Source organism: Pseudochaenichthys georgianus, chromosome 15 (assembly GCF_902827115.2).
Source record: "Pseudochaenichthys georgianus chromosome 15, fPseGeo1.2, whole genome shotgun sequence".
NCBI lineage: Eukaryota > Metazoa > Chordata > Actinopteri > Perciformes > Channichthyidae > Pseudochaenichthys > Pseudochaenichthys georgianus.
In genome coordinates this window covers 18,894,665-18,966,753 of record NC_047517.1, presented here as the reverse complement: position 1 = coordinate 18,966,753, position 72,089 = coordinate 18,894,665, and the positions used below count along the sequence as shown (strand labels likewise).

The following is a 72,089-nucleotide window of genomic DNA, read 5'->3' as shown; positions in this document are numbered from 1 at the left end:
GGCTGGGGCAGGGCTTTCCCCTAGGACTCAGCTGTCTCTTGAAGTCACACCCACAATCAGGCTGCTCCCCGCAAATCAAACTCAGAGCGTCTGCCTGGGACATTGATTCTGTGTGAGTGTCCACATTTGTGAGAGATACAGCCTCTGAATTGTTTTCAGGTTTTTCTACTGCCTTTGCTTTCTGGCCAGTCTCTGTGTTCTTCTCTTCTATTTTTTTCTTTTTCCTTTGTTTCTTTTTTTCTTTCTTCTTTGCCTTTTTGTTCAGCTCGGTCTGTTTGTCACATGGAGAGTTGTCTGTTTTTGACTCCTGATCCTCCTGACTTAGATGCGTTGCTCCTGTCTGCGTCTCTGGCTGCCTCTCTGATAATGTGTGTTTATCTTTTAAACAAACATCACTGCACTCTGGTGTGTCGTTAGTACTGGATTCATTCCACTTTTCTTTCTTAATGTCTACAATATCTGTTATTGCCTCGTTGCATTTATCCCCTATTTCTATACTACAATCTACAGTGCTCTTTTTCTCAACGGCTGCATTGGAATCAACATGTTTGTCTCTAAAATCGCCTCTCTGCTCAGCGACATCTTTTTGGGTTTCTTTCAATAAATCTGTGGTTTCCAATTGTGTATGCGTGGGTGTTCCCTTTTGCTCATCTATCTCTGTTTCTGTCTTCAAATCTGAACACTTCTCCAGTCTCTGTGTTGTTTTTATTTCACTCTCCGTCTCTGCTGCCCCAGCACTTTTCGCATTGCCCAGTATGTAATCCCTGAAACTAAACACAACTGTATCCGTCCGACTGTTTGCTGCCTCACTGTTTCCGTGTGTACTCTTGTTTCCATGGCCCCCGTTGCTATGTCCTGGCTGTACTACAAGTGGAGGCAGTGACGATGACTCATTGGGTTTTTTAACCATCACTTCTCCCGTTTTCTTCCCTTCATTATGAACAGTCGCAGGTTTGGTGCCGGGGGGCCCTGAGGGACTGAGTGTACTCAGTGAGGCCATTTGTTCTTCACATTCCTGGAAGGCCTCTTGGAGTTCCCGGTCAAGGAGGACGGAGAGGAGAGGGGTCAGGGGTCGGACATCCGGGCGAGGTGTGGCAGAGGGCCGAGGTGAAGGCTGGACATCTGTGAGAACTGGGTCGCTGTCATGAGGCCTGAGACGAGGGTGGGGTGACACAGTTAAGAGTCTGGCAGGCAGACAGCTGGTCATTCCACGATGCCACAAAGCGCTGCTATTGCCACAGCAGAAGGCCATGCTCCGACACTGCACTCCACCATGTGCACACACAACACACAACTGCACTCAGGATGCCTGTTCTGAGATGATCGTAATAATATCAGCCGTTTCTATGTTTATGGTTGTTAATGAACATGCAGGTCTGTTCATACGCTTTCAACTTAAAAAAACAAACAAAAACAAGCCTTTAAATATAATTTCCCTTTTTCAATGTGACGGCCTGATTTTTCAAAATGTCACAAAAGCTTAAGACTAAAAAGTAGTTTTGTATGAGTAATGGTGTTGTGTAAAGCAAGAACCAAGTACTAGCAGAATGATGTTACAATAAATGATTCAGTATTGTAATAGCATCCATAGTACTACCTAATAGTATTATGAAAAGATTGTATTATAGTCAGGATTTTGTGTACTCTGGTTATATACTAACAATCAATACTGTCTGCCACATCATGCTGATCACTATTAGTAATATGTTTATTCTAAAAAACGTTTTTTAATGTAAAATATAGTGATTACTAAACTGCAAGTGAATATGCTGTATGGTACATTACAGCCTTATTAGCATTCCCTTGAGAGATGGTAATAAATCAAGTCACAAGATAAACAACCTCATGCTCATGCTTATGCACCAAAACAATTCCTGCCTCATGATATTTATATATAACCATTTATCAAAGCAGTGTTATTGCCCTGCAAAGCATTCCCTGAAGTACACAGCTAGCATCACAATGTTAGACTTCTTACAATATAATGCCTGTAACACTAAGGCTAGCTTTGTGCCATTCAGTTGTAATTGCTGAGTCACTGCTAAGTCATTTGCCAGCATTGCAGCAAAAGGTTAAGGGGCCATCTTATCTTTAGGCCTAACTGAGAGGAAAGGTCCATCATAATTTTTTTATTATAAGATCAGCTACACTCCTATTCATATCTGGTATCAGGTATCTTGAATCTTTGTTCAGATATAAATAAATGAAGTAAGAACTAATGTAACTAAGTGTCACTGTGTGTGGTTATTAATGCACTATAAAAAAGCCCTGTCATTTCCTTATACAACCTGACAACTTGTTATTACTCACCTCACTGACCCTCATCTAATTCAGTTGGCACTCCCTACTAGTGGGCGTAGATGGAAAGTTTTGCTATTCAACAAGCTGTTGCCTGCAATGTGTACCTGAGCTTAAATAAACCAGATGGTTCTTGCCGTTTATAAGACCACCTATGTCCTTTACCCTGCAGTGTTTAGCTTAAAAGGCAGGAACTCCAACGTTCTTCATTTGAATTTTTGCAGTTCGAGTACTTTTATCTATCCGGTAAATGTTTGTAAATAACCTTTTTTAGATGAATACATTATGGTACACGAAAATGTGTGTAGTTCCTAATAGATTCTGGTCAGTAATGAATTGTTAATCAGTCCTTTGTATACATTTTGATTTGTTGGTAATGATTACTTCATAAATGAGTCTTAATGACGATAACCTTCTTTATTCCTGGTTATCTAAGAATTAACTACAGCAGCAAAAACCAGTAATGATTCATTTATTGCTTATTTAATAATTACACTTTCTGTGCACCCTTCAGTAAAGTGATACATCATACTTAGGAGTTAAGAAGTCACCCTTCATAACTTCATGATCATCTGACAGTTACCTAATTTGTGTGTTCCTGTTATTTTAAATTCATAGTTATTACGTTCACATACTTCTGCTATGAGTCACTTTTTCAGAGCACCTTAATGCCTCAGACACATTAGTACAATTACCCTTAAGAAAACCAGGCAACTGTAGACACAGAGCATAAAGTTAGTCTGCAAGTAATTCACCCAAGCATTAAAAACAACCACACCTCAGTCTCTTAGAAAGAAGATGTCCAGCACACTCCAGCCTAAATGAGAAACGTTCAAGGACCCGATCATCCTTTGGGCACACCCTGTTTGACTTTGGATCATCCCTGCTGAGCACACTCCCACCGATCCCCCATCATGCTGATTCTACATTGTACCTTTTATCTAGAACCATCCGTGGTGGACTGACTTTGTGGTGCTGCTGCAGGCCCGCCAGCAGGGGGTTCACCTGCTCACATTTCCCCTCTGCTGAGCTCGTCTGAGCTCTGCGTAAACAAACCCACACCACATGTGCACACACAGGTAGACACACACTCACAACAAATCAATATCAGCTTTCCTTTCACCTTGATAGTTGGTACAAATGTGCTCCATAAATCACAGCCATAAATCAAGCAAAATGTATATCGAATAAATGATTTTACAAGAATGCAATAATAATATGATACACTATTGATCATAAACCTGCATCCTTAAGTGAAAACATATATTTACATATATTGTTTTACCTTCAGATAAAACCTTGGAAGTATATACATTAAGTATGATGGACCACCAAGTTTCAGCAAAGTACATTTAAGACCTTTGAATGCCATAAGATGCTAAGATTGCCAAAGAATCATCCCAATGTTGCTAAAATTGTGGTGTAATAACATTGTGATTGTCAAATGTTCCCTCCTGAGCCACGCCCACAAGGGAGCGGAACAATACATTATGATATAAACAGTGATAGTTACCTCCATAAGTGTGTATGCGTGTTTATGTGCATGTGTTTATGTCCTTAACTTACCCCAGAGAGGACTCCCAGATGTTGAGCTCACTGCTGAAGTCTAGACTGGGCAGCAGGTCGTGAGGAAACTCCAGCTCGTCCTGATCTTCAGCTGAACTCCTGCTCTCCTCCACCCCGCTGGTCACTGGGACGTCTGGTAGGGATAGCAGACTCTGCTGGCTGCTGGAGGATACAGTCAGAAGGCCTTTGTCGTCTCTCTTGGTCAAACTCTTAGCTTCCGGCTGTGGAAGAGGGAAATGTAATGGTAGTAAGTCTTTGCTGCACATGATTAGAGCGTGAAGTTAAACAAGTGTGGGCATGTTGCGCCCTATTTATAGGTGACTTGGTTGTGAACAAAGTGGGAACACCTACAGATTCAACGCTCAAAGCCAAACCTCACAGAGAAATAACTCCACCCATGTTTAACTATTACGTGAAGTGTTGTTTGTGTGGCAATGTGTAGGTCATACTGACTGGAGCTCCTTTCATTGTCTCTCAACTTGCATTTCTTATACTATTACTGCGATTAAAGGATTATTTATAGTGTTATAGCCTAGAATGAATGCCCAGGCTCAGTGTCCCCAGGCTAATCTCTGCAGCTTTGCTTACACTGCAGTTCTCAGCAGCAACTAACTATTATTGTGAAAGAAAAAAGGGAACTAGTTTAATTAAATGTTACATTACAGCCAGGTGTTCTCTACCTTGGAAACACCTCACAAGGAAGTCTGCTAAGATAAAACATTTTCCCAGCCAGAAGGAGTAATCATTAAAGACAAACCAGTCCTGCTGGAATGTGACTCAGACATGTGGTTAAACTCATCTCAGAGTTAATTACTTTGTATAAAGCACCTTCACATGAACATTCATCATACAGGGCCTCACTTAGAAAATAATTGACAAAGAATAATAGATTTATTAAAGCCCAAGATTAAATTATGTAAACACAAACAGCAACAACACAACACTTCACTGTGTTCACTCCCACATAGTGCAGGTGCAAACAAATGTGAACGTAAGAACAGACACATAAACATGTGCAAGCAGCCCTTTACCAGTCCGTATGTCGGGACGATTTGAACTGTTTCTTACAAAGAGGGTGCTGATTTCAGCAAACTACAATGTGATTATATAAGTGTGAGTACAGAAAGATTAAAAGTGTTCGAATGCCAACCATCAAAGATTAGTTGAGATTCAGAATTGAATTTGTTCATTCATTATTTATGAACAAGTAGACAGCATGGCTTCACACAAAAGGAGATGAGTATCATGACCAATAAACAGAAATCATGATTTTAGGGCTCTAGTTGTAGCTGCTTGCACTGTTATGTTCACTTGTTCAGGTTATTTTAAAGGCAATGTAGCACATGTGCTTTACATTCATTGATTTTAAAATGCAACAACAATCAAAAATGTAGTCCTGCTTTAAGATGGACTACAAAATGTCACCTCACATGTCAGTGGTGCCTTTTGCAGATATTAGAGACAGGCCAACAAGTAAAGCTGTGTGTGTTAAGAGGCTCTTGAGTCACTGGCCTCACCTGTGTCAGCACAACAAAGAGCCTCACACGGAGGATGTTGCTCACGCCATCACAAGAACAAAAAAGCTAACATCTCCACTGCACTACGCCTTTAAACTCACTTTAGAGGAATGTTGGCCAATTGTAGCCACTCTCTTCACATCTGTGTTTCCAAGCCAGATTGAGTTATTTTTAAATGTTTATTTTAGACTATTCCTGCTAGGCTGCAGAAATAAACATGAGAGAACGTAAGACATGAGAGAGTAAACCTAAAAGAGGGTGCTGCAGGTGTCATACTACTGTCATTTTCTGTATCATCATAGGATTTTTAACAAACAATTCATCCACACCTTAATAGTTCTACATGCCGAAATGAACATAGCTTTATGATAAAAGTCTGTATGTTGACGCGTCTTTGGCTTCCTGTTTCCTGCCTGAAACCTGATAATGTCACAGTGCAAACAAACTCAGAGCAGCTCAACAGAGTAACAACAAACAGCCCCAGGAGTTTACAACCAACACTTAATCCCCGCTGTATGGCCATTGCATGAAGAGGTGGAAAAGCATGGCCCTTGTTACAGTTAGTGTGAACCCCACGCAGAAAGCACTGTCTGTTATCCATTAACCAGCAGGAACAAAACAGAAAGCACACTTAGGTTGCCTAGAAACTACTACTTGTCCAACACTCATTATATCCCACTTACTGTTAACTCAATCTGTCAGTGCCCATGTGCTAACACAACTGTAATGCCTAACACATGACTGTTGTAAACAGGGAGGAGGCTGAAGCAGAGCCCTCACTAAGACATTACACAGCTCTAACACAACCCTTCTTCACATCCCCTGTGTTGCACTTACCCAGCAGTGTGTGCTCCTCTGTGCTGCTGAAGGTGACTCCTCTGCTACCCGTCTACCTTTCTCTCTGCAGGGCTGTGTGTTTTGAAGAAGGGGGCAAACATGCTGCAACACATGCTGCTGCTGACGCTCACACTCTCCTCTCTGGTACTGACTCAGCTCCTCCTCTCCTCACAGTCCTGTCCTCTCTGCTGCTGCTGACACTCCCCTGTTAAATGTACATGCGCCTCCTCAGGATTGTGTTTGTGGATAGACACTACTACGCAATGACACACACGGTGCTTGCTGCTGAGACTTGACTGAGCTGGCCACAGGGAAGTGCTGAGCATTCTCCTCCCCCTCTACTGTACACAGCTCTCTTGTCTTTTCCCTCCTCCTTCCCTCTCTTCTTCCTGCCCTATCCACCTCTGCTTCCAGCCTCCTCCCCTTTCTCTCCCTGCTGCTGTGTCTTCTGGCTGCCTACTGACCTATGCTACTGACAGAGTGACAGTGCCTCTGCAGGTGAATGCTGGGAATTAGGCCAAGGGTCGGGCCTGCAGTGACCCCTGAGAGGGGATCAGGTTACATTCCAAGAAGCTTTGGTTACATAGCACATTGGGCACATGTACACAGAGGCACTCAACATCCTGCTGCATTAGAAAAGCTCCTCCTTCATCCAACTCTGACCTGTTAGTGTTGCTAAGGTGTGACATCATCAGAGGATGACAGCACCTTCTCCTCGATGCTTAACACACTCTCCCTCGGGTAGGAACATAACATCTGTCAGTACACTGAATGTTTTCAGCTGTCAGTATAAAGTACATCTCCCAGGCTAATATTCACTGGATATTAAAGGGGATCACACGTGTTAGCTTTGGTGTAGATTTGGAATCTTTCTTATTTTTCTCTTCCTGATAAATCATCATAAACATATGTAAAATACACAACCATCACGACACCAAACAAGGGTGGTAAAGAGGGTTGCATTCTGGAGGATGCTTTTTCTAAAGCAATGCTACGATGGCAAAAGTAATACAAATAAACCAGATCAAACCGACAAATAAGTGTGAAAGATATATAAGTATGTAATGCCATTTAAGTCAATTTAAAATAAATATATAAATAAAGAAATACTCCTATGAAATAAAAAAAATACTCCTACAAAATAAATAGATATGCCTATGGAATAAATTGTGACAATAACTATATATTAAAAACATGAATGAGTCTTTAAATATATATTTTTTTAAATGTTTTCAATTTCAATTTATTTCAGTGATTTGAATGGAATGTCCTATCTTTTATATGCACATGAGGGTGGGGTGTGTGGTTATCTTACAGATATCATACCAAAATAAAAAAAATTCAAATACGTATTCATTTATTAAAAGATATTGAATAAAATGGCAGTGTAAATAAAATGATTGAAATTGCTCAAATTCACAAAATGGCACTTTAAGAGTAAGGACTCAAATATGATTTCCCTGCTATTCATTATTAATAATCAACAGGCAGAGTTACACTTTGTTGGATATCTTGTAAAAATAAGGTTAATGACACTCTTTCTGTTTTTCTTTAGCTTAATATCAACAGCAATCAAGCACGACATTTGCATTTTTGGCACACTGTAAAGCACTTCAACAAAACCAGAAAGAGTCATTTTAATGTTTACTGTGAAAGGATGCATTAAAATGTCTCACCTATCAGTTAATATTCCCTCTGGATTTCACACACAAACACCCACACATTTTGTACCTGTCGGGAGTCATTTTGATTTTCCTGAGGTGAAAACAGAACAACATTTTCCGCAGCGCCCTCTTCTGGCTGGGACAGGAAATGAAAGTGTTCAACCAGAGTCGTTTAAAGGGAACAGCCACTATAGTGCAAAGCAGCAGTGGTGTGCACCAAGGCACTGAAAACAAATCACATGTGTTTTAAGGCAAAAGCAACAATGTTAAGCCTCACTCTCCAATCACATCTAATGAGGTCCACTACATGAGACTATAACTCATGAGGCAAATGTGTTAATCCTATTAAAATTAATCCTGAATTCCACTGCTGGATACAGTCACATGTGGAAATTCCTGATTTTTTTGTCATTTTTTAAAACTTGTTTACATTTACAACAAACATAGATTTTTAAAACATTGTGATGAATTTTATATAAGCTGCAAGAAATCAAGCTTGGAAGCATCAGGGTGCAGCAATCAGATTACAGCACATTTTTAGAGCCATATAAGCATCTAACATTTATCTTAACCTATGCTTTAAGCCACACAATAAAGAACATGCATGTTATCTAAATGCTTATTAGAAAAGCTTGAATTAAGCATGAGAATGTACACAAAGCACTATTTACATCCCAAGTGTTTTACTGAAGCCAACAGTTAGTAATCGTGTGAGCCAGTGTTAGTTTTGTTAGAGATTGAGCATCATAAAGCAATCTTAGCCATCTCATGCCAGCGAGCTTACCCTTACCAACGCCTCAGTTGTGCTGCTCTCGTTCCCCATGGCTCAGCCAGCTGCGGGGCCACAACTGCCCAAACCAACAGCCTCTCACAACAGCTGGCTGAAAGACAATGGCACAGAGGGACCATCAGCGTAGGACTAGAGAGACACACAGTGTGATCAGCAGTCACAGAGTCTGCAGCATTACAGCTCTCTGGCATGAGGTCGTGGTACCAGGGAGGGAGAATGGTTAAGTGTGTGTTGTTTAGGAGATTATGGACTTGAAGCAAGACCTCCCTCTCAGACCAAAGGGCAGGCTTTCCCTCCGCTGAGGCAGAAACAGATCCCCTAACAAGCATCTTGTAATCATACAAATGTATTCTAGAGCATACTTTAAGAGTATATTGGACAAATGATGAACAGCAGCTCCTTCTCTGGTTTGAATGACCTTAAACAAATAGCATTGTCTCTAAGAATACAACATCTCTTTACATGCATTGTGTAACACAGAGTGACTGTCTCATAATGACACAGTGACTTAGGCTCAGTTAGATAATCCTCATAACAGATTGGGGTGTCTGTTGGCTTCCAGCAGTGTTCAGTCTGTTAAGGAACATGAGTCAAAGCTGATGAAATCATCCAGAAACATACATATATTTGAAAAAAACTGCAAAGATATTTCAATTATTTGAAGAAAAGCACATCAAGCCTTAGCCATGGTTTGATTGTATATCAAATACAGAAGAAATGGGACGGGTGGCGCAGTGGTCTGTGCATCCGATCATCAGATCAAGGGGGAGTGCTGGGGAACTCCAGTTCGAAACCCGCTCCCGCCGCCACTGCGTCAGGCCGTTGTGTCCTTGGGCAAGACACTTCACCCGGATTTGCTCCTGTGGGTATTGTCCACAGTACATGTATAATATCAATGTGTACTTGTAAAAGCGCCTCGATGACTCGGTGTGGCGCAGTGCACTGTGCAATGATCATCAGATCAAGGGTTGAAACCCGCCGCTGCTGCGTCTGTAAAGCCGGTGGGTCCTTGGGCAAGACACTTCACCTGAACTTGCTCCTGTGGGTATTGTCCACAGTTTCTGACCATTGCATGTATGATGTGCAATGTGTGTATATGTAAAGCGCTTTGAGTCATTGATAATGCGCTATAATAAATGTAAGGAATTATTATTATTATTAAATCGCTTTCATAACCCTATCAAATAGTCCCTTGACATCCACCTTTATTTCCCCTCTTCTTTGATGTATGTATTGCAGCTGCGCAGTAAACACTCGTGCTGACTGTAGTGGTGTTTGTGCATTCCGCATATATGACTGCAGGGAATATACGGTAGCTCTGTAGTCAGAAACCACTGACCTGAATATGCACGACTTTATAAATAGAGTTCTGGCCTATCCACTTTATTCCAGTCTTGTGCACAATTAGTCATACACACTTTATTTTCAAACTATTATCACAAAGGCTGTATATTCTACTCAAGTATACAAATAATACATTTTTGTTGTACATATCCTATGATTATCCAACCAGGGAATTTAATATCTGGATTTCCCCTTACTGAACGTCTTAATTCTGATTATTTCTTGGTGTGGCGACACTTCCCATCGCTGCCTGCTTGCTATTTGTGTGAATGGGGTGTAATTTCAGCCGTGGACGTGTGTGCACTTTAGCAGGCGGCAGTGGAAGCACAGACAGCACTGGGACAAATCATATGATTAGACATTTGCAAGGTCTCTTCTCACCTCATCTTGGTCTGTCAGTCACTCAACATGCGCCATTGTTTAAGCTCTAGGGTTTAGATGAGCAGTATGTCTTCCTTTAGACACCTACAGTATCAGATTACTGCTTCCTGCCCCACACCTGACCCCTCCACTGGCAGAGTAAAACTACCAGGAACACATCAAGGCTAAATACAATTCTGTTTAAAAATAAATTACAATCCGATATTGAATTTCATAGATAATACACATATTATAATTCAGTTATAGGTAAGAGACAGAGAAGCCACCGGGTCAAGGCAAATCTACTTAACACATTTAAATCTCATATAGCATTAAACATGACAATACAAAAGTTAACCAAAATCACAAAAATGCCATCGCGGCTTTAAAAATGGCCAAGTTTAACCCTTTTTCCTCATTTTTTTATATTTTTCACTGCAAACCACACAAATAATCCAAAATCTGCGTCATTGATGCAACTCACAAACTACTCACCACTGCAGGCTTTTCCTCACACAGTGTCAAGCCTTTTACCAACCCAAATCCAATCTTTGTTTACTGTCAGACTCAAGGCCAATGTTTGTGTCTGTGCTCTCCGGTCTCTCTGAAGCTATTTTTAATATCACACGCAGAGTGGGAGGAGAGGACGGAGGGGGGACACAGGACAGGGACAGGAGAGGGGACAGGCCCTAGGGGAGGAGACAGAACTGGAGCTGGGGAAGCCATGTCTGCTTAGGGTGGTAGAGGTATCTGTGTGTGTGTGTGTGTGGGGGGGGGGGGGGGGGGGGGGGGGGCAGTCAGTCAGCTGGAGGGAACACACTGTAAACAAACAGGCACGCTACACTGAAAAAACTGAAACGTTTACTTTAATTATTATTATGTCAACAGATGTAATATAACTGGGTTACTTGAAAGCAATATTATTAAGTTTAAATAAAACATATTAGGTTCAACTTAATAGTATTGCTTTCAACTGACCTAATACAGTTATATGAAACCTGTTGACGTAATACATTTAAATAAAGTCAACATGTCAGTGTATGGACAGGAGAATGAGGAGTCCTAGCTCCCTGATGATAATATTCAAAATAACCCCAAACCTTTTCACATGTATTCATCCTTTAAACCTCAGTGTGATGCTCTGTCAACGCCTCGCTTCCGTACATTTTGCAGTGATTGACGTACAGACCATAGTCAAACATCACAAACCCACTCTGACTTAACCACCACCGGCCAGAGCAACATGCAAGCAAGAGACACATTTATATTTGGACTACAGAGGGTTTGAAGTGTATTTTGGATCCTGTTTTATCTCCCATCATCACAGGCCATCTTCAGCAGAGTGCCAAGACTTATTGTCATCCCTATAAATAACACTGCCTCTTTCTTAAATCACAGCATACTTTCCAAATACACTTCCCTTGGAAGTTCCTCCTATCTCAACTGTCATCCAGGCCCTGGTGTAAATGACCCGTACACATACATGTACATTATCATGTCAACATGCCTTCCATCTTCCTCTCAGCATCTACACTCAGCTCCTCCTTTCCTCAGCATCTCCACAGCTCCTTCTCCTCTCTGACGTCGCCCCTCCTCCAACACTAGAGAGCTCCTTCTCTCTATCTGCCTTTGCCTGAGTAAAGACTCTAGACTGGTAAGCCTGTTCCCTTTCCTCGTCCACTCTCAGGCATGGATGCTGCACTGCAGGCAGCCTCTGCTCAGCATCCTCCCTCTTCTGTTTACCTGTCTGCGTGAGATTCCAATGCAGCTCCCCATCTTGTATTCCATGTCCTCCTCTGGTGAAGTGACTCTGGCACTACACGGCTTGCAGAGCACCTTTCTGCAGAACTGCATCGTTATTTCAGCCTGAGCATCGCCGGGGCTGGCAGGTCTCTGCTGGAGCAGTGGAGTGAGCGTGTGCACGCCTCTGTGGCTGTACGAGTGTGTGCCTCAGTGACTAACACACGCTCTGCACTGCATTGCCTTTGGTGAGCCTGTGACATATCTTTTCAAGTCATTGTTATATAAAAAAAAGCAACAACAAAAACGTCATGACATAAGGAGTCTAATTAGAGGAGTGTGAAGAAGGGAGCTGCTCTTCTCTGCCTCATATGCAGCTTAGCCTCACATCACTGCACGGGTGTGACTGAAGCACTGCTTTGGAGGGAAAACATGCTCAGAGGGAGAGAGGAAGAGATGGGAGGCAGCAGAAAGAGAGCCTGTCTCTTTAAGTGCCAGGAGATGCAAGGATGATGTTCGTACATCATCCTGATGAGAACACACAATGATATCAGTGTGATGTTAACTCAGAATAGAGCCAGGGGAGACTGAACACATATTTTATGCAGGGTTTTCTATGTTTTGATCCACGTGTTGGGTTCCGCTACATATGACAGCAGAAACATGAATCCTGACAAAGATATTTTCCCAACGTTCCACATGGGGTGTACAAAAGGGGTTTTTCTTTTAAATAAAACAATAAGAGAATAAAGACTTTATTAAAAAGGGGATCAATGAATTGCACTTTTTTTATCGTTATTGTTCAGGAATGGAAATGGTTCAGAGAAATTAAAAATGTCTGCACATAAGAGTACACGATAACAACCATGAGAATGTTTAGAGAAAGACCAAGTCTAGCAGAGTGGTGCTCAGATAACAACCTATTGCTTAACGCAAAGCCAATGAGGTCCTTTTTTATTTAAAAAAAATAATAAGTTCCTGGGAATCACTATCACAAACAACCTTGCATGGTCATCGCACATTTGAAAACATCATCAACTGGCAAAGGATGTGCATAGGACATCATAGGTGCCCATCTACCAAACAACATGCCCAAGAAGAGTCCAAAAGATAATCAATAAAAAACACCCAAGCCACAACTGTTCCCCTGCTGCCATCGGTCAAGAACAGGAAGTACCTGCTACTGTACCACCTGACTACAGCGCAGCTTCTTCCTCCAGCTGAAGCATTCATCCTCCACAAAAAAGTTTTGCTTGTTTTGTTTTTGTATGTAGCATAAAAGGACTGCAACTGCATTTTATTACATACCTGTGTTGTACAATGACAATAAATGTACATTGTACGAGAACACCTGAACCTGGAAGGATGATGTTGGTTGGTTGAAAAGCATTAAGTCGGTAGTTAATTATGTAGTTTTGCTATAACAGCCTTTTCTTATCAAGCTCCACATTTGTGGAATCAGCTCCAGTTTGTGTTCGGGCGGCAGACACCCTATCCGTTTTTAAGAGTGCGCTTAAGACCTTCCTTTTTGATAAAGCTTATAGTTAGGGCTGATTAGATTCAGCTGATATAGGCTTAGTTTGTCGGGGGACATCTTACTTCTTCCCTCTCTCTGTCTATACCTGTGTACTCTCATGTTCCGATTAACCCAGCTTCCCCAAATGTCTTTCTTTTTGGTGTCTATATACGCTGGGATCCGGAGTCATGGATGATCCTGCGGTCCTGTGTCCGGATCGCGAGCCCTGGATCTTGAGTCGTGGCTGTGGTCCTGGATCATAGGTCCTGGATGGATATCCTTGTGGATTCATCTTCCTATTATACACACATGCATTTCCAAACATTTGGTCTACCTATGTTGCAAATGTATTATCTTTTCAATTTACACACGGCATCTATTGCACGTCTGTCCGTCCTGGGAGAGGGATCCCTCCTCTGTTGCTCTCCCTGAGGTTTCTCCCATTTTTCCCTTTAAACTGTGGGTTTTCTCCGGAAGTTTTTCCTTGTACGATGTGAGGGTCTAAGGACAGAGGGTGTCGTATTGTCATACTGATATTCTGTACACACTGTGAAGACCACTGAGACAAATGTAACATTTGTGATATTGGGCTATATAAATAAACATTGATTGATTGATTAACACAGATATCGGGACAACCAACCGTTGTGCTTCATGCTACTGTAAGCCACTTGTTCCCTGCCTTTTCAAACCTTGTGAGACCTTCAAATAAAGCAATCTCTACTTGTGACTTATTGTCATGAGTTGGCACATCTGTGGGTCATGGTCTTTAAATGCTCATACATGCCTCTTTGTTCTAGTGCAGAGTTTTTTCAAAGTGGGGGCCCCGACCCCCCGGGGGGTGCCGGGGGGGTCACTCAAAGTTTGAGGGAAACAGGATTTATTTATTTTTTAAGTGCATATCTATCAATCTGTGTCCTTTGATGCCAATATTTTCATATTTTTTCACACGACCGCCCTTCAAGCCAATCAGAATCGAGCTGCCGCTATGAGAGTGAAAACTGAGTATCTGCTCAGCTTTTGGAGCAAGTGAGAGCAAGTGAAAGTTTCGCTCTGCAGCTGGATGAGAGCACGGATGTAGCAAATGTCGCAGAATTGCTTGCATACATCAGATTTATTTCAGAAGACAACTTTGTTGAGGAAATATTATTTTTACAAAGTACTGGAAGGTAGGACCCACATGAAGAGACATTTTCCAAGTTTTAGATGAGTACATCAACTCAACGGACTTGACTGGTCTCGTTGTGTGGGTGTGTTCAGATGGGGCAGTGGGGCTATGACAGGCAAAAAAAGCGGAGTGACAGCTTTGATCAGGCAGAAGGCCCCAAAACACACTGCAGCTCCATCGCGAGGCACTGTAGGCTACACATCATTTTTTTTTTTAATTGCAACAGGGGGGGTCCCCACCAGAGGGTAATGCTATATGGGGGGTCCTTGGCATGGCAAAGTTTGGGGGAACCCCTGTTCTTAGTGCACAACAATTTCAATATTTAATGTGCAAGGTTTAACCCAGGTTTTCCCAACCCTCATTTAAGCCATTCAAATGACAGCATATAGGTCATATTCCGACTTAATTAATTAAAACAGTACCAGCTTTCTCCCTTGCTTTTCCTTTTATTATTCAAACTTTAAAAACATAAAAAACTCAGATTAAATCAATGTGTGCAACAGAAATAAGTCACTACAGTATGTATTTACAAGAGTGATCTTGACCGTTGCAAATTTCTAACAATTCCACTAACAGAAAGGCGGCAGGGTCCATCACTCAGGCTGCCATGTTTGAAGGATCGATCATTGTGACCCTGATGCTCGTAAGCCCTCTATAAGTTCCTGGGTAAAACAACATAACAGTTGACAAAATGAAAATCATGATTATGACATAACAAAAAGAGTTACGTTTATTTTAGCCATGTATATTCTCAGTTTTCAGGCTAAAACTTGCTAACCTTCCATTGTTTTGGGCTGATGGAGACAATGCACTGTTTACGGATGCTTGATCCTCCAGCTTCCACCTCTCCCTCCTCCACTGGAGCTGAGAAACAAAGACACAGAACGCTGGTTAAGTAATTTATCTAGAGACATTTGTATTGGTCAGAATAATACATCAAAATATGAAATCTTCTTACCTATACAGGTAATTTGTAATTATCGTAATACATCCTAGCCAGCCACATCCTGAAACACAAACAGAATTGTCACACTTGGTAACGGTCACTAGAGGGCAGAGAAGTTCCGTTAATCCAAACATCAGCTAAGGAAGCTCACCCTGATGAGAAAGGACATGTGGAAAATGTTCTCAACTGTCCGGGAAAAACGACTTGGGGTCGATGACAAACTCGTAATAGATATAGGGGATGTTGCTGTGACAGAAGCAGAGACACGTGAGCGAATAATAATCACACGATGAAGAAACTCATATAGGTCGGCTTTAACTCACGATCATCTTGGTAATACGTCTTCAGGTATCCCAGGATCCTCTCCACCTCTTTCTCTGTCGCTTCTTGATGGGAGCCTCCCATTTTCTTCAGCTGACAAGACAACATTAACATGACAATCAAAAACGCTGTGTTTTTGAAAGATTATTGACTGAAAATGTTACTTTTAGATAAAGATGTATCGTTATCCAAATAAATCCATGGGCTGTAAGTTACCTGAGTAGGCATTATCCTTTTGACTTCTTTGCCGGGGGCCTTCCTTTGCCGCTCCATCCTTTGCGTTGGGGGGAGGAGGCGGCTCTGCATGGAACGAGCCCATCCTGATGAAATGACCCACAATGATGAAAGATTTAGGGAGAGAAAGTAGAACTATTAACAATAAAAACCCAGCAAAGACGCAATACTTGAGTTATAAACAATTATAGTATAATAAACATCTTTAAAGTGGCAATAGACAACTTTTGGATTAAGTAATGGTTACATCACCATTGTCTATATTAGTTTCTGTATGAGCTCTGCTTTAAAATGTTGTAATCCTCCCTTTCACAATGAAAAGCATTAGACATAAACACTGCATCTCTGCTTACTTAAGAGCAATTTTCCTAAAGGCTACTAAACAAAAGGTAGTGGAACAACAGGAGTGAGGTAACTAAGTCTTGAGTTTTCGAAAACTGAAAGAGATCGGGTTATCTTCTGAAAACGGTTGATGTTCATTCAACACAGACTTCAAATCAGCAGCTTTTAATTTACGAACATTTTGTGATCCCTTCTGTTATTTCTTATAAGTTGGTTATTGACACATAGCCTGCTGAGGCACTCACATGTAGTGGAAGGAGGGGGCTGCCCTGAAACAGCTCTCTGCTCTCTGGGCCACTTTGTGCCAAGCATCCGGAGGTCTGCGATTAAAGGATTATTTATAGTGTTATAGCCTAGAATGAATGCCCAGGCTCAGTGTCCCCAGGCTAATCTCTGCAGCTTTGCTTACACTGCAGTTCTCAGCAGCAACTAACTATTATTGTGAAAGAAAAAAGGGAACTAGTTTAATTAAATGTTACATTACAGCCAGGTGTTCTCTACCTTGGAAACACCTCACAAGGAAGTCTGCTAAGATAAAACATTTTCCCAGCCAGAAGGAGTAATCATTAAAGACAAACCAGTCCTGCTGGAATGTGACTCAGACATGTGGTTAAACTCATCTCAGAGTTAATTACTTTGTATAAAGCACCTTCACATGAACATTCATCATACAGGGCCTCACTTAGAAAATAATTGACAAAGAATAATAGATTTATTAAAGCCCAAGATTAAATTATGTAAACACAAACAGCAACAACACAACACTTCACTGTGTTCACTCCCACATAGTGCAGGTGCAAACAAATGTGAACGTAAGAACAGACACATAAACATGTGCAAGCAGCCCTTTACCAGTCCGTATGTCGGGACGATTTGAACTGTTTCTTACAAAGAGGGTGCTGATTTCAGCAAACTACAATGTGATTATATAAGTGTGAGTACAGAAAGATTAAAAGTGTTCGAATGCCAACCATCAAAGATTAGTTGAGATTCAGAATTGAATTTGTTCATTCATTATTTATGAACAAGTAGACAGCATGGCTTCACACAAAAGGAGATGAGTATCATGACCAATAAACAGAAATCATGATTTTAGGGCTCTAGTTGTAGCTGCTTGCACTGTTATGTTCACTTGTTCAGGTTATTTTAAAGGCAATGTAGCACATGTGCTTTACATTCATTGATTTTAAAATGCAACAACAATCAAAAATGTAGTCCTGCTTTAAGATGGACTACAAAATGTCACCTCACATGTCAGTGGTGCCTTTTGCAGATATTAGAGACAGGCCAACAAGTAAAGCTGTGTGTGTTAAGAGGCTCTTGAGTCACTGGCCTCACCTGTGTCAGCACAACAAAGAGCCTCACACGGAGGATGTTGCTCACGCCATCACAAGAACAAAAAAGCTAACATCTCCACTGCACTACGCCTTTAAACTCACTTTAGAGGAATGTTGGCCAATTGTAGCCACTCTCTTCACATCTGTGTTTCCAAGCCAGATTGAGTTATTTTTAAATGTTTATTTTAGACTATTCCTGCTAGGCTGCAGAAATAAACAGAGAGAACGTAAGACATGAGAGAGTAAACCTAAAAGAGGGTGCTGCAGGTGTCATACTACTGTCATTTTCTGTATCATCATAGGATTTTTAACAAACAATTCATCCACACCTTAATAGTTCTACATGCCGAAATGAACATAGCTTTATGATAAAAGTCTGTATGTTGACGCGTCTTTGGCTTCCTGTTTCCTGCCTGAAACCTGATAATGTCACAGTGCAAACAAACTCAGAGCAGCTCAACAGAGTAACAACAAACAGCCCCAGGAGTTTACAACCAACACTTAATCCCCGCTGTATGGCCATTGCATGAAGAGGTGGAAAAGCATGGCCCTTGTTACAGTTAGTGTGAACCCCACGCAGAAAGCACTGTCTGTTATCCATTAACCAGCAACAAAACAGAAAGCACACTTAGGTTGCCTAGAAACTACTACTTGTCCAACACTCATTATATCCCACTTACTGTTAACTCAATCTGTCAGTGCCCATGTGCTAACACAACTGTAATGCCTAACACATGACTGTTGTAAACAGGGAGGAGGCTGAAGCAGAGCCCTCACTAAGACATTACACAGCTCTAACACAACCCTTCTTCACATCCCCTGTGTTGCACTTACCCAGCAGTGTGTGCTCCTCTGTGCTGCTGAAGGTGACTCCTCTGCTACCCGTCTACCTTTCTCTCTGCAGGGCTGTGTGTTTTGAAGAAGGGGGCAAACATGCTGCAACACATGCTGCTGCTGACGCTCACACTCTCCTCTCTGGTACTGACTCAGCTCCTCCTCTCCTCACAGTCCTGTCCTCTCTGCTGCTGCTGACACTCCCCTGTTAAATGTACATGCGCCTCCTCAGGATTGTGTTTGTGGATAGACACTACTACGCAATGACACACACGGTGCTTGCTGCTGAGACTTGACTGAGCTGGCCACAGGGAAGTGCTGAGCATTCTCCTCCCCTCTACTGTACACAGCTCTCTTGTCTTTTCCCTCCTCCTTCCCTCTCTTCTTCCTGCCCTATCCACCTCTGCTTCCAGCCTCCTCCCCTTTCTCTCCCTGCTGCTGTGTCTTCTGGCTGCCTACTGACCTATGCTACTGACAGAGTGACAGTGCCTCTGCAGGGTGAATGCTGGGAATTAGGCCAATGGTCGGGCCTGCAGTGACCCCTGGAGAGGGGATCAGGGTTACATTCCAAGAAGCTTTGGTTACATAGCACATTGGGCACATGTACACAGAGGCAGCTCAACAGTCCTGCTGCAGTTAGAAAAAGCTCCTCCTTCATCCAAACTCTGACCTGTTAGTGTTGCTAAGGTGTGACATCATCAGAGGATGACAGCACCTTCTCCTCGATGCTTAACACACTCTCTCCCTCGGGTAGGAACATAACATCTGTCAGTACACTGAATGTTTTCAGGCTGTCAGTATAAAGTACATCTCCCAGGCTAATATTCACTGGATATTAAAGGGGGATCACACGTGTTAGCTTTGGTGTAGATTGGAATCTTTCTTATTTTTCTCTTCCTGATAAATCATCATAAACATATGTAAAATACACAACCATCACGACACCAAACAAGGGTGGGTAAAGAGGGGTTGCATTCTGGAGGATGCTTTTTCTAAAGCAATGCTACGATGGCAAAGTAATACAAATAAACCAGATCAACCGACAAATAAGTGTGAAAGATATATAAGTATGTAATGCCATTTAAGTCAATTTAAAATAAATATATAAATAAAGAAATACTCCTATGAAATAAAAAAAATACTCCTACAAAATAAATAGATATGCCTATGGAATAAATTGTGACAATAACTATATATTAAAAAACATGAATGAGTCTTTAAATATATATTTTTTAAATGTTTTCAATTTCATTTATTTCAGGTTGATTTGAATGGAAGTCCTATCTTTATATGCACATGAGGGTGGGGTGTGTGGTTATCTTACAGATATCATACCAAAATAAAAAAAATTCAAATACGTATTCATTTATTAAAGATATTGAATAAAACTGGCAGTGTAATAAAATGATTGAAATTGCTCCAAATTCACAAAATGGCACTTTAAGAGTAAGGGACTCAAATATGATTTCCCTGCTATTCATTATTAATAATCAACAGGCAGAGTTACACTTTGTTGGATATCTTGTAAAAATAAGGTTAATGACACTCTTTCTGTTTTTCTTTAGCTTAATATCAACAGCAATCAAGCACGAACATTTGCATTTTGGCACACTGTAAAGCACTTCAACAAAAACCAGAAAGAGTCATTTTAATGTTTACTGTGAAAGGATGCATTAAAATGTCTCACCTATCAGTTAATATTCCCTCTGGATTTCACACACAACACCCACACATTTTGTACCTGTCGGGAGTCATTTGATTTTCCTGAGGTGAAAACAGAACAACATTTCTCCGCAGCGCCCTCTTCTGGCTGGGACAGGAAATGAAAGTGTTCAACCAGAGTCGTTTAAAAGGGAACAGCCACTATAGTGCAAGCAAGCAAGTGGGTGTGCACCAAGGCACTGAAAACAAAATCACATGTGTTTTAAGGCAAAAGCAACAATGTTAAGCCTCACTCTCCAACACATCTAATGAGGTCCACTACATGAGACTATAACTCATGAGGCAAATGTGTTAATCCTATTAAAATTAATCCTGAATTCCACTGCTGGATACAGTCACATGTGGAAATTCCTGATTTTTTTGTCATTTTTTAAAACTTGTTTACATTTACAACAAAACATAGATTTTTAAAAACATTGTGATGGATTTTATATAAGCTGCAAAGAATCAAGCTTGGAAAGCATCAGGGTGGCAGCAAATCAGATTACAGCACATTTTTAGAGCCATATAAGCATCTAACATTTATCTTAACCTATGCTTAAGCCACACAATAAAGAACATGCATGTTATCTAAATGCTTATTAGAAAAGCTTGAATTAAGCATGAGAATGTACACAAAGCACTATTTACAATCCCAAGTGTTTTCCTGAAGCCAACAGTTAGTAATCGTGTGAGCAGTGTTAGTTTTGTTAGAGATTGAGCATCATAAAGCAATCTTAGCCATCTCATGCCAGCGAGCTTACCCTTACCAACGCCTCAGTTGTGCCTAGCTCTCGTTCCCCATGGCTCAGCCAGCTGCGGGGCCACAACTGCCCAAAACCAACAGCCTCTCACAACAGCTGGCTGAAAGACAATGGCACAGAGGGACCATCAGCGTAGGACTAGAGAGACACACCAGTGTGATCAGCAGTCACAGAGTCTGCAGCCTTAACAGCTCTCTGGCATGAAGGGTCGTGGTTACCAGGGAGGGAGAATGGTTAAGTGTGTGTTGTTTTAGGAGATTATGGACTTGAAGCAAGACCTCCCTCTCAGACCAAAGGGCAGGCTTTCCCTCCGCTGAGGCAGAAACAGATCCCCTAACAAGCATCTTGTAATCATACAAATGTATTCTAGAGCATACTTTAAGAGTATATTGGACAAATGATGAACAGCAGCTCCTTCTCTGGTTTGAATGACCTTAAACAAATAGCATTGTCTCTAAGAATACAACATCTCTTTACATGCATTGTGTAACACAGAGTGACTGTCTCATAATGACAACAGTGACTTAGGCTCAGTTAGATAATCCTCATAACAGATTGGGGTGTCTGTTGGCTTCCAGGCAGTGTTCAGTCTGTTAAGGAACATGAGTCAAAGCTGATGAAATCATCCAGAAACATACATATATTTGAAAAAAACTGGCAAAGATATTTCAATTATTTGAAGAAAAGCACATCAAGCCTTAGCCATGGTTTGATTGTATATCAAATACAGAAGAAATGGGACGGGTGGCGCAGTGGTCTGTGCATCCGATCATCAGATCAAGGGGGAGTGCTGGGGAACTCCAGTTCGAAACCCGCTCCCGCCGCCACTGCGTCAGGCCGTTGTGTCCTTGGGCAAGACACTTCACCCGGATTTGCTCCTGTGGGTATTGTCCACAGTACATGTATAATATCAATGTGTACTTGTAAAAGCGCCTCGATGACTCGGTGTGGCGCAGTGCACTGTGCAATGATCATCAGATCAAGGGTTGAAACCCGCCGCTGCTGCGTCTGTAAAGCCGGTGGGTCCTTGGGCAAGACACTTCACCTGAACTTGCTCCTGTGGGTATTGTCCCACAGTTTCTGACCATTGCATGTATGATGTGCAATGTGTGTATATGTAAAGCGCTTTGAGTCATTGATAATGCGCTATAATAAATGTAAGGAATTATTATTATTATTAAATCGCTTTCATAACCCTATCAAATAGTCCCTTGACATCCACCTTTATTTCCCCTCTTCTTTGATGTATGTATTGCAGCTGCGCAGTAAACACTCGTGCTGACTGTAGTGGTGTTTGTGCATTCCGCATATATGACTGCAGGGAATATACGGTAGCTCTGTAGTCAGAAACCACTGACCTGAATATGCACGACTTTATAAATAGAGTTCTGGCCTATCCACTTTATTCCAGTCTTGTGCACAATTAGTCATACACACTTTATTTTCAAACTATTATCACAAAGGCTGTATATTCTACTCAAGTATACAAATAATACATTTTTGTTGTACATATCCTATGATTATCCAACCAGGGAATTTAATATCTGGATTTCCCCTTACTGAACGTCTTAATTCTGATTATTTCTTGGTGTGGCGACACTTCCCATCGCTGCCTGCTTGCTATTTGTGTGAATGGGGTGTAATTTCAGCCGTGGACGTGTGTGCACTTTAGCAGGCGGCAGTGGAAGCACAGACAGCACTGGGACAAATCATATGATTAGACATTTGCAAGGTCTCTTCTCACCTCATCTTGGTCTGTCAGTCACTCAACATGCGCCATTGTTTAAGCTCTAGGGTTTAGATGAGCAGTATGTCTTCCTTTAGACACCTACAGTATCAGATTACTGCTTCCTGCCCCACACCTGACCCCTCCACTGGCAGAGTAAAACTACCAGGAACACATCAAGGCTAAATACAATTCTGTTTAAAAATAAATTACAATCCGATATTGAATTTCATAGATAATACACATATTATAATTCAGTTATAGGTAAGAGACAGAGAAGCCACCGGGTCAAGGCAAATCTACTTAACACATTTAAATCTCATATAGCATTAAACATGACAATACAAAAGTTAACCAAAATCACAAAAATGCCATCGCGGCTTTAAAAAATGGCCAAGTTTAAACCCTTTTTCCTCATTTTTTTATATTTTTCACTGCAAACCACACAAATAATCCAAAATCTGCGTCATTGATGCAACTCACAAACTACTCACCACTGCAGGCTTTTCCTCACACAGTGTCAAGCCTTTTACCAACCCAAATCCAATCTTTGTTTACTGTCAGACTCAAGGCCAATGTTTGTGTCTGTGCTCTCCGGTCTCTCTGAAGCTATTTTTAATATCACACGCAGAGTGGGAGGAGAGGACGGAGGGGGGACACAGGACAGGGACAGGAGAGGGGACAGGCCCTAGGGGAGGAGACAGAACTGGAGCTGGGGAAGCCATGTCTGCTTAGGGTGGTAGAGGTATCTGTGTGTGTGTGTGTGTGGGGGGGGGGGGGGGGGGGGGCAGTCAGTCAGCTGGAGGGAACACACTGTAAACAAACAGGCACGCTACACTGAAAAAACTGAAACGTTTACTTTAATTATTATTATGTCAACAGATGTAATATAACTGGGTTACTTGAAAGCAATATTATTAAGTTTAAATAAAACATATTAGGTTCAACTTAATAGTATTGCTTTCAACTGACCTAATACAGTTATATGAAACCTGTTGACGTAATACATTTAAATAAAGTCAACATGTCAGTGTATGGACAGGAGAATGAGGAGTCCTAGCTCCCTGATGATAATATTCAAAATAACCCCAAACCTTTTCACATGTATTCATCCTTTAAACCTCAGTGTGATGCTCTGTCAACGCCTCGCTTCCGTACATTTTGCAGTGATTGACGTACAGACCATAGTCAAACATCACAAACCCACTCTGACTTAACCACCACCGGCCAGAGCAACATGCAAGCAAGAGACACATTTATATTTGGACTACAGAGGGTTTGAAGTGTATTTTGGATCCTGTTTTATCTCCCATCATCACAGGCCATCTTCAGCAGAGTGCCAAGACTTATTGTCATCCCTATAAATAACACTGCCTCTTTCTTAAATCACAGCATACTTTCCAAATACACTTCCCTTGGAAGTTCCTCCTATCTCAACTGTCATCCAGGCCCTGGTGTAAATGACCCGTACACATACATGTACATTATCATGTCAACATGCCTTCCATCTTCCTCTCAGCATCTACACTCAGCTCCTCCTTTCCTCAGCATCTCCACAGCTCCTTCTCCTCTCTGACGTCGCCCCTCCTCCAACACTAGAGAGCTCCTTCTCTCTATCTGCCTTTGCCTGAGTAAAGACTCTAGACTGGTAAAGCCTGTTCCCTTTCCTCGTCCACTCTCAGGCATGGATGCTGCACTGCAGGCAGCCTCTGCTCAGCATCCTCCCTCTTCTGTTTACCTGTCTGCGTGAGATTCCAATGCAGCTCCCCATCTTGTATTCCATGTCCTCCTCTGGTGAAGTGACTCTGGCACTACACGGCTTGCAGAGCACCTTTCTGCAGAACTGCATCGTTATTTCAGCCTGAGCATCGCCGGGGCTGGCAGGTCTCTGCTGGAGCAGTGGAGTGAGCGTGTGCACGCCTCTGTGGCTGTACGAGTGTGTGCCTCAGTGACTAACACACGCTCTGCACTGCATTGCCTTTGGTGAGCCTGTGACATATCTTTTCAAGTCATTGTTATATAAAAAAAAAGCAACAACAAAACGTCATGACATAAGGAGTCTAATTAGAGGAGTGTGAAGAAGGGAGCTGCTCTTCTCTGCCTCATATGCAGCTTAGCCTCACATCACTGCACGGGTGTGACTGAAGCACTGCTTTGGAGGGAAAACATGCTCAGAGGGAGAGAGGAAGAGATGGGAGGCAGCAGAAAGAGAGCCTGTCTCTTTAAGTGCCAGGAGATGCAAGGATGATGTTCGTACATCATCCTGATGAGAACACACAATGATATCAGTGTGATGTTAACTCAGAATAGAGCCAGGGGAGACTGAACACATATTTTATGCAGGGTTTTCTATGTTTTGATCCACGTGTTGGGTTCCGCTACATATGACAGCAGAAACATGAATCCTGACAAAGATATTTTCCCAACGTTCCACATGGGGTGTACAAAAGGGGTTTTTCTTTTAAATAAAACAATAAGAGAATAAAGACTTTATTAAAAAGGGGATCAATGAATTGCACTTTTTTTATCGTTATTGTTCAGGAATGGAAAATGGTTCAGAGAAATTAAAAATGTCTGCACATAAGAGTACACGATAACAACCATGAGAATGTTTAGAGAAAGACCAAGTCTAGCAGAGTGGTGCTCAGATAACAACCTATTGCTTAACGCAAAGCCAATGAGGTCCTTTTTTTATTTAAAAAAAATAATAAGTTCCTGGGAATCACTATCACAAACAACCTTGCATGGTCATCGCACATTTGAAAACATCATCAACTGGCAAAGGATGTGCATAGGACATCATAGGTGCCCATCTACCAAACAACATGCCCAAGAAGAGTCCAAAAGATAATCAATAAAAACACCCAAGCCACAACTGTTCCCCTGCTGCCATCGGTCAAGAACAGGAAGTACCTGCTACTGTACCACCTGACTACAGCGCAGCTTCTTCCTCCAGCTGAAGCATTCATCCTCCACAAAAAGTTTTGCTTGTTTTGTTTTTGTATGTAGCATAAAAGGACTGCAACTGCATTTTATTACATACCTGTGTTGTACAATGACAATAAATGTACATTGTACGAGAACACCTGAACCTGGAAGGATGATGTTGGTTGGTTGAAAAGCATTAAGTCGGTAGTTAATTATGTAGTTTTGCTATAACAGCCTTTTCTTATCAAGCTCCACATTTGTGGAATCAGCTTCCAGTTTGTGTTCGGGCGGCAGACACCCTATCCGATTTTAAGAGTGCGCTTAAGACCTTCCTTTTTGATAAAGCTTATAGTTAGGGCTGATTAGATTCAGCTGATATAGGCTTAGTTTGTCGGGGGACATCTTACTTCTTCCCTCTCTCTGTCTATACCTGTGTACTCTCATGTTCCGATTAACCCAGCTTCCCCAAATGTCTTTCTTTTTGGTGTCTATATACGCTGGGATCCGGAGTCATGGATGATCCTGCGGTCCTGTGTCCTGGATCGCGAGCCCTGGATCTTGAGTCGTGGCTGTGGTCCTGGATCATAGGTCCTGGATGGATATCCTTGTGGATTCATCTTCCTATTATACACACATGCATTTCCAAACATTTGGTCTACCTATGTTGCAAATGTATTATCTTTTCAATTTACACACGGCATCTATTGCACGTCTGTCCGTCCTGGGAGAGGGATCCCTCCTCTGTTGCTCTCCCTGAGGTTTCTCCCATTTTTCCCTTTAAACTGTGGGTTTTCTCCGGAAGTTTTTCCTTGTACGATGTGAGGGTCTAAGGACAGAGGGTGTCGTATTGTCATACTGATATTCTGTACACACTGTGAAGACCACTGAGACAAATGTAACATTTGTGATATTGGGCTATATAAATAAACATTGATTGATTGATTAACACAGATATCGGGACAACCAACCGTTGTGCTTCATGCTACTGTAAGCCACTTGTTCCCTGCCTTTTCAAACCTTGTGAGACCTTCAAATAAAGCAATCTCTACTTGTGACTTATTGTCATGAGTTGCACATCTGTGGGTCATGGTCTTTAAATGCTCATACATGCCTCTTTGTTCTAGTGCAGAGTTTTTCAACGTGGGGGCCCGACCCCCCGGGGGGCCGCCAGGGGGTCACGCAAAGTTTGAGGGAAACAGGATTTTTTTTTTTTTTTGGGATGTTATTAATAACTGCATATCTATCAATCTGTGTCCTTTGATGCCAATATTTTAATATTTTTGAATCACACGACCGCCCTTCAAGCAAATCAGAATCGAGCTGCCGCTATGAGAGTGAAACTGAGTATCTGCTCAGCTTTTGGAGCAAGTGAGAGCAAGTGAAAGTTTCGCTCTGCAGCTGGATGAGAGCACGGATGTAGCAAATGTCGCAGAATTGCTTGCATACATCAGATTTATTTCAGAAGACAACTTTGTTGAGGAAATATTATTTTACAAAGTACTGGAAGGTAGGACCACATGAAGAGACATTTTCCAAGTTTTAGATGAGTACATCAACTCAAACGGACTTGACTGGTCTCGTTGTGTGGGTGTGTTCAGATGGGGCAGTGGGGCTATGACAGGCAAAAAAAGCGGAGTGACAGCTTTGATCAGGCAGAAGGCCCCAAAACACACTGCATGCTCCATCGCGAGGCACTTGTAGGCTACACATCATTTTTTTTTTTTAATTGCAACAGGGGGGTCCCCACCAGAGGGTAATGCTATATGGGGGTCCTTGGCATGGCAAAGTTTGGGAACCCCTGTTCTAGTGCACAACAATTTCAAATATTTAAATGTGCAAGGTTTAACCCAGGTTTTCCCAACCCTCATTTAAAGCCATTCAAATGACAGCAATATAGGTCATATTCCGATTAATTAATTAAAACAGTACCAGCTTTCTCCTTGTTTTCCTTTTATTATTCAAACTTTAAAAACAGTAAAAAACTCAGATTAAATCAATGTGTGCAACAGAAATAAGTCACTACAGTATGTATTTACAAGAGTGATCTTGACCGTTGCAAATTTCTAACAATTCCACTAAAAGAAAGGCGGCAGGGTCCATCACTCAGGCTGCATGTTTGAAGGATCGATCATTGTGACCCTGATGTCGTAGCCCTCTATAAGTTCCTGGGTAAAACAACATAACAGTTGACAAAATGAAAATCATGATTATGACATAACAAAAAGAGTTAACGTTTATTTTAGCCATGTATATTCTCAGTTTTCAGGCTAAAACTTGCTAACCTTCCATTGTTTTGGGCTGATGGAGACAATGCACTGTTTACGGATGCTTGATCCTCCAGCTTCCACCTCTCCCTCCTCCACTGGAGCTGAGAAACAAAGACACAGAACGCTGGTTAAGTAATTTATCTAGAGACATTTGTATTGGTCAGAATAATACATCAAAATATGAAATCTTCTTACCTATACAAGGTAATTTGTAATTATCGTAATACATCCTAGCCAGCCCATCCTGAAACACAAACAGAATTGTCACACTTGGTAACGGTCACTAGAGGGCAGAGAAGTTCCGTTAATCCAAACATCAGCTAAGGAAGCTCACCCTGATGAGAAAGGACATGTGGAAAATGTTCTCAACTGTCCGGGAAAACGACTTGGGGTCGATGACAAACTCGTAATAGGATATAGGGGATGTTGCTGTGACAGAAGCAGAGACACGTGAGCGAATAATAATCACACGATGAAGAAACATCATATAGGTCGGCTTTAAACTCACGATCATCTTGGTAATACGTCTTCAGGTATCCCAGGATCCTCTCCACCTCTTTCTCTGTCGCTTCTTGATGGGAGCCTCCCATTTTCTTCAGCTGACAAGACAACATTAACATGACAATCAAAAACGCTGTGTTTTGAAAGATTATTGACTGAAAATGTTACTTTTAGATAAAGATGTATCGTTATCCAAAATAAATCCATGGGGCTGTAAGTTACCTGAGTAGGCATTATCCTTTTGACTTCTTTGCCGGGGGCCTTCCTTTGCCGCTCCATCCTTTGCTTTGGAGGAGGCGGCTCTGCATGGAACGAGCCCATCCTGATGAAATGACCCACAATGATGAAAGATTTAGGGAGAGAAAGTAGAACTATTAACAATAAAAACCCAGCAAAGACGCAATACTTGAGTTATAAACAATTATAGTAATAATAAACATCTTTAAAGTGGCAATAGACAACTTTTGGATTAAGTAATGGTTACATCACCATTGTCTATATTAGTTCTGTATGAGCTCTGCTTTAAAAATGTTGTAATCTCCCTTTCACAATAAAAGCATTAGACATAAACACTGCATCTCTGCTTACTTAAGAGCAATTTTCCTAAAGGCTACTAAACAAAAGGTAGTGGAACAACAGGAGTGAGGTAACTAAGTCTTGAGTTTTCGAAAACTGAAAGAGATCGGGTTATCTTCTGAAAACGGTTGATGTTCATTCAACACAGACTTCAAATCAGCAGCTTTTAATTTTACGAACATTTTGTGATCCCTTCTGTTATTTCTTATAATTGTTATTGACACATAGCCTGCTGAGGCACTCACATGTAGTGGAAGGAGGGGGCTGCCCTGAAACAGCTCTCTGCTCTCTGGGCCACTTTGTGCCAAGCATCCGGAGGCAGGTAGCCAATAGCGTCTCCGATCGGCTGCTCGTCCTCCCCGTCGTTCAGTCGGTTCAGACCCATGTAGGACAGCTGTCAGAGAAGAGGAGAAAAGATCTCCACATGACTACTGCAACGTTTTCGGTCTTGGTACTCACATTACTAACATATTGACCTTCTATGGCTGCCCTGAACTAAAGATGTATTCAGGCGATTAGTCGACTAATCGTAGCACGTATATAATGTTATGATTATAAATATTATTTATTTTTCTCCCAAAATGGTTTCAGTTAATTGACTTAATGACCAGGCAAAGAGTAAAGAGTGAGGGACTAACTCATCAACGCACACACAGCGCACAGATGGCGTTTTCTTTTCATTTTTTACTTCAACTAATACACTAATGAAAACATTTTTATGTTAGCCGAGTAACGTTTAGTCGACTATTTGGGGGCAGCCCTATGACTAGTGCTGCGTACCTGGACTCACATTCAGGTTCAGGTCCGGACTCAAGTCCAGAGGTTCAGGTTCAGGTCCGGACTTATAAGTCCGGACCTGAACCCATGTCTTGTGTCAAGTTGTGTGAGTAACTAAAGTGAACTTATTGTGAGCTAATTATCAATTTAAAATTAACAATAATCAACTCAAATTCAAACTCGTCAGGTTTATTGCGCTCCCTTCCAACTTGTGTCTACATTTCTCTACAAAGTACAAATGTAGAAAAAACACTTTTTGCCACTTAGTCTACAAATGACTTATGACAGCAACTACAGTGAACTACTACAAAGTTCAAACATTTATTTCATTCACCAAACTAAAGTAACCAACCAGTCCCTGAGCTGACTGAGCCTACATCCCTAAAACGTTGCTGAAAGGTAGAGTGTAGAGTAGACTATACGCATTACACTGTTACACACCTACTATACAGTATAGGCTACACTGTAGTGACTGACTGTACAGGCAGAGTGTACTGTCTGTACATTTTCTACAACTCTACATGTGTACATTATACAGTACATACTACATACATAGTGATGTACATACATACTGTTAGAAATTAAAATCAATGTTGATATGGCGTAATTTTGAATTAAATACACTATTTAATTTAAATCAGTTTTATTCTGAATAAAACGGAAGTTCACACTATTAACTTAACTAATACTTTTATTCTGAAAATTCTTCACTTCCGGTTAGCATTAGCATGTGGCGAAAGGCTACGTTTTCAAACCGTGAATCGAAGGTGAAATGACATGTGATGTTGTACACTGAGCACACTGGGATTAGCACTCATGTGTTGACGCTGAATAACGTTTATCAGGGAATGTTTAAATAACCACGGACACCAGAATATACGTAAGTGCTAGTTTTTTTGCGAGTCCAAGTACCGGTTCCCGACGTTCCGGTTTTAACCGGACTTGAACCGAAACTTTTTACAAGTCCAGTACCGGTTCGGCTTGCCGGTACGCAGCACTACCTATGACTTTCTACATTTTTTACAGTTGTTTTTTTTCATGTTAATTTCTATGTCCTCCTTTTTTTCTTGAATCTTTCTTTTGCTAAGTCTCTGTTTGTTGTACAGGAAAAACCATTTCAATAAATGATGTTGTGTTTTAAAATAAACGTCCTGTCTTGTTTCAGACAAAGACACGTTCAGATTTACTTTAAAGTGAGATTTTTATATAACACAAGTGTCCTAGTTAGAGCAGAGAGTCGCATAACATTGACACATCAAGATTTGAAACATACCACCCGTGAATGTTGTTATAACAATGTAGCTGCAATGTTATCTTTCTGTTTATGTCACATGGTCTTATATATGTATTTGACTGTGGTTTATTGAAAGATCTGAAAACAAACCTACTTCTCAGTTTTATAGATATTATAAGAGAAATGATGTACGTTTTTTATAACCAAAGAAAGAAACTATCAACAATGTATGAAGGTAACAACTTTTCCTCAGCTGCCATTTTGATCACTGAACCTACTGAACTGAACTTTGGCGGTAATAACATGTATAAATAATAAACTCACAAGGTGTTCAGTGAAAGCAGTGGGATCAAAAGCAGCGCCCTCCGCGGCAAGTTGGCTGGCTTTCTCCTTGCCGAGGTCTGAGGTCACAACGAGGAGCTGGGCATCCAGAGCAGCTTCTCTCGACTGCCGCACTGCCAGGGAACACGCACAAATATAGGTTCAATTGTTTCAAATATAACATCACAGTACATGTGTTTCGCATGCATGTTTTATTTCAATGCAGATGCTGGTTTAAAGATGTTGCTCTGATGGAGAAAAACATTTTGGAATGCATTTCCCTGCAGTCCAGTCATGCAACAGGTGTGCATTAGATTGTGGTTGTGTCACACCTACCATCTTTAAAAAGTTTGTTTGCCTCTTCTAAAACTTCTGTGAGCTTGTTGTTGGAGGGACTCAGCATGTCTTCCCTATTCTCTGGAGGGGGGGACACAAGAACGAAATACATTAATGACATGCCAACAGAATCCTATCTATACTGCCTTGCCAGACCCTAGGTTTACTCACGTTGCACTGACTGGATGAGTTCTCTGTACTTGCTCCGTATTTCCCTCCGGATCCCCGGGTTATCGTCTTCGTCTTGCATGTCAGCTTGGCCGAGGTCACAACCACTGTTGTCCCCGTCACTTTGGTCAGATTTCCTCTGGCCTGCAGTGGCATTCTGCCGGGGAGCTTCCTCACCATCACCGACACCGCCTCTGGCACGTTTCATGATGCGTCACTTAGTGGAAGAGTTGTTCTCGTAAGGAGAAACGCAAAACATGATCAATATAAACAAAGTAGGCTACCTCTCTGCTTGTAAATGTTATAACTAATACATTACCTTGTGACGACAACAACCGTTACGACTATCTGATTTTGGATCTGGAAGTTTAGCCAAAGACGAGATAGAAACCAGCCACTCTAGCTACTTTACAAGATAGTACAATGAAAATGTTGCTAGTGTCATATTAAATATAAGTCGATCAACACAACATCATTAATATAGTGCAGTCGACTTACCAGTGTATTACTGTATACATAATAGAAGGAAACGAACCATAGCTAACGTTGGTTTCTGCATAAGGACAGAAGTATCTACTTAACTTTGTATTCAACACTAACTAAGCATTGCATTTGTGTTATATATCAATTACAGTGTGGTTAACAAACATACCAAATATGCTGAAATGTGTTTCAAAACCCAAACTCTGATAGGCTATCATGCAAACCAGAAGCAAACTTCTCCCAGATCGGCGGTTAACACTAACACGGAAATTCTGAACGGTTTACCATCTTGATCTGAGAAAACGTTAGCCGATGTTAGCTAGTACAATCAGTTGTGTTAGCAACGAAACTAAACGTCTTACGTAATTTCCTATCTAAGGTCCCTCCGAAAGTAAACTCAGAGCGGATTATTGTTTAAAACATCAATACATCTGTTTACAATTAATTTAACATAGCTACCTGTTCGGCAGACTGAAGACGCGCCAGGATAATCACAAAAATGTTGACGTCAAAAAAGTTAGGTTCTTCTTCTATTTCGTTTATGCGGGATACAAATAAACGTTTAAGGTGAATACCGCCATCTAATGAAACGGAGTGTGTAGCACAGCATCATGAGCATATTTTCCATGATATGTTCTCACATACAAAATAAATAAAACTATATTCTGGATATTAAACCTGTATTTTTAAAATATATTACATGTTACTTGTTAGCAGTGATGTACCTGAACGCGTTCAATGAACGATCGTTCATGAACGCGTTCATATTTTGGGCGAACGTGAACTGAACGTACTGTATTTCCGCTAGATGAACGTAATTGAGAACGCGTTCATTCTCAGCACTGTATAACGGCGTTCAAAAGTGCGTTCATTCTCAGCACTGTATTATAACGGCGTTCAAAAGTGTGCCAGATTTCATATGCCTTTCAGCCGAAAACCCAGTTAAAACACACCGTAAACAGGCTTCAAAATAATGCGGAAAACCACCCAATCTGGCAACAGCAAGCTGCCTGTGACGCGTACGCGCCTGTCACCCCTGGCTGTCGCACTAAAATATAAATATACTAAATATATCAGACTCCTCACAACAAACAATGTGGAACCGCGGAACCGGCGAGCATTGAATGAATGAATTAATTAATTAGTATGGACGAAGCCGAGAGCAGCTGCAGCAGCACTCGCTCAGAGTGAGACTCTACGGCAGGGGTGGGCCGGAGGTTCCCCACGCCACGCCACGCCACTCCAGCACTTCAGAAATTGCAGTACCGATAAGTCCATACACATGCCGCAGTTTCTGCGTGTCTGTGTCTTAGTTGAAAGCCCAGTGGCGATCTGCTCATCTGTCATACTGATCAGACAGTCAATAACTGTGTTGTTATAATTAGCATCTGGTTAGCTAGCTATGCTAACGAATATAAGAAGCTTTGTCTACAGTCAGTGAGGTAAAGGCACATCTTTATATGATCATTATAGTTCTAAAAAAAACAAGAGAATAAAGTAAACAGGTATAAAATACTATATGACAGTTATTAATAAAGAAGAATACAGTTTGAAAGGGTAGTGATTTGTCAAATATCCATAAATTAAAAGAAAATCTGCTTACAGTTCTGTTTGGGTGTTGAGAGATGTGTCCATAGATCTCCTAATGTTGCTCTCATAGTGCAACAAATCTTCCCAGGGGAGCATGCCCCCCGGACCCCTCTAGAGGAGGTTAGGTTCCCCCCACTTAAACCATGTTCACATGGATAGGAAACTAAATACATTTGCACACATCTTGTGTCCATAATTATCTTTCTGTTTTGGTGGTCACGCCACACCGTGCACGTGCATGCATACGCGAGTCATGGTGAGATATCTGGATTAAGAGGTTGCTTTTTCTTTGCACAGAATGAAATGAATGGGCTGTGATTTTAGTTTTTTTAAGCAGAGGTCAATAACTTGTACGGCCCTCTGAGGATATTGTAATTGAAAGCATTATTTATATCCAGAACACTTTATACTCATACTGAGGGGCGTAGTCGTGGGTGTAGGCACTTGTTAGACGCTTTTATCCAAAGCGACTTTCATACTCAATACTGAGGGGCGTCGCCTGGGGTAGGCATCCGGGGCTGTAGCCCCGGATGTTTTTTCTTTACCCCCGGACAAATTCTCCCTCACTAATATAATACATTAACCTACTTTACCTATAGGACGGACGGCAGGTTTGTAAATTCCCATGTTCAGTGAATGCAACACAGAGGCAAGACGACGCCACCAGACCAATCAGAGAGTTGCATGGAAATAAACGTGTTTTATTGGCTGACAGGTACGTACCTCTCCTCTGTGACAGTGTTTAAACTTTAAACTGTCAGCCCCGGACGCGGAGATTCTGAAGATGGACATTAGACATTTCTTTAATTAAAAAGGCGGCAATTCTCAAGTGGTGGCTCACACAACAACCCCAGAGCCACCACCTGAGCCAGGTGAACAAGGTATGTACCTGTCAGTAAACTTACAAGTTATGTCAACATGTAAGCAAAGCATACATTATAGCTACGTTGACGTTACTTTGAATCGCGGGGGTAAGCTAAACCGTTAGCAAGTAGCTATAGCTAGCCAGATATATTAAATAAACACTTTGTCATACAATCTAAATGTTGTGTTTTTTTAGCGTTACTTGGTGATTTCAAAGAAAGCTCTCTGGGAAATGTTGACTTACTGTCTGTGTTCGACATGAAGCTAGAAGCTACCTTACAGTAGTTGATCCTGAGTGTGTGTTTCATAGTTAGCTTAGCTAAGCATCAACCTAGCACTGAAATATATGGATGTTATGTGACGGTATTTCTGAGAAAGAGTCAGCTGAAATGGTGGCATAGTTGCCACTGCTTTACGTGTCGACAGCATGTTTGAACGTATTTGCAGCAGTAAATGTGGCTGTCTGGCCACTGACGTTGCCATAACAACACCTGCATTTAAATGTGCAACCTCTTTTTGTGACAGATTTTGCATGAAAATATAATTCTTCTGATTGATATTTCCTATTGACAGCTAGTTTCTATGTGAACATTATGAGATGGACAGCCAGCTAACAAGCTTGTTATACACATATTTCAGATCAAAGCTAATCCAGTGGGGCTCCTGAAAGGGGCAAGGGACACTATGCTCCCAAATATTAAGCCTTGACCCGCATCTTAAAATTGATATGATCCAAAAATGATCTGCATTGTCGGAGGCCTTTTTTCCTCATCATGTCAAATTGTACAGCTTTCCTTAGTGTTGAATGCAGAAAGATGACTATATTAGAGTATTAAGTGAAAATGACTATATTAAAGTTTTAAGTGAATATATTAAGTGAATTACTCAAACTGCATTTGTATAGGAATGATTCTGTCCTATTGGCAGATAACTACTCTTAACAGTGATATTTACAAGAGGTTTCCAATGTACATGTAACTATTTTCAATTGGTTAGTATTACATTTTGTGACAGTGTGGTGACACTCATTTTAATGAAGACAAATGTGTGTAACTTGAAATTCATTTATTTGACAGAGCTGGAAACTGATTGACTTACATACTTGTTTGTGTTTACCCACAGTCATCACAGATGAGCCAAACGGAGTAGAGGATGGAGAACAGGAGAAAGGGACATACAAGAAGGAGATACAACAGACAAGAACGACAATGGAGACAACAATGAACAGGAACACCAGAACAGACGAGAGTCAATGGGTAACCTGACTGATTTAGGGACTGCAGATACAGGGCCAAGGCAAGTGAGACATCACTGCTTTCCATCCAGCATGTTTGGCCAGCAAAAGAGATAATTTCAACCGCAAACAGCAAGAGATGAGGGATTATTATTTCCTCCTTCCATCCCTGTTTTCTGTTTAATCTGATTACTAACAACTTCTAATAATTTGACGTCGTTTATGATTTAATTGGAAAATGAAGTGTTTTTAAATAATAAACCCGTTTATGATTCTGATTCTTTGATTTCTTTTTGACATATGGGTGTTGAGAGATGTATCCATATCTCTTGATGTTGCTCTCAAAGTGCACAAGATTGATGCTTTTAACTTCATCATTTAAAAAAATCTTCCTGGGGGACCCCAGAGGAGGTGAGTTCCCCCCAAAATAGCACTTTATCTCTGCTTATGTAACTCCGGTGTAGTGTCCCCTCGGCAACAGATCACTCAGACCTGGTGATTACTTTCCTGCATTTCAATGGACAGCATATAAAAAGGACACGTGAGCTGCATTGCTTAAGAGATCCTCTCATGCTATCTCTTTTACAAAATAAGTGTCCAGTCAACAACAAAACATCAGTGATCGTATAGTGGTAGTATATTTTTCACAAGCAATGTGAAACATTAAACTTATACAAACTGGTGTACAAAACTCACATACCTGCATTGATCTCCTGGAGTGTCTCTACTCTTTCTTCTCCACGTCTCTTGTCCACCATCAGAGATTGCAAACATTTCAGAAACAGCTAGAGGTAGGGGACAAACAACTTGTTCGCTGGGCATGTCAAAGACCTCCCTGCTTTGATCAAGACTTTAGGGAGCCTTTCAGCCCCTCTAGCAAAGGGACTGGAAAGCAAGCTTTGAACATGCAGTACCATCTACATGCTGTCATGTTCCAGACACTGCTCTCAACCACTCATGCGGCTTTCACACCAGCGCTTTTCAGTTTCTAGCTCCGAGCGGGAGCTTTTCTGATTCAGCTCCGGTTTCCCTTTTCAGCTCCCGCTCTGTGCACACCGCCCACTGGCGCCCCAGAGCTGCCCTTGCTGCGTCATGACGTCACCGTTTACATCGCTGATTTGCTCCCCAACGGAAGCTCACAACAACAACAACAGCGTCGGGTCGATGATCGTGTTGCTTTTAATCACACGAAGCCAGAATAAATTGAATAACGACTTCTCCAACCTTATACTTTGCTCCAGAGTGCCGTGGTTCATTGTTTATTAATGTGTTTCTGCAGCATTTACCGACCGCTGCAGTGCTGCTCTTCCACGGGAGTTTATTCTCCCGTTAGCTCCCGGTTAGCTCACACTGCAGCGGCCGCTCTAAAGTATTCACTGTCCGACTCACACAAGCAGCTGATGCATATCCCCAGTTCCCCTTAGCCTAAGTGAATGTGTGTCAGTCTGAATTGACACTGTTTGGTATCACAACGCTGTTATGAAAGTGTCTCTGGTATAAAACGGGTGATGTTAGCATAGCAACCGAAGCTAAACTGACTACTTGCATCCGATAGCTGCAATAATACAAAACAACACGTCTGCCTCTCTCCACAATGATCGATAACAGTGAACGGATGGTCAAAGTAAGGCACAAATAAACAGAATCACACGAAGCCTGGTTAGTGTTGCCTGACTTTATAAAGTGTGTTTATAGGCACACTGCTTGTAGGCAGGCATAACAGTCGACCCATGGGAGGTGGGTTTAGTTTCCTGCACGCCTCGACGTAAGAGAGATGTAAGCGACGTCACCTCTTAGCTCCAAAGCTCTTGCCTCTGGACCGACAATTTTTTGGAGCTGGAAATGAAGCGGATTCCGGAGCTAAGAGCCGGCGCAGCTCCGGTGTGAACTGGAAAACCCGGCGCTTTTCAGGCTCTAGCTCCGAGCCGGAGCTGAAAAGGCGCTGGTGTGAAAGGGGCATCAGGGCTGCACAAATACCTGCAGAAAGAAACAATTGACTAGGTACAGGCAGTAGATTACAAAACAGCAGTTGAGAACACACTGAAAAATTACCAAAGTAACGAGAAAGTACATGAGGTCGATGACAAGACCAAGGCCCTGTGCAATGGTCTTGATATTCCCGAAACTGTGACGCAGAGGAAGAAGCGTAGAAACATCATCTTTGTAGTCAAGGCATCATGTGGAGCAATGTGAAACATTACACATAAATAAACTGGTGTACAAAACTCACATACCTGCATTTCAATGGACAGCATAAAAGGACACGTGAGCTGGGTTCTGGTGCTCAGATTAGCTTTTGATGATCACGTTGATAAATCATATAAAACAAATAGCCAATCACACAAAACATGTTGCTGTGACTGTGAGCATTAAACAATTAACATTAAACTAAACAAACACAACAGTACGTTATTGTCCTTATAAAATAAAAACATACATTTTGTCCACCGACATAATACAGGCACCTTACCCTCAAGAGATCCTCACGTGCTTTGAGAATCTCCCACAATCCATTGCCGTAACAAAGCTAATGCAGGCACACGTTTGTGACACCAGATGGCGCAATTGTGTATGTGCGTGTGGGGAGTCTTGCAGTAGAACATTTGACTGTAGCGCCGCCACTGTGGGCTAAGCCCCGAATGTTTCCAGGTCCAGGCGACGCCCCTGCTGTGGGCAATCCCCACAGGGGCAATTTGGGGGTGAAGTGTCTCGCCCTTTATATATACAGTCTATGGCAGGGATCACCAACTACATTTGTCCAAGGGCCGAAATGTAACCAATAGACACTATCGCGGGCCAGCGATTTTTATATAGCCCAGAATTTGATAAATAGTATTCAGATTACTTTTGGAATACTTTCTTTTTCCATAACAGATGGGTATGTTTTGGTGCACAGGAGACACTTATGTTACTGTTTTCATGGCTTATCAAGAACTCAAACACAACATCTTGGTGTCATTCTGACAGCTCTCTCATCTGCACCCCACATAAAAAACATCACCCGGACTGCATTCTTTGTACTGTCTTAAAACCTTTCCTTGGAATATGTTATGAATTGTAAGGTGTCCTTGCGTGCTTTGGAAGGCGCCCCTAAATAGAATGAGTTATTATCTGAAACGATGTAATAACTTTTAAAACTTTTTCCAGTCACTTGCCCCATGCATTCAGCAGCAGCAGGACATTCACTTTGATTTCATCCCGTTATGAAATGTCATCATTTCGACAATAAAGAAATGATACATAAACGTTATCTTGCACATTTTATCTAACCATCTCCGTTTCTAACTTTCAATATATTTTAAAAGAGATCTCTCTCTCTCTGCGTGCGGGGGCGGGGCCTCACAGACACGCTGCATCTCTCTCTCGCTCACAGACACGCTGCAGCTCAGTGCAGTGTGGACACAGTTCTGCCGGTAATGAATATTACATTTTGTGAGGAAACTTTTCCACCAATAATTCCCATAAGTATTTCAAAATGTATTCACTTCAGGTTTACGAAAGTAACTGTAATCAGATTACTCGTTTTTCAAATGTAACGCCAGCTGAATACAGTTAGCCTTCTTGATTTTTGTATTCTGATTACGTAACGCCGTTATGTTTTCTGTTACAACCCAACCCTGCTTCTAGGCTACTGTCCTGCAGCTCCAGCCTCTCTGTTGGACTCTGTCGCAGCGGGGCTACTGCTGTGGTACGGAGCGCATTAACCAGACTCTTCACAACGAAGGATCACTTCTTCTTCTTCAGGGGAGGGAAGGTTTCGCAGTACGCAGTCTACTGTCCCGCAGCTGCTGTCTCTCTGTTGGACTCCGGTACTGCACCTTACTCACGAGACGTTGTACACAAAGAAATGGGTGGGGGGCGAACGCAGTAACCACTCCGCCAACGCCACAGTCACCCCCGTCGTGCGGGCCGGATGAGAATGTCTGGCGGGCCGCCAGTTGCTGGTCACTGGTCTATGGTCTCTGGTCTCTGCGCCAAAGCTGGGGAACAATAGTCTTGCAAGGGGGGGGGGGAAGAAAGGAGAAGAAGGGGGAAGAGGAAGAAAGAGAAAAAGAGGAGAAAAAAACGATTCTCTTGCTACCTGTTCCCCTTCTGTAGCATGTAAAAGTATTTATATACAGAAGTACTTTAATAAAGACCAACAAAGTATGTGTTTGTTGATTAAAAAAAAGATACGTTTTACTTAATATTTATTAGAAATATATAATATTCAATAGACATGTGTTAATAGTTAACTGCATAACACAAGTGTTATGTTTATAATAATTGTATGTAATAAACTTGAAAGAAGTAGATCTACTTCTTTCAAGTTTATTACATACAATTATTATTATTATATCTTTATCAGGGATAGTTTTGAAGTAACCAATATGGACCTGTATTGAAGCGCCATGGTTTGTGTGCTGTGGATAAATACTTAAATGTAACCATTACATTTAATATGAACTAAGAAGGTATTGGTGTTATAATGTATTTCTTTTAACAAACAAAGAGAAAACCTAGAGAAATTCTAAACATAGCACTCCACTCAATTATTGGACAGTCACGAACTTGATAGAACCAAATCTTTATTTTAAAGTAGTTCAACTTAATAAAATGTAAAACAACCCATACAAGTAAGTAAGGTGCAGTATCCAAAGATAACACTCTAAATGAGTTTTAACATAAAATAAACATTATCATAAACTTAATCAAATATATACATATCATATATATAAATCATTATCAAACTATACACCGAACTATATACATAAATAAGTGTCCAGTGTCCATGCCTCTGGTGGGGGGATATACATTTTGTTATGTCCTCCAACCACTGTTCCTTTGGCACAATGTAGTTCACTACTCCCTGTACTGGCTGTGTCCAGTGTCCGCTGTCCCAAACCTCCCACACCTCCACACGTGTTGGGCAGTACTTTGCGGGTCAGTGTTTGGCTGTATGAAGCAGGAGCAGGACTATGAGCAGGAAAAGCAGAGAGAGGCTGGCATTCAGAGCCTGTGGAGCAGCGACCAGGACAGGAACCTGTGAGCTCACTGGAGTAAATATCATAGAGCCCAAAGGTGGAGCAGGGAAGCGCTGCATCACCACCTGAGGGCCAGAGGGTGGAGCAGGGAACAGCTGCATCTCCACCTGAGGGCAGAGACGTGCACACATAGACTCAAGGTAGTGCTTGAGCACCTGCCCGTTTTGCCCTCTGGACAGCAATGTGCCCTTTTGAAAGTTCGTTTTTTACTTCTTTTTTTTTTACAGTGTACTGTATGTGGCTCATGGTAACATCGATCAATTCTGGATTAAAAGCTTCTAATATATACAGCAATGCCCCAAATGCGCGTTGTAATTTTGTCAGACATCCCCACACGTGCCCCGCGGCACTCCCGTACGTGCCCTGGCTGCAGCCCCTCCCTTCCCTGCTCTCAACGTGAACGCGCAGCGCGCAGAGTCAGTCAGTCAGACAGGCCACGGCGGGTGTGTGTGGTGCAGCAGCACGCAGCAACACGACTAAAAGTGCCCTAGTGACGACCAAGTAAGTAACCACCACCAGGTAACAAATACAACGAGTGTATTGTTTAGTCCCCTAAATCAGATGCCAAACTAAACTATAACTTCACTTCTTTTCTTGCATCCATCCATTTAGTCTCGTTGTGCACTTTTGAAAATAGCAGATCTACACGCTCACAATGCGTCATTATGCTAGGGCTGAAGTGATTAAATGTATGTTGTGTAATAATCTTAATCAAAATCTACATAGTAACTAACTAAAGTTTTCAAATAATTGTAGTGGAGTAAAAGTAGAATATTTGCATCTGAGATGTAGTGGAGTCGAAGTAAATGTATTGAAAATGGGAAATATTCAAGTAAAGTAAAAATGCCTCAAAAAGTACAATATAAGTAGTAGCCTAGTAACTTTATAGGTTTACATTAATGCTGCTGTTAAATGTTTCTAGGAGATTAACCCTTAATTATCATGCACAGCAGAGCAGTACATTGATTTAGCTCATTTGCATTTACCACTTGTAGAATAATGCCAAGAAGAGACAGGATAAGAAAAGAAAAACAAAGAGAGCTACAGCAAGCAGCCCGGGGAAGCAGCTCTCTGCTCTCCTGGGTAAAGCAGCCTGAGCCTACCAGCAAGGAAGATGAGGATGCAGATGTGCCTGATGAACCCTTACCCATCATCAATGATTACGATGAAGAAGAAAGGTCAGAGTCATGTTAAGGGACAAACTGTCTGTCTAGAGCCCTTTCATGTTCAGATTTGAACTGTGATAATAATAATAATAATAATATAATTTTATTTTTTTTAACCACACTAAGTGCTTTGGTGATACTAAATCAGACATGAAGCTACTTGCCAAATGACAAAAAAACAACAACTATGTGGTAGGGTGTTGAATTTTGGCCATGACAGTTAAAGTCTGGTGAGTCTTAATGTTGTCATGCATTGCATTGCCTTACCCAAATAATTGAAATAAACATCATATTCTATATTGTTTGTATTCTAGGCAGCTACAGCAAGCTCAGGGAAGCAGCCCCCTGCTGTCCTGCAATAGTCTATCTAAGATGAGGGAGACAAATCCATAGAAAATATCTCTGAGTCAGACACAGATGAAGCAGAAATGTCAGAGTCCAGAGCAGCACCATGTTCAGAAACAGTGCTATCTGATGATGACCAAAATGAGGGAGAGATGGAAGGAGTAACCAAAAACCGAAAATAAACTAACAAAATCCGCCATTATCCGGCACATTTTCGCGCACAATTTCGGCCGCCAGACCGCCACGACGACTCAGAAGGTGCCCTTTTTTTTCTCTTGAGCACCTGCCCCTATACATGTCTGTGCACGCCACTGCCTGAGGGCCAGAGGGTGGAGCAGGGAACAGCTGCATCTCCACCTTGCTTTGATGCTTTGTGATCTGGAATGTGACAACAGCGAAGTTGAGGCATTTATTAGAAATGATCTATAGCAGTTAATGTTTCAAGATTTGTAACCGAACACATTTATAATAAAAACTAGTTTTTAATGTTATTGTTTATAAGAGAGTTTAACAAACATGGAAATCAAATACACAGTCACGTTATATTTGACCTTTTTGGTTGAGTCCATCTTTAAGGTGGAACCAAATGTGGAGGTGATGCTGGCCTTGATATGGTCCATGTGGGAGAGGATATCCCTGCCGTACATGGACAGCACCCAGAGACTACTTGGAAGGAGGCTGGGCTCTGGGGGCTCCTGGCAGACCACAGGGAGGAGGCTGGGCTCTGGGGGTAACTACTGGGGGTGTGATATCAAATGTATGCCTGAGGCATTTCTTAATCTGAAACTATCAACATTATGTTTTAGTCTGGAGTGAGTCACTCAGTGTAAATCCTTTGATTGATAATATTTGCACCAGTAAATTGTAAATGTCCAGTAATATACTTATCATATGTGAATAATAAGTAATAGGTACATATGTTTCTATAGTTTACCTTCTGACAGAGGTCACGTCACTTCCGTTTCCTTGGAGCAGGTTTATCCCTCCTGAAGGCCAAAGCCCGTCCATTCTGCATCTCCCATTTCGTTATGGCTTATAGGTTTAGTGATCATCTAAACTTTAAGTAAAATAACAATGCAAGTGTTAGAGAGAACTACACTGCAAAGCGAACAACACTGATACCATGTTAACCATTATTTATTTTACACAGGTTATCTACACATATAATCATGTATAAACACATCATGTTCATAAACGGTGAAGTTGTCCTTTTATCCATATATGATTGATGTATGTATATTGAATTACAATTAATGTAATGTTATATACAGTATATAGCTAGCTTGAATATATATTCAACAATATACTGTATCCTTCCTGGAGCATATAACACACTTTATCATATCAGAGTGAGCAACGATCCCTTATCTCACATAAAGATATTTATATCATATAATATATGATATACTTTAGGTGTCTATATGAACAAATAAACTGATAAACATAAACTCATAAAACGCCACCAGTAACCAATAGGCATCTTAACCAAATCTGTAAAGTAACTAAAGGTAAGCTATTAAACACATGTCGTGGAGTAAAAGTACACCATTTACCTCTGAATTGTAGTGAAGTAGAAGTACACAGTAGAAAAATATGGAAAAACTCAAGTGAAGTACAAGTATCTCAAAATTCTTGAGTAAATGTTCTTAGTTACTTCCCACCTCTGTGTATACAGTATATATGCTGTATGACTTCTGTACCACTGCTCACAGAAGTGTAGTTACTAATTACAACATGCCCATTAATACAAGAGTCGTTTAACAACTTATTTAAATTACTGTTGTCAATCGGATGTACAACGCATGGCTGTTGACATTGATTAATATAATAGCGTGTATTTAACCTAGACACGATAGCATTAGCAATGCTGGCTTGCTAACTTTATGCAGACTGAAGTTGCCGACTGTGTAGTGTGTATACCGTAATGTAAAAGTTGACGCCAGGTCTGGGCTGCAGTAGAATAGTCCAAAGATCAGCTCCTAAATTCTAACCCTATCGTCTATTCCTTGACCTCTGAGTGAAACGTCACGGGGTTAAGGGATAGGGTATGGAAGCAAACAAGAGACAGAAGTATTTGAATTTTATCAGACACCGAATTTATAGCATTGAAAATAATTACTTTGAAAATCATGTATCTGAATGTTTTTTGCTCCAAATTTACCTATGTGAAATAAAAATGTTGAAATTCAGATCCCAAAAATTCAAGTGAAAAAAAGTCGACGTCAAACATTTCGGTGTTTAAAATTCGATGTAAAAAAATTCGGTGTATAAAATTCGACCTCAAAAATTGCAATGGAGCATCATCCGGGCTACTCAGACAGGATAAGCAATCGAGCCCGAATGCAATCAACCCGACTTCTGGGGGACAGTGCTGTGAAGCTCAATGCTGCAAACTGTAGGCGACGTCGGATGCATATGGGAGCAATTCCCGTAGACCCTATGTTAAAATGTCCAACTTAACAAAAGAAAATGAACATGTTTCTAGCCTGGATCCACAAAACATATTCTGTATAGATTCCCCCTTCATGACAACAGGACTGCTTCTCCTGGCTCCTCTGTCTCACTGCTAGCTCCATTGTATGGAAGCAAACAAGAGACAGAAGTATTTGAATTTTATCAGACACCGCATTTATAGCATTGAAAATAATTACTTTAAAAATCATGTATCTGAATGTTTTTTGCTCCGAATTTACCTATGTGAAATAAAAATGTTGAAATTCAGATCCCAAAAATTCAAGTGAAAAAAATTCGGCGTCAAATATTTCGGTGTTTAAAATTCGATGTAAAAAAATTCGGTGTATAAAATTCGACATCAAAAATTGCGATGGAGCATCATCTGGGCTACTCAGACAGGATAAGCAATCGAGCCCGAATGCAATCAACCCGACTTCTGGGGGACAGTGCTGTGAAGCTCAATGCTGCAAACTGTAGGCGACGTCGGATGCATATGGGAGCAATTCCCGTAGACCCTATGTTAAAATGTCCAACTTAACAAAAGAAAATGAATATGTTTCTAGCCTGGATCCACAAAAACATATTCTGTATAGATTCCCCCTTCATGACAACAGGACTGCTTCTCCTGGCTCCTCTGTCTCACTGCTAGCTCCATTGGCTCCGTGATGCTACAGCGGCTCAGCTCATGAGGAGAACACTACTTGAACTCGGCCGTGTTTGTTGTGTTGGCTCCTGGTGGACTATTCGTCATGCAAATATAGGATTTATCTGCGGTTAAAATAGACCGACCGTGAATGCAGTTTCTTCGGTAAGTCAACCCTGCATAAAGTACTTATGATATGTTACTGGTGTTTTTATTAAGCTAACGTTAATGAATGTTTAGAGTTGGGTTAACATTTGAGCAATCGTTGCTCCATCTGTGCTAACGATGCTATGCGTAGCATCCAAGAGTGTATAACAGTAAGTGGGATGCTACTGTATACCAAAAGGCTTCTGTGCGAGGTTGCTAAAATAAGGTCATCCTTGTACGTTAGATAGTTAGGTTACTGTATGCATTGTTAAGGTTCGTTTAAATTCGCTATGCTCTACTATAGCATACAATAGACTAGCTAACGTCAACGTATTGTTGAAGAGAGCAGTGTATATTAAATCAACCTCACAATGAAATGTGTGTATCTTTAAAATATATCCATTAGATATTGTAATATGGTTTGTTGAACTGGAGTTATTTATTGCAGCTAACCGCCTATCCGACGAACGACACAAACATTGTTGTTTTTAATATTATTATTACCAATGCCTCTTTTAATTGTATTATCCTCACAGTTGAGAAACAGCCTTATCGTGGCTGTAGAACAGAACATGTAACTTAATGCCTGCATTTAAGGATTTAAGGATGATGAATAGCGTAGTCAATGCTTTAGTGACAAGGAAATTATTTGTTTAAATATTAGATATGACGTTATGTGTGACTTCAGTGAAAATTAAGCTTATCCATTGCATTTGTTCAATAGGTTTGTGTCTTACCCTTATGTGTGTGTGATGCATATGAATATGGCATATGAAAACAAATTAATTTAACTGACTCATGAAAAACTCATCCAAAGTAACAGTAAAATAAAAAAGACCTACACAATAATACTCAATCAAACTGATACAGTATGAGGACTGTGATATCCAGCAATTTCTTAAGTATACCAATAAGATTATGACCTGTTTTTAAAAGAAGATAAAAAGTAGTTTGCATGTAAAGAAGTCTGTAACCCACACATGTAACTTTACATCTGTTTGTTAAAAGTGTCCTTAAGGTGATCCAGACAGGCTGGACCAGAGGAGGAGAGACAGATCTGGACTCCTAGCAGCAGAGATCTTCAGCACGGATTCCAAGGTACACCTTTTTCATACTTTACAAAGAATGCATAAAGTAATGACTCTAATACACTGATACACATGCCATTAAACATGACTGAATACTAGATCACCTACACATCAGTGATGTTGAGTGCACTTTCTTAGCTAAAGGTTACATTTACATTTTACCAAGCAACATCACTTTTTTGTTCAACTTTCACATTTCAATGTATTTAAGGCAAATATTATTGAACATGGTGAGAACTGCGACCCTTTGTCTTTCAGTGAGACAACCGGACAGAGCAAGCTTCTACAGTTGCACTACGTTTTGATAACAGTTAAATATTATTTTAATAATAAATTTATTTCAATGTTGATGAATTTAGAACGGTTTATTCATAATCTGACTATTTTTGTAGTACACTGTTGGATTTAAAAAACACATTAAAATAAAAAAATCATTATATTTATAGCCCCTGAACAAACAAACACACCTCTTTCTTAAAGGAATGGTATGCTCATGACACTCATTTTTAAATAATTATCATCCGATAAAACAGACCAGTCTCTGCCAGGCTTTTTTTTTCTTTTTTTTAATCCGATGACATTATCAGTGATTTTAAACTGATTATATACCGAAATAACATCAACACTGTGGGCGCCGCCATTTTCCGGACGTGACGTAAACCATGCGTTTGGTTTTCGAAGACACGTTGATCTCCATGTTATTTACTGTAGTTTCTCTCTTCAAATATGCCTCACTGTATCGCGAAATATTACCACAATTCTGATAGGAACAATCCACGGAATGCTCGGTTCCATCTGTTGCCAAAAGGTAAGCGTAAGAAGTACATTCAGAGGCAGTGGCTAGCGAAATGTGGCCGGCCCGAACCGAAAGATTCACAGGCTCATGTATGCAGCAAACATTTCAAATTTCCGGACGACTACTCTGAGAGTATGATGAAACATAACATGGGATTTATGGAACAACCATTACTTAATGGAGATGCAGTACCATCGGTCTTTCTGGTGTCATCACCGACCAGGACACCAGTTCGGCCAGTTGAGAAATCGCCCTCTGCAAGTGTGAAGCGACGGAGGAGCAGAAGTTGTGCTCGGAGTAAGAATAAGGTATGTTATAGCGCATTTCCATTGCAGCGGCTAGCCCCGTTTTAACGTCCTTTAGCGTCCAGGCCAGTTTTTGGTGGCCTTTCCATATAGCGTAGTACCGGCTAGTGTGTATTTCCCCCCAGTTTTTTCCGGCCCCATAAAATCGTGATTCTATGGCCAGGAACAACGAAGCTGAGTATGCTAAACTAGAGAGGGAATCGCTAGCAAGGGTGGTACTACATGCATACATATAGTATCTTATATCATCTTCCCATTATACACATGGATTTCCAAACATTTGGACTACCTATTCCCAAACATTTGGACTACCTATGTTGCAAATGTATTATCTTTTCAATTTACACACGGCATCTATTGCACGTCTGTCCGTCCTGGGAGAGGGATCCCTCCTCTGTTGCTCTCCCTGAGGTTTCTCCCATGTTCCCTTTAAACTGGGGGTTTTCTGCGGAAGTTTTTCCTTGTACGATGTGAGGGTCTAAGGACAGAGGGTGTCGTATTGTCATACTGATATGTATGGTTGAATTCCCCATCCAATCTCTTCACATTGGTCAAAACTTCTTCCTCTGCTGACGAGTCCGAACTTAAATACTCCGCCATGTTTCCGTGTGTTGACAAAGTGAACGCATGGATGACGTCACGACCATCACGTGACTACTGAAAATGGCAAAAATGGCGGCGGCCAGGCGGAATATACAGGTTTTGATAAAAAAGAGCTATAAAATCATTATTTACCGGGGAATATCGCAGATTTCTTCAGGGTATGATTTAAACATAATGTTTCACTAAATACTGAAGTTTGGAATAATTATCTAATGAGTGGACCATTCCTTTAAATAACACACTTGCTCTGCAATAATATGTTTTTTGATATTTCTGTTAGGAAAGGACATGCCTGAGAGACAGGACTGCTTCACCATGTTCTCTTTCTCTGAGGGTCCAGAAGAACATCCAAGAGGGAAAGGAATAGCTGATGTGATGAGATGTAAGAGCAGTACAGGACATTCACTAAGAGACACTTAGGCCCTTTCTCATTTCACTTATTTCCCTCCTCGAGACTTAGTCCCGCCCAGAGCCGGACTGGGACAATAAGTCAGGCCGGGAATTATACACCCAGCCAGGCCACTACCAGTTTTTTGTGCCATTTTGCTGGATTTATTTGTCAATTATTTGTCACAAATAAATGTGATAGCCCTCTAAATCTACTACCCAAAAATAAACATATGGACATGGGTTACTATTTTAAAAAATGTGAAAATCTATTTAGGAACCTATGTGAACATATTTGAAGTGGGGGTGGACCTCAAATCCTATAGGGGGGTCTGGGGTATTTTTTTTTTAAATGTTGGACTTAAATGCATCAATCTGGTGCATTTTGAGGGGGAAATAAAGAGACTACACCCATATGAAACACAACTGTATACATTTAAATAATCATAAAATCATAAAAACATGGCCATAACCAATAACATACCAACCAATATGAAAAAACATTGAAACTTGTTTATTTATTTGTTTTTGGTTCATTTATAGTTGTGAGTGTGTGTGCTCCTGAACCAGCCTCACCTGTCTCCCTCCTCTGCCCCTGCTCCTCGTTGAGGCAGAAGCAAAGACTAGTTTTAGCTCTCAACAAGTTTTAATAGTTTATCTTGCCTTTTTTCACCTAGTTAACATTTATTTTTTTATTATTCATGCTTATTTTACCAATCACTCCCCCCTCAAATGGAAATATGTGTTTACATAAATGGTGACTAAACCGTTTGAGACCCACAGAGATAACTTAGACTAAGTTAACTATCTAAACACTCAGAGAGTCCTTTACCTCACCTGAGCTGTAGTTATCAGTCTCTCAGTCTGACTGGAGAGGACTCTCCCCCCACCTTGTTGTTGAAAAAGCTCCTTATATCCGTTAGCGCAGCTAGCACCAGATGCTAACAACAACAATACACGTAACCGGTGCGCACGCTTTATCTCACTCGCTCGCGCCACACATACACTAACACACACCCTCACGAGCTTGAATGAAACACAGAGACCAATCGAGGGCATTAGTATGATCTGTATGAAAGTGGCCATGTCGGCAGGCCACATCATGTATACAGACAGTCACACTCTGTGAGGCAGAGTCAGACCCACATTTGCGCAGCGTTGCGTTCACAATATATACATTAAAAAAAAGTCCTCAGGCCAGCAGGCCACTTAACAGGCCAGGCCATTGGGAAACCTCCCGGTCCTCCCGATGGCCAGTCCGGGCCTGGTCCCGCCCACAGGAGATGCGATCGGAGGAGCCAAGGAGAGAGGAGGAGAACCGAGGAGAGAGGAGGGGAAGCAGCAAGCGGTTAGAGAAATGAGAACTCCTCTCCTCTGAGCGGTCATCTTAAAGAGACGTCCATTAATGATGACAGAAGGCACAGCAGCCCTCTGTGGATGGACAGATGTGTTCATGACCACTTATATATTTACTTTGATTCATTCACAGTGCGGTATAATGAGACAATAACAGGCTACAGATGCGGACATATACACACACATAGCCTATGTATATATTTATATAAATATATACAATTTCAAAATCAAACGGAGCACTCTCATAATAACGTAACACTATCAGAGACTGGATATACCCAAATAAATGGTGCCAATCTTCAGTCAGATGCATGTGTAACTTAACATTTTCAGTAAGAATAACGGACAAAAGGAGTGCAAATGCAAATACAATTTATTGAAATGTGAAATAAAAGTTATCAAGCATGAACCATCACAATTTTCTTTTAAATAAAAATGAAATAATATACATAAGTTACACTAAATGTTAATCTGTTAATTGATTAAACACATTTTGTCAAATAAAGTGACAGGCTAGGCCTGTGCAGGTGGTAACAGCTATGCCCAGCATGGGCTAAGTTCTGTAGGTGCAGCTGGTGCAGGTCCTCCTCCCTCAGGCCGGGGGCCTGTACTACGAAGCTGGTTCAACCTAACCTGGATATGTTTGAGTTAGCCGGTTGGCCTAATCCAAAACATACGCGCTCTCGCTAAACTGTACTACGACGCGGGTTATCAAGTGAATCGCTCAAGCCAGCCGTGTCCTATCTAGTTAGGTGCGCGTTCACATGAAAGGGGTGGTATTTGGAGCATTCGTCCAATCACAAACATGGAGAAGCATACTGACAGCGCAGCGTCATACTTCCTGAATGAAAAGTGAACTTTAATATTAGACATATGAAGAAGTTAAACTTTAAACATCCATGACTTAAACACTTTATCCAGGATCAAAGCCACAGAGCTGCACCTGCAAGGTGAATACAGCTGGCAAAAGAAAAAGTGTTTGAATGCGTACATTAACAGGTTTATGATATCACTGCCCCGTCTAAAACACGATCTGACTTCAATTACATTTGTCTCGAGTGTTTGCTCAACTTATGTGTTGCTTAAAATAATACCTCTGCATACAGTATGTGACACTGTGAGTGTTGCACGGCCAGATACGGCTCAGCTGACTCAGATAAGGAGATATATGATACATTATGAAGTGATATGCCGCGGACTGTACTTAATGTTACTCTGATCCGGTTACTTATGTTGTGGCAGATATTTAAGTAAGCTTTCTTAACGCTAATGTTATAATAGTCAGATTGCTCTGAAGATGGGAGGTGATATTCTATTAATGTTCACGTTCACACAGTCGGTGATTTTTGCCGGCCGTCTTTCCTGCAACGGCAGCTTTTCTGTATTTCCTTTCTCCTGTAATATGACTTGATCGCTTTAAACTCCGCACCCTGAGCTCTGATTGGTCAGCAGGCGGTGCTTTCACTGAGTTGAGCTCTTTGCCTGCAACCTAACCTGGAGGGTATACTACGAAGCAGGATTTTCGCTTAGCCGGATAAATTCAGGGGAAACTCCGGCTTTCCGGTCATCCGAAGCTGGTTCTCTTTTTAGCAAGCTAGATCTCCATGGTAATATATACTTCATTCAGGAAGTATGACGTTGCGCTGTCAGTGCGCTTCTCCATGTTTGTGATTGGTCAAATGCTCCAAATACCACCCCTTTCATGTGAACGCGCACCTAACTAGATAGGAAACGGCTGGCTTGAGCGATCCACTTGATAACCAGCGTCGTAGTACAGTTTAGCGAGAGCGCGTATGTTTTCGATTAGGCCAACCGGCTAACTCAAACATATCCAGGTTAGGTTGAACCAGGTTCGTAGTATAGGCCCCTGGTCCCGACCAGGTTAGCCGCTAAGCATAAGTTACCATGGAGATCTAGCCTGCTAAAAAGAGAACCAGCTTCGTAGGACCGGAAACCCAGAATTTTCCCTGAATTTAGCCGGCTAAGCGAAAATCCTGTTTCGTAGTATACCCCCCAGGTCCTCCTCGTAGGGAAAGACCCTCAGCCCTCTCTGGCCAAACCAACAGACAGGACGTTCATAAAGCTGAGGTCTCCCCCAAAGTCTCTAATCATCCATCCTGTGAATATGAGAGGGGAACAAATAGTGTAATAGATGCTTTGGACAATAAGAAATATAAAGTTAACTGTTGAGTTGCTCATTTTTTTTAGATTGACAGGGTTTAATAATACAAACAAAAGGAGAGGCACCGTAAAATAAAGATTGGTCTTTCAATAAATTGTGTTGATTTTGTCTTTTGAATTGTTTGTCTAAAGTCAAGTAGAACTGTTACTTATAGTTTGAATGATAGTCTGGTTATAATGTTTGGAGGAGGCATCACAGGTAAGAGCACCATTTGTTGTGTTGAATCCACAACAAATCAGATGTGTGTGTGTATATGTATGTGACTCCACTTCGAGCGATAGAATGACTAACAAAGAACTGCTAACAGAGCACTTATATACTAATAAAGGACTGGCTTATCTAAAGCCAGTTGAGTGGCACTTGAAATGTTTGGCTCTATGAAACCTGATGTTCTTATATGATTCTGTTTTCCTCAAGGTTGTGTCTTCCTGGTCGAATGTACTTATTGTAAGTCGCTTTGGATAAAAGCGTCAGCTAAATGCAATGTAATGTAATATGTATTTATCTACTATTTCTTGTATCATTACTGTCAGTCCAAAACAAGAGATTTTGTTTTAGTAACTTTTTTTTTTTAAAACATTCTCTTTTCCACTACACTATCTTGAATATTTTAGTTTTTACATCACTACATTTATCTAACAGCTTTAACATTGTAAAGGTGTCACTTCGGACTCTGGGTAATTATGACAGCATGTCCTACTATTTTGAGAGTTTGAACAAACCAGACCTTCATCTATTAATGTAGAAAATAGTCAGCACATTAAACCATTATGAAAGTAATCATTAGTTAGCTCATTGTTCAAAATGAGCTCCAACTACAACAGTTAAGTCAACTCGTGCATCGGTAATAATAATAATACAAATTATATAATAGTATAACTTGTGTCGACTTTAAATACTTTAACAACACTTTCCTAATTATACTAGCATACTTTTACTAAAGTAACATTAACATGTTTAAATGCAGGGCTTTTGCAAGAGAGTATTTCATATAGTGTAGCATGGTCTACTTGATTTATCTAACCGAAGTGATCGTTACGTTACTTTGCAAACCGTCACCCCCGACACACACACACATACACACAAAAAGGACACAGTAACGTTGTGATTCACTTCAATTAATGATAACTACGGAGCTTGCTAACAGCAAGGCACAAGGCTACTTCACTCATTTAGCTAGCTAATGTAAGATACAAATGCTGTAGAGCCCTCACTGCTTGTAAAATAAAGAGCACAAACTGACTTCTTACCCGAGCGGCGAGCCCTGCTGTTCTCCGCCATTTTTCTCCCGGGTTGTTGTGATCACATCACTGACAAAGCCGTGCTCTGATAGGCCAGAAGTCGGTTTGATTGCATTAGGGCTCGATTGGTTTTCCTGTCTGAGTAGCCCGGATGATGCTGCATCGCAATTTTGGACATCGAATTTTATACACCGAATTTTTTGACGTAGAATTTTTTTCACTTGAATTTTTGGGATCTGAATTTGAACATTCTAATTTTTTTCACTTGAATTTTTATTTCACATAGGTAAATTCGGAGCAAAAACATTCAGATACATGATTTTCAAAGTAATTATTTTCAATGCTATAAATTCGGTGTCTAATACAATTCAAATACTTCTGTCTCTTGTTTGCTTCCATACACAGACACACTCACAACTATAAATGAACCAAAAATAAATTAATAAACAAGTTTCAGTGTTTTTTTCATATTGGAAATGGTATGTTATTGGTTATGGCCATGATTTTATGATTATTGAAATGTATACAGTTCTGTTTAATATAGGTTTTTCCATAGATCTAGTCTCTTTATTTTCCCCTCAAAATGCACCAGATTGATGCATTTAACTCCAAAATAAGAAATAAAATCTTACCGGGGGGGGGGGGGGGGGGCATGCCCCTGGACCCCCATAGAGGATTTGAGGTCGACCCCCACTAAAAATCACATGGATAGGTTCCTAAATACATTACTTTTTTTAAATAGCAACCCATTTCCATATGTTCATGTGTGGGTAGTATATTTAAACTATAGGGCTATCATTATGGGCCCTGCCTGTACCTGTTCGCTCTGCCATCGCGTGAAGGGTCTGCTAACAAGCGACCAACAGAAAGGTTAATGTTGTTGCACGTCACCTCACCCCCCCCCCCCCCCGCTACCACCACCCCCCCAAGTATATTTCAGATATGTGGGAAACAGATCTGTGGGAAACACTGGCAGTTAATGGACCAGCACCAGAGGTGTTCCCATACACACAGGTGTTGGAGCTGTTCTTCATGAAATCCCAGAAGGATGAAGTGCTCTGACAAACAGTGCCATCTTTGCACAAAATGATTATACAGGAATGAAAAGTCAATAAATAAACATGTTGTTAAAACTTCTTTTTTTTCGGGCAGTTTTGTAAGACAGTTCAAGCTAGGCTATGTTTTGATTACCTATTTCCCGAATTCTTATAGTTTAGAGATAACTTAACTCATTAATTCCAATATTAGATTCTACTCATAATGTGTTAATGGGTGTGGTTTTGCTTGCTCCCAGTCTAAGTCTTATTTCTCTGTATTGCTTTTCAATGTGACTTTTTGCTGCTGATTCATACGCCATACAACCATAATCCAAGTAGATCTCATCAGAGTCCTGAATATGTAATGAGGCTTCTCTATCAGTTCCCCATTGAAATCCAACTACACACCGCATTAAGTTTAATACCTTTTTACATTTAGTCTCTATATTTTCAATATGTTTCTTCCATGTATATTTTTCATCCAACCACGAGCCCAGATATTTAGATACTTTTACTCTTTCCATAGGTGTACTGTAAAGCAAGTTCCTTTTCATTACCTATTTTATTTTTAGTGAGTAGCATATAGTTCAACTTTGTGACGGAAATCTTTAATCCCCAATTGAAAGACCATCTCTCTACGTTTATGATTGCTTTCTATCTAAATATTTAATATATGTACCCCTCTTTCAAATTGTTCCATCATCAGACATTACTGTATGTTCAAAGATGTCGTTTATCATGATAAAGTATAGGGCTGGTTACAATCCTTTGAGGTATTCCATTAAGAATTTCAAATGTTTTTTGATATTTCTGATCCTGCTTTTACTTTAAATGTTCTGTAAAATAGAATAGTTTTTTTTTTGTTCCAACTGATAATTTAATCTGGATACAATCATTTTTTCCATCCATTTACACACAGGTGATGTCAGCGCTGTTGGTCTAGTTCTCTGCATTCTGAAAGTTTCCCTAGTTTAGCAAATGGGAGAATTAATGCTGTCTTCCATTTATAAGGTAATCTACCTTCAAACTATATCTTATTAAAAAGGTTCAACACAATTTCCAAAGCTTATTTTGACAGATGTTTAAACACTGAGTAAGAGTTGATCCTCCCCCGGGGCAGAAACCTTGCTTCAAGCCCTTTTCAGTTCTTTGCATTCCAAATCCATTGTTGATCTAATTTCTTCCGTTTATTCATATATTTTCATAATTTATTATAAATATTTTTTTCCTATGTTTGTGAATTTCATTGAGGTGGTTTCCACTGTGAACATTGGAAAATACATTTCCTAGAAGGTTAGCTTTGTCCCTATCCATCATTGCTAAATTAATGTTGTCTGCAAGAACTGGTATCAAACAGGTATAGTCGTAGGTTTTTATCCATATTCCATACCTGGCCCACACCTCTCTCTCTACCTATTTCTGAACATGTTGTCTCCAGGTGTTCCTTTCTGCTGTTTTGATTATTTTGCATGCTATGGCTCTCTTTCTTTAATATTCTATCAGATTTTCTAGATTCAGATTTTTCCTCAGGTTTATGAGACCTCAATTTCTTTCTTTTACAGTCACTCATTCCACCATGAACCACTTTCTTATTTCCTGTAATCATAGTTTTCGGTATACCTATGGAAGCATTATCATTTCTGTCACCTCAATTGTACATTCAGCTACATTACCATTTCTTTCTAATGTTGCTAAAGAAAAAGTACACCACTCTTTAAGTGTGTCCTATTGAGCCTTTTGAAAACAGCATCTATAGGGGTACTTTCTGGGATATTTTTGTCAGTCTATATTATAGAACAAATAATAGGAAAGTCATCACTACCAATATTATTTTGTATATTTTCCATTAACTTGAACTTGCTATATTTGAAGGAACAATGTTAAATCAATCAAGGCATGACATCTTATTCTTATGAATTCCTATGTTCCTCTGCCATTATTTAAACAGACATGTTCCTTGAATCCATAATTTCTTCAATAACGGTTCTATTGTTATCAGTGTGATCACTTCCCCATAAACTACTGTGAACATTGAAGTTGCCACAACAAACTTCACATTTACTTTTTGAAATGTTGAGCTGCCTCAGTGTGTCACCTACAGCTGAGGTTTAGTAGTGCGCTTGTCTGGAGAGACGCAGCTAATCCCTGCTTGACCTCTCCAAGGGAAAGCCGAAAGCATGCACCTACAGGGGGGATAGCACGGGAGCAGAAACCACTGTTCGCACCTGAAACAATTATCCAGATAATCTAACTATTATTTTATCATGGGGGAGCTGAGGACCACGTCTCCCGGGCTTCGTTTGGACCTGAACAACTTTGACTCTGCAGAAGCGGAGCGGAGTCGCTATATCTTAACGAGTCCCCGCTCATTAGAGTCCTGCACGAGACTCGGTGTCAAACCTGTTGAACTTCTGATCAAATCGCTAAACGAGTTGGTAGCTGACCAGCACCACGTGCCCTATGAGGCCATGAGAGTCATGCACGAATCCTACGAGAAGGAGAGAATGAAGCGTTTACAAATGTGTCGCGAGGAGAGGGAGAGGATTATCCGGGCGGCTGCTGGGGACAGGTGGCCGGGCAGTGACAAAGTGCCGGAAGTGGTGCCTGACTCCAAACTGAAGGATCACTCAAGGGACAGAGACACAATGAGCTGTATCCCGTATGCAGATCTGTGTGTTACAGGGAAATCTGCCAGCAGGTCCTCTTACAGAGAGCCAGACAGGAGCACAGTGTGCAGCGTCAGTCTGGGAGACCTCAGATATACTCCAGCCACTGAGATGAAGCTAGAGAGGCTCACCAGGGACATCAACAAGGAGATGTGTGTCACACTGTCAGAGAAGGATCGCAAGATAGCAGCTCTCATGTTGGTGAAGCACCAGGAGGAGCAGGCCTGCCTGAAGGTCTGTCAGCAGGAGGAGCAGGAGCGACAGGAGGCCCGCAGGCAGCAGGAGGCCCAACGCGCTGAGGCAGAGAAACAGAGGAGGAAGAAACTGAGACGGAGCATGCAGCGCTGGCATGATGATCTGGAGGGCCGCAGGAGACTAAGGGAGCGTAAGGAGAAGGAGAAAGCGGTACAACTGGAGCTGGAGGTGGTGCTGCATGAGGACCGCTGGAGGAGGCAGAAAGAGGAGGTGGATGGACAACACAGGGAGAAAATAGAGGCTGCCCACAGAGAGGCAGAGGGGCGAAAACACTACCAGGAGAAGCTGCTGAGGGAAAGGGAGGAGGTGGAAAAAAGGGAGAGAGAGAGGGAGAGACATGTGGCAGAAGAGAAGAAGCAGAGGGCCAGGAGGAGCAAAGTGTCCCAGGAGAGGGAGGAGAGAAGGAGGCTGCAGGAGGGGAACCGCAGGGAGCTGCTTCGACACATCCTGCTGAAACAGAAGACGGAGCAGCAGGGGGTGGAAGAGGTGGAGCAGATGAGGAGCACGTTTGAGATGAAGATGAGATTATCTTGCGAGAAACATGCCCAGGCTGTGGATGCTCGGGTGAGGGACGTGCAGGAGAGGGCAGCCCGGGAGGAGCTGCAGATTCAGAGAGTGCAGCTGAGGGCCAAGCTGCAGAGCTATCAGGAGCTCACACACAAACAGATCCTGGTTCAGCTGAGTCAGCGTCGCTCGGAGAGAGCCGGGCTGCACGCAGAGGCCCAGCAGAGGAGCAGGGCTGAGGAGGCGCAGCAGCACAACCAACACAGGCAGACCTCCCACCTTAGGCTGAGTGAGAGGAGGCAGAGGGAGGAGGAGGAGGAGAGGAAGGTCACAGAGAGCTGCATCTTCATGAAGGATGTGAGGAGGGAGAGGCTGAGGAGGCAGAGGGAGCAGATTCAGGAGGAGGCGCACAGGCTGGCCCGCGCCTCCTTTCACATGAGGGAGAGGGTGAGGCAGCACACACACAGCCGGACGTTTGATCAGATGGCCCGGGAGGCGCAGCTGACCGCCTCCATGAGCTGCATGAAGATATGAAAGACTCTCCACATCAACTGCCGCTCTCATAGGCTTTGATAGCCTACAGTTCAGGCATTAAATAACAGAATATATAGGAATGTAAAGAGAAACCCCTCCTGCAATCATACATGTGTATTGAGGATGAGCTAAACCCTTATGTGAATGAGTTGGACCTGAGAGTGTTTGTGCTGCACAGGAGCTACAATGGATCATCATGTATCAGAGCTGTAGGGGTTTATTTTTTTTACAGTTTAATTTGATGAAAGTCCCTGAGATTGTGCCATATTTATAAATGTATACGATTTACGATGACATTTAAATATATTTAAAGTTTAGAATAAATCTTTGGAGTTCTGTCTGACCTCGTAGTAACCCCCCATCAGCATAATTAACAATAAAGTTGTGCTCTACTGAAGTGGTATTATTTTGTATTTTGACCCTATGAAATAAAGCTTGTTGTAACCCCCCCATGTCAGGCTGCATATATCTATGGGATGTAAAAACTCAACCAGACTGGTTTTAGCTTTTCAAATATAACCAAATAATGTATAAAAGTCACAACTTGAGAAAAGTATGATACAATATTTGTTCTCTTTATGTTGTATCTTGTGAATCATTTTAGATCCCATTGCTTTAATGTATATCCAGCTTCTCTATAGGAACAAAAACATGCTCTGTGAGCCACAGCACATCATTTTTTGCTTAGCTTATATACTGCACGTGATGGTTTATTGCAGGGTTGCCAACTTTGGGTACCTGGCTGGAGTGAGATTTTGATATCATGGGTTTAATTACACATATGCGCACTAAATGACTGCTATCGTGTCAGTAGCGGGACCTTAGCATATATATATAGATATATATATATATACACAAATACACAATATTGGACACAGAGTATAAAGGGCACAAAGTTTCATTCACTAATGAAAGTCAAACACACTGTTTTATTGTGTGCCTGTCGCGATAAGCAATTCATTGACCTATCGCACGATAAATAAAAATTAACTCGATAAATTGCCATTTACATGAGGATGTGACTAGCAGTTTGAAAGGATGTACTTGAATTATTATTATATATTATCATTATGTCAGTGGTCTAAAATGGTCAAACAACGGTGCCGACAATATTATCGTTTATCGCAATAATTTCCGGGAAAATGTATCCAAAAAAATTAATTATCGTGAGAGGCCTATACATGAAACACATGCATACAAACAAATCTACAGACTTACTCCAAACTGCCAAATATATTAATTAACACACTCACTCTCAAATAGTCTTTGACTCTATTTTGGCCTAGTAGAACAATAAGCAGCACACTTTAACTTTTTTATCATTTCTACTGGATCTCAGATCTGCGCATGCGCAATACGGGTCGGGGATTGACCAACCGGCTCCCACTGCTCTGCTGTCTGTTAACGTTGTTAAAGGTCACATGTCATGGCCATTTCCACTGATCATAATTCTATTGTTGTGGTCTACTAGAATAGATTTATACTGTGCAATTTTCCAAACTCACATTGGTTTCGCATACAGCATCTCTGTAAAGTATGTGTATTCAGCAGTATTCATTCTCTCCACTAAACGGCTCGTTGCAGCTCTTGCCCCCCCCCTCCCTGTGAGCCCAGTGTGCTCCGATTGGTCGGGACCAGTCGGGACGTTGTGAATCGCGCTAAGCTCCGTGGAGGTGTGATTTCCTTGTTTAGCGATACACAGCGAAACACAGCCAAACTCACCCTGAGCACACATAAAGTCACAGCCGAAATAAAAACAATAAGTGTGGCTTGATATTGAGTAAGAAAAAGGTTGATAAACGCTGTGAGAATGGGTCTGCAGAGAGAATTTCGCCGCGATCCCAACTGTCTGTTATCAGCCTGCAGCCAGGGAGGAGAGACAGTGTTGCCAACTCCATAGTAAGGAAAGTAGCTATTGGCTGTCCGAAAATTCGCCAAAAGTCCCTAAATGACGCCATCGCCTAATTTGCATATCATGTAATGGCGGTAAAATAACGTTCCACCCCCTTCAAGGATCAAAACTTGAAACCACCAGAGTAAATCCAGACGACAGTAGATCAGAAATGTCTCGAGAAAAAGTAGAAAGTATAGAAATAGTTTTAGTAGTTTTTAGTAGAAATATCCCTTACAATAAAGGCAGTATAGTATGCCTGTGTTTCATCTCCAATAAATGGCTTCAACCATCAGGGCTCGAGCTTAAGGACGTCCCGTCGTCCCGGGGCCGAAAAAAAATGGTATCCGGGAGGATAAAACATAATTTTGGGACGAATTTGGGACGAGAGTTAAAATAAAAATATCCTGCTAACTCGACTACAAACGGCGATGAAAATGAAACCGACTGCACGTTTTGTGTCGCACACAGTTATTAAACCTCCTTGTCAACATAAACACACACGCACAAAACATTTAGCAACCCGCGAAATACACACACATGTAGCCACTGCTGTGCCGCTGGCTGTCAGCCAGCCGCCCAGCTGGCTGTGCCCGCGTATTCCTGGTCCGCAAATTCACGCTGTCTATGGTCTAGCCAGATTAATATAATATGGCTCTGGGTCTAGCTATGTACTGAGTGTGTGTATTTCGCGGGTTGAGTGATGTACAATGACAATGGCATCCCGTGGAGGAATTCTGAAATGTTTTACCGTTACATCACAAAAACGCACAGCAGAACCAGACCCTGGAGCGCCGGCCTCTTTATTTACTTACTCCTCTTCATCCCCTATGAGTAATAAGGCTGAGATGAGAACCCTCCATCGTATTTAGTCCTTAGCAATATGCTGCGCCTCTCCCCATGTAGGAATGGGTACCGAGCCCCGGTATTAAACGGGCCCCGGGCCGGAATTATTAAAGACAGTGGTAACGTTAAGCTCCGACGTTATCAAACTTTTTATCGGTACAGGAGACATTTAAAAAATATATGTCATATGTATTATTGCTACATACACATTATATCGCAGTTTTAGTTTCACCAACTCCGTTTCTAATATGCAATAAGACTACAACATGCGTCTATGATGTATTTTCGAGTTTTCCAATCCAGATGAGATCTCTCTCTCGTCTGTGTGCGAGGGGGCGGGGCCGTTTGTAAAGGTCTCCTGACTGTGTTACAGACTGTCATCCTGGTTAGTGGTTACTCTGGGTTCTGTCTTCAGGACACAGTGTTGGATTTTTTTTGATAATTGGATGGGACTTGATTGGATTCAATATTAGAGTAACTTTCTCGTTTGTGTGTTTGTTTAAATATATTTGGCCTTTGTTTATGTGATTGAATGATTTACTAAAATAAAAAGGTTGATGAATTATCATCTAATGATTTGTATGATGTTTTATGTATGTTAAAGGTCACTTTGAATGATTTTAACTAATGATAATGTCGAAAAAAAAGGAAAAAAAATTCGGGACGGTCCACATTAATTTCGGGACGGCTTGGATTGTATTTCGGGACGGTTCCGGGAGGATAGGGAAAAAAGTTAGTCGAGAGCCCTGCAACCATCCTTTAAACTCAGGGTTTGATTCTCACTACTTTATGTACTTTTGTGAATAAAGTTTAAACTGTGACACGATGACCTACGTGGATGTTTAGCTTGTCACAGAGAGGCACACACACAGTGGACGAGGTGATTAAGTGACTGAAGCTGTCTCGACGCGGGAGAGTGTGGCTGTCTCCTCTCTGCTCTGACTGCAGCTGAGCTGCTGCGGGAGGCAACTGTGAGTACTATGGGAGGGCTGAGGGGCTCACAGCAGCTCGTTAACTGCAGAACAATACGTGAGTCTCCAAACACCAGAAAAGTCCCTAATAACACCATTATAAGTTGTTAGATCAGTCGTTAGTCGCTTTTGACAAAAATAAGTAGCCGGAGGGTTTGGAAAGCCGCCAAATTTAACGACAAATTCGCCAAGTTAGCAACACTGAGGAGAGATCAGCAGAGCTGCATGCACTGAGTGTGTGACGATTGAAGAAGTCTGTGGATTGGTCAATTTGGACCAATCAGCGGGGGCTTAACGTAACGGCTCCGTGGAAGTAACGTAACGGCTCCACGGATTGGTCCATTTCGTTCCGGGGACGACATGACCAGGGCCGGCCCTCGGCATAGGCAGTATAGGCGAATGCTAAGGGCGCATCAACCCATAGGGGGCGCCGAAAATTGAAGAAAAAAAAAGTTAGAAATTAAAAAAATTTGATTTCATAACAACACAATTTCCCGATTTTGGATCAACAAAGTACATCTTATTATCTTATACTAACAGAACTACGCCTATATTTCGTACAGCACCCATAAACTATGGCACACCCCCCCCCCCCAAAAATCAAGTTGAACTGCCCCAGTCCCAGTAAAAACCAAAGGTTTTAGTGAAATTGTTTTTTTTTTGAAATAATGGTTTTAGTGTGCAATTATAGGTTTTAATTTTGTTATTGTATTAATTTAAAATAAATCAAACTCCCAAAAAACGTACACAGCTTCTGTGTGCTTTTATTAACATTGGAATTTACTGTGTAAGCGGCCGCGAGGGGGAGAGCTTTAGAGAGCTCTCTCCTGAAAGACTGAGAGGCTCTGATAACCTCAGCTCAGTGAGGTAAAGGCACACCTTTATATGATCATTATAGTTATAAAAAAATAAGAGAACAGGTGAAAAACAGGTATAAAATACTGACAGTACAAAAAAGTTGTTAATAAACAAGAATACAGTTTGAAAGGGGAGTGATTTGTAAAATATCCATAAAGAAAAAGAAAATCTGCTTACAGTTCTGTTTCATATGGGTGTTGAGAGATGTATCCATAGATCTCCTAATGTTGCTCTCAAAGTGCACCAGATTGATGCTTTTAACTTCAATATAAAAAAAGTCTTCCCGGGGGTGCATGCCCCTGGACCCCCCTAGAGGAGCCCCCCCCACTTAAATCATGTTCAAATGGATAGGAAACTAAATACAGTTGCACACATCTTGTGTCAATATCTTTGTTTTTGTGGTCATGCCACAACCATGCACGTGCGAATCATAGTGAGTGTCTGCATTTTTTGGGGGGGGAGCGCCAGCTAAAATCTTGCCTAGGGCGGCAAATTGGTCAGGGCCGGCCCTGGACATGACATCATGATGTCCACGGAAGAATCAAATGGACAGTGACGTATCTCCAACGAGGCGTTTTGGGGAGGTATTTTCTGTTTTAGAGTTTTATATGAAGGTAGATATGGTGCAAAATGTGAGAGCGTGTAAAACCTGATGTGAGCACTTTCAGAAAACAAATCTGAGTTTGTGTGCATACATTTACACTTGTATAAAATATCCACGTAACTGTGAACCAAATGTACACTTGTATAAAATACACTTCTTGCAATAAATGTGTCGCAGAAGTAATTTTCACCTGTAGATGTGGGGGGGGGGGAGGGGGGTTGGAGCGAAGGGGCGGAGCTATCAGAAGGATGAGGCTCGGGTGACTGGAGACTGCGGGGCTAACGGTTTGTGTCGCTACCGCTGACATGGCGCATCCATCAACGGTACATTTTGCCCATTACTTGCCCAGTATTACTTTGAATATTATTATTGTGATTGAAGATTAAATCCGCTTTGAAGACCACCGTTTTATATCGTGCAGTTTAGCGGCAAAATAACGTCAGTCAGCCAGCTAACGCTAGCTTTGTTGAGTTTATGCTAGCTAAACAAGTAGTGGTTGTAGTCTAATCCCTCCTCTGCGTAGCGGCTCCAGCGCCGTCTCCACACACTTTGAAAAAGTGCGTGGAGCCAGGGAATATCCGAACGGCAGTCGATTGACTGGTACGATATTCCCTGGAATGAAAAACGCAGGAATTTCCTGTGTTTTGGGATGATGGTTATATGGAAGTAATGGGTCTCATTCCCTCCGCCCCGTCTCCTTCGGGACCAGAAAATAGCGGGAGTAAAAACCCCTGATTTTCTTCCCTTTGAGGAACCCCGGGAAAAGGCTTTCTTTAACCAGAGTTCCTGCGCGATACACTGTTCTTGGGATGACAGGACTTCCTGTATCCCGTAGAACTGCGGGGGGGGGGAGGAGAGGCGAATTGCAGAGACTACCCTCTGCCCATCCGCCTCTCATCCATCTGTCCATCAGACATACTCGCCGCCACCCTGAGTACCATACAGTACTCTGATAGTGCCGGGTGTACATTCTCTGGATGTGCTGTGGTTGGTAACAAACCATGCCAGAGCCCTCCACACGCTGCATTCCACACCGGCTCTCAATATGTCGTCGTTTAGGAGAATACTCGTAAACTGCGCGTTCACACTCAACCCCACTAAGGGATGAGCGGAGGTGTGTGCAGTGCTGTCCACACGAGGCGTAATAATGGCCCTCCGTGGGCTTATTGCGACCGTGGGTAGGAGGTGTCTGAGACAGAGGAAAAAATCCATGCTGCCTAAACCCAAAAAGGTTACGGTAGACCAGGGGTGGGGAACCTTTTTCCTCTCAAGGGCCATTTCAATTTTTTCAACATCCTCCGAGGGCCGTACAAATTATTGACCTCTGCTTAAAAAAGATAATATCACAGCCCATTCATTTGACCTTTCTTTCATGCTGTGCAAAGAAAAAGCAACCTCTTAATCCAGATATCTTACCATGATGATGCATGCACGTGCACGGTTGTGGCATAACCACCCAAACAGAAAGATATGGACACAAGATGTGTGCAAATGTATTTAGTTTCCTATCCATGTGGACATGATTTAAGTGTGGGGGGGGACCTAACCTCCTCTAGGGGGGTCCGGGGGGTATGCTCCCCTGGGAAGATTTTTTTTTAAATGTTGAAGTTAAAAGCATCAATCTGGTGCACTTTGAGAACAACATTAGGAGATCTATGGATACATCTCTCAACACCCATATGAAACAGAACTGTAAACAGATTTACTTTTTCTTTATGGACATTTTACAAATCACTCCCCTTTCAAACTGTATTCTTGTTTATTAATAACAACTTTTTTTTACTGTTATATAGTATTTTATACCTGTTTACTTTATTATCTTATTTTTTTATAATAATGATCATATAAAGATGTGCCTTTACCTCACTGGTTGGAGAAAAAGCTTCTTATATTCGTTAGCATAGCTAGCTAACCAGATGCTAATAACAACAAAGTTATTGACTGTATGATCAGTATGACAGTCATGAACAGATCGCCACTGGGCTTACAACTAAGACACAGCCACGCAACAACTGCGGCATGTGTACGGCTCCTTATGGGTAGGCTACTGCACTTTTTGGAAGTGCCGGAGCGGTGTTCTGGTGCTCTCCGTCAGCACTACACCCCTGTCAGAGCCCCTGTCAGACGAGACATATACCACGTGATGACACGTTTGGCTCGTGTTGTGTTCACGGACTCTGACCTTGGCTAGGAAAAACAGGCACTCGCTTGTTGATTTTTTTTGCGGTCTTGATTTCTTTCATTTTTTTTCTTTTTTGCGTGTGTTTATAAATTACCTCGAGGGCCGTACCAAATGGTCTCGCGGCCGTATACGGCCCGGGGGCCGGAGGTTCCCCACCCCTGCGGTAGACGGACTTGAATAGCAAGCCCAGCTGTTTTATTAACCGATAAGTTAAAAAACCCAGCCGGCTTAGGCAGCGAGCCATGCTGCCAAGTAACCAATAGGCTTGGCAGCTGGCTTAAAGAGCCTGTGACACGGTTTTCCCCCATCATCCAAACCCATCAATTTGAGTACATATTGTCCCCTTGAAAACCGTTACTGAACTGATTTTGGATATTTGTACTTTGATAACCATTAATCTGCCTTCAATGTTGACAATTTTCTGGATCTTCTCGCGGATTCTTCAAGTCCCGCCAAATGATGGGTGACGTCATTGCGGGCACAGCGCTCCAGCTGCACCGTCCAGGATCCCAGCTTCTGCATGTAAACCTTTATATATATAGGCCTACAGTCAGATGTAAACGCACGATGGTGCACACAGCAGCAAGCTCAGACAGCGATGACAGGTTAATGTTGAACGTGTCTGAGAGCTCATATGAGGCTGAAGGATCTGTTTATGTTGTATCTTCTAAGTTTAGGAATGAGGTGCGTCAATATGGGCGATCATATGGTCATGTAGCCAGTGGTGGAATGGGACTACAAATCATCCCGGGACTCTCGACCGGCCCACTTCGGTACCGCTAGTAAATTGTCAACGGGGGGAGTGGGGATGTCAGGGGCGGCATGTGCTGTATATAGTAAATGTAAATATGTAAATATTTGTGTCACTGCATCCTGGTAAAATACAAATATAATGTATAATGTCTGTGTCCTTGACATTAGCGCTGCTAGCCACCTGTGCCTTGTACTACGAAGCCAGTTCAACAGACCCTGGATATGTTTGAGTAACAAACAAACTAACAAACGAGATCTCGCTAAGCGGTCCGACGACGCTGGTTATCAACTCGGTAAATCAAGCCAGGGTTTCTCTCTCCAGCTGAGAGCGCGTTCACGTCTAAGACACGCGTGGATCTGACTTTAATTACATTTGTCTCGAGTGTTTCGTCAACATAATGTGTTAAATAATACTTCTGCATACAGTCTGTGACACTGTGAGTGTTGCACGGCCAGATGAGGCTGGAGAAGCTGACTCAGATAAGGAAATATATGATATATTATGATATTATATGATCGATGATCGACTGATTGATGATGTAATATGAATGATAAGTGCGACACGTCGGCGTCTTCTCTGCATACGGCAGTTTAAACTGTATTTCCTTTATCCTGTAATATGACTTGAGAGATTTAAACTCCGCACACTGAGTTAATCTCTTTTCTATAGACGCCGGAGGCGGGCAGCGTCAGGTAAAAGAAGTTATTTAGCCTTCTCAAACCTGAGCCTCACGCGCCGCCTATGGGGGATGTGCTGGTGACTTATCCGACCGGCCCACTTCGGTACCGGCCCATCGGGATTCGTCCCGATGGCCAGTCCGCCACTGCACCCAGCCCACGTAAACTGTCAACGGGGGGAGCCTCGCTGCGGGGAAACAGTGGACCTAGTGTCCCGATCGGAGTGGGAATAATAATAATAATCCGTGCATTTTATCCATTAATTTCCCCAACATTGTGGTAAAAAAACCACACGTTTAATCCATGTTGTTGGTGTACTACAACTACAAAAAGCATCGGTTTGTTTTCTCATCAGGAAATGCAGACCGGCTCAAACAAACGATCATTTAATGTATCGCATGTTCGCCGAATTGACATGAAAGCACTAATAAATGTAGTTTCATCCACTTGAGTTTACAACCACAAAAATAATCAATTTGTTTTTATATCACATCCGACGGGAGGAAATTCAGCAGCTCTCACTCCCGATTTTTAATCCTAATGTAATCATCATCTTCACCACGATCATTTATGTTTATGTCGCCGAATTGACATGAAAGCACTGACAAATATGAATATACTGTAGTCAACTTCATTAAAACGTTATTAACGTGCCTAATCTCAGTAATTCACCATTTCTACGCATAACAACACACTTTGTCCGTGTTTGGCTCTCGAAGCGTTCCCGCATTGACGTCACTTCCGGCTTCCCCCAAAACTTCAAAATGAGTGAAGGAATTTCCCCCTGATGTTCGAAATTCTTGATATTTAACCGAACGGTATCGCTTTTTCTTTTTTAAACTGACGGTTCGAGATTACTAGTAGACCAATATTTCATTGCACAACAGTTGTTGGGATGGTGTCACAGGCTCTTTAAACCGGGGAGCCTTGCTGCATATTAACTTCCCTCTGTCCATATGACCCACGCGCCGCCCTCAAGGCGCGAACCTGCTCTGGATGTCATGGTGACGACGAGTCACGCCAGAGCCCTCCAGACGTTGCATTTCACACAGGCTCTCCTTATGTCGCGTTTAGGAGAAGGCTCGTAAACCGGACATTTAAGGTGCGTTCACGCTCAACACCCCTAAGGGATGAGCGGAGGTGTGTGCAGTGCTGTCCACACTGTAATAATGGCACTCGTGGCTCATTACGACCGTGTGTAGGAGGTAGGTTTGGGACAGAGGAAAAAAATCCGAGCTGTCTAAAACCCAACAGGTTTCAAAGACAGTCGGTTATGCAGCGAGCCATGCTGCCTATAACCGACAGGTTAGGGGCAGCCGGCTTACCCGGTGAGCTTGCTGCTTATTATTATCAATCTGTCCATCGAATACACGTGTCGCCACTCTGAGTAATACTCTGAGAGCGCACACCTGGTTTGGATGTGCTGTGGTTGTCATGGTGACGAGCCAGGTCAGAGCCCTCGCCGCCGTTGCCCGTGAAGCAGCCCAAGAGGGGCCGGACCGAAAAAGGCTGCGAGGGGCCCTCCACATGCTGCATCTCACACCGGCTCTCATCTTGTCTCTGTTTCGGAGAAGGCTCGTAAACTGGACATTGAGGCGCGTTCACGCTCAAACCCGCTGAGGGAATGAGCGGAGGTGTGTGCAGTGCTATTCACACAATGCGTAATAACAGCCCTAGGCTCATTACGACCGTGTGTAGTATAGACACATCTGGTTAAAATAAAACGTGCTGCCTATAACCGACAGGTTTAGGAGCATCAGGTTTAACCGTCAAGCCCTGCTGTATAACCGGCTGGTTAATTACAGCTGGCTTGTGCCGCGAGCCCCGCTGCCGCGCTAACCAACAGGTTACAGCCGGCTCAAACGGCGAGCCCCGCTGTCTGTTTAACCTTACAGGTAACAACAGCTGGCTTATGCACCTCCCCACGCTGTATTACACAGCGGCTCTCCTCATGTCGCCATTTAGGAGCTTTTAAAACTCGTAAAACGGACATTGAGGTTCACGCTCAAACCTGCTTGAGGAATGAGCGGCGGTGTGTGTAGGAGGCACATCTGTGATATAGGAAACAAACCCGGGCTGTCTAATTAACCGACAGGTTTTAAAGACAGCTGGTTTTAGCCGTAAGCCTTGCTGCCTAACAACCGACAGGCTGTGAGGCAGCCGCTTATGCCAACACACTCTCACTCCCTAAGCGTCCAATAGCGACGTTTGGTCAGTGTCCGTGGCGTCCAATTGTGACGCTCCTAGGCTCCTTCAGCGTCATAAAGGGACGCAAATAGCTTTCAACTGATTGCAATGTATTCCCATCTGCGTCGGGATTTGACGCTCATGGAAGCACGGCATTCGTTTATGTCGGCTGCCCTTAAAGGTAATGTGAGCGTCCATTCCCAGGAGTAACGGCAGAAGACACTACACTACCCAGAATCCCCAGCTATCGTTTGGACTACACCATGTGCTCTTGACAAACCCCGTGATAGTCCTCAAGCTCTGTGATTGGAGAGTGTGCTCCGAGGGTTAAGCCGATTCTCCAACAGCACTTGAAATGGGATGGAACCACGGCAGACTGTCCAAAACTGGATTTGAACGGGTCCACCGCGTCCCCCCTCCCCCACCCCGTCCCCAGAACTACACATGCTGGCTATTCTGTTTCGCAACATGTTCTCTATGGCACGTCTCTACTGGGAGTTGTAGTTTTAAAAGACGTTTTCGTATTTCCCATAATAAGAAGTTGCCAGTATTAAACTGTGTACATCCCTGGAGGTTTAGGGGACAGGTAACACTCACATTTAAAACATATAATTAATAAATGGGTGAAAATGGCTTGTGCCCATAATGGGCAGTAATATTAATATATATACCCACATGCCAGCTAAGGTCAGAAGAGCTTTATTTAACAGCTGGTCTTATGTGTGTGACCCCTGTGATAACATTACATTACATTAATTGATAAGCCTGAAACATGCACTTGTCAAGGTTCAGAGGCACATTTTGCAAATATGGCAGTAGCCATCGATCAGCTTAAGATAAGATATACTTTATTGATCCCAAGTTGGAACATTTGCGTTACATCAGCATGTGTAACAGTTAAATATGCAGTTGTGTTTATTTGAAAATCATTTAGTATAATCACATAAATTCTGTGTTTTATATTCAACAATTCTGTGTTCTTTATTTATTGATTGTTCAATACCTGACAAGGCCGGAGATGAAATATCTACATACATCTTATAAGAGCAATACATTATGTATAATATCCGTTAAAATAAGTGCTTCAACATAGTTAACATTGCTGGAGGTATGCACAAATATTGATAGATGTCTTGTAATGCACTATTGAGGAACCTGCAACCCAAGTTTTTCATTCAGTGCAGAACTACACCACAGTTGTGTAGGCCTATATGATATGTCAATAAACCTTAGAAAATCTTGAAATCTTGAACGGGATGTGCAAAATAGTCATTACATACAGTCTTTAATTAACAATTAGTAGAGAATAACGAGTAATGAATATACTTTATAGGGATCGTATTAATATCTAATAATAAAAATATTGAAATTCAATAACATGCTTTAACCACCAGGTGTCCCTTGATATCAGCTGTGCACCTTTATGGTGTAAATACAGCCTATCTACCAATTGGATCAAATATAAAAGTGAGCCGAATTAGTGTTGATACTGCAAGGAGACGTATTGTGTGAAAAGAAATGTAAGATGTTGTTTAATGGCTGATATATTTATGATCCACGTCACGTTTTCAGTTCCTCATGTTTGTCTTCTCATCAGGGCTCTATAAATACAGAACTACGGCAGATATGTAATATGTAATGCAGTCGAACCGTGTATTACAATACCGTTATGTGATGACTTTCAAAGAGAAAAGCAAGCACACTCGGAATAAGGTATTATTATTATTTTGGTCTGTTTCCGGTATTTGTTAATGACGATGTGCTCTGAGATGTGAGACTGGAATTGCACAGGGGGGAAATAACGTAGGCTATCTTTAGATGCGGATTTAGTTAAACTAATATGTTTAGGCTGTGGACCAACACTATACATTGACGGGGAAGGGGGTAGCAATAAAGATAACACCATTAAACAGTTACACAACATAACAGAAATAATATCGATAGCAGCGTCCCTAGCAACCACCTTGGTAACAATGAAAACGTCGCGATTTCCTGAAGTAATCTTCGTAATAACTAGCAAACTAAAGATCATGTACATCCACTGCACACATAATCTGAAATAACAACTCATATTTCTCGCATCAAATGACATCAAAACGCAT

The 72,089-nt window shown here is 41.7% G+C and overlaps 3 protein-coding genes and 1 long non-coding RNA gene across 5 annotated transcripts in view; 2 read left to right on the top strand and 2 right to left on the bottom strand.

Moving 5' to 3' along the window:
• Positions 1-12,444, bottom strand: part of tacc2 (transforming, acidic coiled-coil containing protein 2) — a 50,453-nt gene extending 38,009 nt beyond the window's left edge. Inside the window, exons 1-5 of the mRNA XM_034101020.2 lie at positions 12,120-12,444; positions 3,865-4,085; positions 3,233-3,340; positions 3,077-3,115; positions 1-1,151 (exon numbers count right to left, since the gene is read on the bottom strand). The exon at positions 1-1,151 is cut by the window's left edge and continues 4,603 nt beyond it. Of these exons, the coding sequence (XP_033956911.1) occupies positions 1-1,151; positions 3,077-3,115; positions 3,233-3,340; positions 3,865-4,085; positions 12,120-12,230 (1,630 nt within the window). The 5' untranslated portion in view covers positions 12,231-12,444. The remainder of the gene's footprint in view (positions 1,152-3,076; positions 3,116-3,232; positions 3,341-3,864; positions 4,086-12,119) is intronic.
• Positions 12,445-27,866: 15,422 nt separating this feature from the next.
• Positions 27,867-33,196, bottom strand: nsmce4a (NSE4 homolog A, SMC5-SMC6 complex component). 2 transcript variants are annotated; one of them, XM_034101071.2, is made up of 11 exons: positions 33,056-33,196; positions 32,117-32,348; positions 31,946-32,026; positions 31,613-31,743; positions 29,523-29,671; positions 28,924-29,023; positions 28,709-28,799; positions 28,535-28,629; positions 28,396-28,444; positions 28,216-28,301; positions 27,867-28,098 (listed from the first exon to the last, which is right to left on the bottom strand). In XM_034101071.2, the coding sequence occupies exons 2-11, from the start codon at positions 32,319-32,321 to the stop codon at positions 28,033-28,035; spliced, it is 1,053 nt and encodes a 350-aa protein (XP_033956962.1). In that variant the 5' UTR covers positions 32,322-32,348; positions 33,056-33,196; the 3' UTR covers positions 27,867-28,032. The 2 variants fall into 2 exon arrangements, with proteins under 2 accessions (XP_033956962.1, XP_033956961.1); XM_034101070.2 differs by having other exon boundaries at positions 32,117-32,330.
• Positions 33,197-34,935: 1,739 nt separating this feature from the next.
• LOC139435249 (uncharacterized) lies at positions 34,936-36,562 on the top strand. The gene is made up of 2 exons (XR_011644540.1): positions 34,936-35,067; positions 36,173-36,562. It is a non-coding gene; the product is annotated as an uncharacterized lncRNA (long non-coding RNA).
• Positions 36,563-57,322: 20,760 nt separating this feature from the next.
• Positions 57,323-59,017, top strand: LOC117459878 (coiled-coil domain-containing protein 177-like). Its single transcript, XM_034101038.1, has one exon. It carries the CDS (start codon positions 57,323-57,325, stop codon positions 59,015-59,017), a length of 1,695 nt encoding a protein of 564 aa, XP_033956929.1.
• Positions 59,018-72,089: the final 13,072 nt, after the last annotated feature.

Bases quoted from the DNA above. Each gene is read 5' to 3' on its own strand.
- nsmce4a (XM_034101071.2), bottom strand. From the start codon at position 32,321: ATGAAACGTGCCAGAGGCGGTGTCGGTGATGGTGAGGAAGCTCCCCGG. The intron at 32,027-32,116 runs GTGAGTAAACCT...CCCCCCCTCCAG, and splicing joins ACTCATCCAGTCAGTGCAAC to AGAATAGGGAAGACATGCTG. The intron at 28,800-28,923 runs GTAACTTACAGC...TTGTCTTGTCAG, and splicing joins AAAGGATAATGCCTACTCAG to CTGAAGAAAATGGGAGGCTC.
- LOC117459878 (XM_034101038.1), top strand. From the start codon at position 57,323: ATGGGGGAGCTGAGGACCACGTCTCCCGGGCTTCGTTTGGACCTGAAC.